This window comes from Microcebus murinus, chromosome 13 (genome assembly GCF_040939455.1).
Source record: "Microcebus murinus isolate Inina chromosome 13, M.murinus_Inina_mat1.0, whole genome shotgun sequence".
Taxonomy (NCBI): domain Eukaryota; kingdom Metazoa; phylum Chordata; class Mammalia; order Primates; family Cheirogaleidae; genus Microcebus; species Microcebus murinus.
This window is the reverse complement of record NC_134116.1, coordinates 69,133,016-69,205,104: the sequence shown is the minus strand read 5'-3', so window position 1 is coordinate 69,205,104 and position 72,089 is coordinate 69,133,016. Positions and strand designations below refer to the sequence as shown.

The following is a 72,089-nucleotide window of genomic DNA, read 5'->3' as shown; positions in this document are numbered from 1 at the left end:
TGTCCCCTCAGGAGGATGCAACTAGAAGGTTCAATTTCAGAAGCAGAGAACTGCCTTCATCAGACAATCAAACCTGCTGGCATCGTGATCTTGGACTTCCCAGCCTCTAGAACTGTGAGAAAATAAATTTCTATTCTTTACCTGTGTATGGGAAAATGCATTTGTATGAGCAACACATTTCTTAAGCCAAACTAAGATGACTGCCACAGTGTTTTTTCCAGACTGGCCCCCCACCCTCCCAAGCTAGCTGGCCTTCCAGGGAGGCATGAGTCAGCACACTCATGTAACCAAGGTGTTATCTCCTGTGTAAACCCATGTGATCATGCTTTCCCATGGCATGTTGCCACTATTGTTCAGAGCCATATATAAGTGCTTACCATGTTCCTAGCCATGCTTTTCCCCACTGCTGTATCCCCCCGACACTAAAGAGCATGTCTCACCTGCCTGCTTGCCACTCGCCTTTTCTTCCAATTCCCGATGCCTGTGTCAGAGCACAAGCTAGCAGCAGAGCATCCTCCTCACAATCTGGTCTCAGGTATTTGTTACAGCATCACAAAGCAGACTAAGACGGGAACACCAACTCCCAATGAGTCGGTGAAGGAAAAGGAGTCACAAAAAGATAATGTGTGATTCATATACATTAAGATCTGTGAATCTCTCAAGAGGCTGTGATTTCATTGCCCTAAATATCTTTCTCCTATTCTTTCAAATCCATGGCTTCACTGAGCTCAAGGTCATTTAGGAAAGGAAAATGAGAACAAACTTTTCCCCCTATTGGCTGTAGAAGATACAGATGAAGAAAAAGTAAAAAAGCAAACAAAAAAATGACTCCTGGATATCTGGGCAACTGGACGGATGTTGTGCACAGGAAATCCAAGAGAAGTGATTTGAGGAGAAGATTACATCACATTTTGACAAAAACTGGTAATGATTAAGGGCATGACCACAAAGAAAGCTTATTCTCCTCATATCCTACAAGGAACATGACCTGTGAAGATCACGGTACAGATTCTTCTACAGAAAGATGCAGCATGGTCCACCAATCTTTGATTTTGATGTTTAAAAGAAAAAAAACCTTGAAACTGTCATTTCTTTCCTTTAGGGCAAATGTCCTGCATGTGACACATGAACTCTGTCTTTCCATTTTTAGAAAAATTCAAATTCCCTACCAACAGGAAGGGGGTCAGGTAGATGCCTGCAAAACAAATTTTAAAGGTTTTTGCTAAAAATATCAGGTTGAATAACTGACCTAAGGCAGGTGGGCACTGTTTGGCCTCTGGTCCACCCATTGGACACTTCTGTCTTAGGTAGTATAGTTATACTGGCAGAAGTTTTAGAAAATTCCACTCCTACCTCAGATTTCTCTTTCCCTCCCTTCATAGCTGTGGTTTCAGGAAAGTGCACGGGAGGGAAGAAAATAAGAGAACTGAGAAAAAAATAAAGATCATAAGAGCACCTAGTATTCCTTAGCATTTACCAAAATAATCAGAAACGATCAACAAACACATGCTAAATATGATGGTTTGCAATCAGAAAGAAAGATATGCAACATGGATGGTGTGTTACTTTTCGGGTGAGACACCAAAGCAGCAACCTACAGGAAAAGATCCAGGAATCTCTGTATTGTAGACTGAATTTAACTGGCATATGGTCTAATCAAGCAAATCAGTCTTCCTTGCTCAGAAACCAGAGTTCTAAAATACAGATTATAGTACTATTGGCTCCTGTTCATTTAAAGTTTATTAGGATCAACTTAGAAATAATGAAAAAATGACTTGGCAAACATTGTATTAGGTAAGAATATGTAACTCTAAGCAACATATCTTCACAGTGAAAATGAAGCTTGAAATTTATATGACTATTCATCATTGTCATACATAGAAAACGAAATACAAGCAAGATAGTAAATAGTAAAGATATCTGTAATGATTCATTTGTATTAATGAATTACATTGTTCATGTAGCCACACAAATCAACAGAACTTCAATTGTGTGTACCAGGTCATAGGTCAAATATAGACAGAATTTTTAAAAAGATATTTGATGGCTTTTATCAAATAAATTAATGTCAATTTTAGAAATTCAGATAAACTGTATTCAGAATACTGTATCAGACTGAATATCAACAGAAAACAGAACCCAACTCACGAAGTTCAAGGAACAGTCATAAAAATGTAGGCAGAGATAAGGAACTGACAGAAGATGTTCAAGTCCATAGAAACTAGCCATAGAAGAAGTGTTACCTCCCTCAGCCTAAAGGGGCAAAGGGAGGTGACACATTTCAAGAAACACTGAGAACTGAAGCTGTGGAAGAGTCCTGCAAGAAGGAGGGTAGCTGAGAAATACTCTGCTCAACACAGCAAGACAGTGCCCCAAGCCACACAGTTCTCCTACCACTTATCTTACATCTCATGCAGTATTTGTATTTGATTATGAAACCTCTGCTCATTCAGATCTGTAAATCCTAGCACTGCTGCCGCCTTCTCATGGCAACCAGTAGATCCCAGTCTTCCATCATTGATGCAGAATTAGCTATGTTTGAGAGCTGAATAAAAATTCATGTTAGCAGCAGAATTGGGCTAATTTTAAGAAGGAAATATATTCATATTAAACATCAGCCATAAGCCCTAGGCATTGCATTCAGGAGCACAAGATAGTTATTTCTTAAGAAGACAAAATTTAGTTCTTGAGTTGAGATATTAGCTGTTACACCTCCCTGCCTCCAATCTCCTGCTGGGCTTCTCATGGGTAGAACCCAAAGAGAAGTCAGAGGGTCACAAGATGCGGCTGGTATTGTCAGCCTAAAGCACAGAGGAGCATTGAGGAGGACACAGAAAGGATCTGAGGAGTGGGAAAAGGAGATTAACCAGCATAAGTGTAATCCCCAGAATTTTGAATATACCCTACCAACCCAGCTTCAAAAATCAAATTTGTGTTATTCTTTTAACTTATTCATGAGTCACTGAAATATCCTAGTCTACATTATTCTTATGGTAATCTCAACTGGAAACAAATTCCATATGGGCCTGGATTTTGATTAGGGATGCATTTGACAGCAAGTAACAGAAAACCCAATTTGAGTTTAAGCCCCCTCCAGGACTCACGCATGAGGTTTGGACGTAGTAGGTTGCTCGCATTGTCAGCAGCTCAAAAACATCAGGCCCAGAGTCCACATGCTCTGGGCTTCTACCCCATTCATTTCACCACAATGTTGCAAGATAGCTGCGCAAATCCAGACGAATGTATGTTAAGGAGGAAGTTAGAAAAGGGAAAAACAATCCCAGCTGCATCTATCTCTTTTTATCAGGAAAGCTTTCCTCAAAACCTGAACCAAATTTCACCTTTATTTCATTGGCTACCACTGCAACACACTCTTAATTGCAAAAGAGGCTTTGTAAGAAAGCATTTAAGGAAACTTTCCTGCTCTTAATAAAATCCGGTTTCTGGCAGCAAGGAAGTGGGGAGATATTTAATAGGCAACTGAAAGTGTCTGCCACAGCCAAATATCATTTGTAAATTTTATAGTTTGTTACATTAGATGCTCAGAAGAAGCCCATTAGTACTCATTAAACATTGGATAAGAAAAAGCAATGTTCAGTCACTCTTTTGCTTCTCTAATGAATGAGCCAAAGAGACAGTGAGTCTGTCATTGAAAAGCCATTACCCTGTCAACTGCCATCAGCCCATTTTACATGGCACCTAAGAGAACTGATCCAAAGGAAAATAGCTAATATCTCAACTCAAGCTAGATTGTCCTTTTTAGAAAAATTATTTTGTGTTCCTGAATCCTAGTCATTACAAAAGCTCATATTTAGTACTGATGTTTATTATGTTTGTTTGTCAAAAATTAGCCCAATTATGCTGTTAACTTGAATTTGTATTTAGTTCTAGAACATACCTAATTCTGCATCAACCCTGTAAGACTGTGATCTACTGATTGACATGCAAAGGCAGTAGCACTAGGATTTAGTGAATCTGAATCATCAGAGGTTTTACTGTAATTAGAAATATTGAATAAGATGTTCCTAGATGAATCATTTTTATCAGTTACAAAAGATAACATGCCATAGAACAAGACATATCACACTCCAATTATTGTCTTATATCCAGTGATCCTACTGCTTTTGTTAATGAATAGCTGCCAAGTAATAGTCATTTAACAGAGAAGGGAAGCACAGAGACCACATTTCAGACTTTTCTATGGCAGTAATTCTTCCCCGTTGGATATACCCTGCATGGTGTATGACCTTGAGTTGCTTTTATTTCAGTGGATTTTGTTGTTGGCTTTTTTTCCCCTTACCTTTGCTTTATTCTGCATTACATTGTATCTATTATTCATGTGAATCTTGGAGCAAAGCTCATCTTCCTGCCACATCACCTTTTTCAGTCACTCTCCCCTTCTGGCCACTTCTGCCCTAGAGCACTCTTGATGGAAACATTTGTTATACAATCACTTTACAATATAAACCTCACCCCATGGGCTTAACTTGGCACTGGCTCACAAATGGAAAGGAAAATCTTATTTTGAAGAGCAGAGTTTAACATCTGAACAATTCAGGTACATCTAAAACACTCAGAAAATGTTTCAAAGGCAGCCTGATGTACTACACTGAGTAATAGTCAATTTTGTAAAGCTATTTTATGTTTTAGTTAATCAGTGTTGTTGAAATATAACAGAAAATAATCCCATGATCATAGTGAACCACAGTATACTATAAGCTATAACTCTTATAATATTTTAAAAAATTAAGTTTGAAATGGGGTTAGATGACGATAAAGGTCAGTCCTCCATACATTATGGTCAAAATGCCTCAGGCAGCTCCAGAGATTCTTCCTTAAAAGCCAGCTAGTAGGACCTGCCACAATTTGCCCATCCTCCCCCCCTTTTTTTTCATCCTATCCTCTATCCTGCTATGAAGAACATGTCTGGAGCTCTTGGAGTCATCTTGGACGATGAGGATGAAAGTCACACCATAGGAATGATGGAAAGATGAACTGGAAGGAGTCTGTGTCCCTGAGCACCACCTTTGGCCTGGACTGCTACTCAGGAACCTCTATGTGAAAGAGAAACAAGCCTCTGTCTTGTCTAAGCCACTCCTGTGGTGGGTCTTGGTTTTTCACATTCAAACCCAAAGCTAACAGATACAGTTAAAGTAATGTAGTATTAATAATAATAATACAGCTAAGGTAAGACAGCTAAAATGTACTGACCTCTTACTTTGTCAGATATTAGGTTGAGCACTTTATTTGCATTATTATCTTTAATTCTTATAACAACTCTTTAAATCAGGCACTATTATTATCCTTATTTTACAGAGGAGAAAACTGGAAGTTTAGGAAGTTAACTAACTTAGTAAGGGGGTACAGCCAGTAAGTAATAGAAATGAGATTCAACCCAGGCATGTGACTCCAGAACCCAAGCTCAGAACATTACCCACGGAGGGAAATATCTTTGTAATTTTGACTCATGATTCATCTATGCTCGATTCAAGCAATATTTTTGTCTCAATTTTTGGATCTTCCCTACTTCCAAATACCCTACCTGTTAAACAGATACTTACTTTAATAGGTTACAATGCTCTGTTACCCAAGGTTAAAGAAGGGAGGGATGACATTTATTCTGATGGAGCATATACATAATTGGCTTGTGCTTTGCAGCAAAAGGCATAATTTCATTTTCCTTACTGCTGCACAATGGGGAAAAAAAGTAAAAGACAGAGACAACATCTTGAAGAATGATTCAGTCAGGAGGGATGTGGCCAGAGGACAATCTGCAGCCAGCATTGTTCCAATGCAATCCTCCACAATGTAATATTTAAAGTACTTCATAGGTCGGTAGCTAGAGGGAAAAAAAGAGAAATAACCTTAAAAGTCCAGAAAGTGGAGAGACTTGCCAGAGTTAACCAGAACAAGTTCTGGTGCACTAGACCAGGATACCTTTGTTTCTACATTACTATTATGAATTCATTATAGTTTCCAGACTGAGATAAGTTTCTTTCAGCCTCTTCCTGGATTTTTGACAAACGTCTGAAAGATTTTTTGGTTTCCACCAATGGTATGTCTTCCCTTCATTCTTTAATTTCAGTAAATATTTATTGGGCTCCTATTACATGCCAAGCATTGTATTAGGCTCAAAGAGGGGTGTGAAGATAAAGAAGACATTGCCTGTCCTAGTCTAGTAGGGGAGACAAAGAAGGAGAGTGCAGGTCAGTAGGTGGGGAGCAGAGAGAGGGAAGATGTGCAGAGATGACGTGGGACCCGGAGGGGCTGGGACACAACAGGCCTGTTCTCACCCACCAAGAGGTCTGGGCATCACCCAATGGCACAGGAGCAACCGAAGGACTTTGGGCAGAGGAGTAACATTAGTTTTGTTTTAAAACTCAACTTCCACTCAGCAGCATGACTGATGAATTAAATGAAATCAGAATGGAGGCAAGCATCCTAGCTAGTGAGCTAAATGACACTAATCCAGGAGAAAGATGATTAGGGCCCAATCAAGGCAGTAGAATGGGGAAAATAAGAAACTGAATGCAGAGAGGTCTAGGGAAAATCAACAGGCTTAGTGTTTGAAAAGATGGAAGATGGGATTGGAGAGGGAAAGGAAAGAATCCATGAAGATTTTCAGATTTATGGCTTGCTGGGTTTATTTCAATATTTTAGAGGTAGCTGGTATTAAAGAAAAGAAAGAACACCTGCAAGCTTTGGCTGTGGAGAATATATATATATAAATATATATATATTTTTCCCCCTTTGGCTTCACCTCTTAGCATCAGTGGACAAGTCATGTTGATTTCTTAAACCTCAGTTTCCTCATCTGTAAGAGGAGGATACATTTTTCTTAGAATTTCTTAGAATGTTTAAATAATAATGAATAAGATAACATAAGAAAAGAGCTTACTATTGCCCCTGTAACAAAATTGGATTTATGTCAGCCAAGGTTCAGTGCATAAAACAGAAACTATACAGGTATGTCAAGCAAAAAGGTATTGAATTCAGGGAACTAGATGCTTACAAAATAATTGGAAAGACTAGATGGAACAAAGTGAGAGCCACTAGGCTTTTAGTATACCACTGCAAGTAAAATCTGAAGATCAGGAAGCTGATACTGCCACCCAAATGTCAGGAGGCTTCAGGAAACTGCTGCCAATGTCACAGGTACTCTGCAGCTCCAAAACTGGTAATGGCAGTGAACCATGAAGTTCAGTCACCACAAAACATATATCCGCCAGGGCCTATGTGTTAGCCACGACATCTGTTGCAGGGAGAATGGCTCTGTCTCCTTCCACCTCTCAAACACAGGCAAGTATATTTCTTTGATAGAATATCAATTACATCAAGAACTCTACTACATGTAATTCATTCCCAGATTTCGGGCCCCTGAAATATAGGGGCCAGAAACATAGAATAGGGAGGGAATGAATGATTACCAATAAGCAACACCCAGCTCAGTCCTTAATATATTTGTTACATATATTTAATTATAGACGTCGTCTGAACAGAAGGAAAGCAGGGTTGGGACTGGAGGTGATTGATTCATTTGGGGGCGTGTTGGTGTTGAAGTGGCTGGGGGACTTGCAGATAGCTATATATGGAAAAATAACTTAGGAAGTAGGTCCTATAAATGAAGATTTAGAAACCATAGTCTTAGTGGTAGCTGAAGTCATGGAATGCGAATGGCCCCTCAGCCATCCACTCTCAGGGAGTGAGTGTCCAGATTGAGAAGACACTAAGACCAAGCACAGGAGACCAGGGGCTGCCAACATTAAAAGGATTCAAAAGAGCAGCAGAGCTCACAATGAGGCTAGAGAGAATTTCGAAAAGGAAGAGGTGGTGTGCAGAAGTCAAACAAAGCAGAGAACTCAAAAGTTTCCACTGGGCCTATCAACTTGAATGTCATCGTTCACTTTGGCAGGTTCAGTTTCAATGACAGATGCAAAGAGAGGTGTCAGTGTCATGAAATGAAGTCTTGGGTGTGGAGGAAAGAGATGAAATAGGGAGATAAAGAAAGTTTAAAAAATAGCTCTGCATCATGAAAAAAAACTACAAAAATGATAATAAAGTTCTTTTGCCTGACAACTATCTTTGGTAGTTATGTTTCTATGTTACATATTCTAAAAATACTTCCTTAAGTCTGGGATGATGATCACCTAGCATGATAATGGTTATTCTGGGTGGTGTGATTTTGAAGTCATTGTTTTTCTTTTATCTTTTCACATTTCTCATAGCTGGAAACAAGCATAATCATTTAAGCAAAAGCAATTGTCATTATTCCTAAAACAAAAATAAATTTTCTCCATACCTAGCGTGGGTTGGAACTTTAGGTCATTTTATACGAATGGAGTTTTTGTTGATAAAGTCAAGGACAAGTAAACCCAGTTTCTATGTAGGTACCAAACTTCTTCCTGAACTCAGTGTATTTAAAAAGTAATTATGATGTTGGAATGTCTAAAGAAAAATACAGAATGAGGAGGATTGGAAATTAACTCTTTAACTTTATTCCACATGGCTGGAAACTTACATAGAATATTAGCTTCACAATTTGAGATTCATAATTTTGAGATGGAAGGAAATAAAGAGAACATAGTCCAGCATCTAAAATTACAGATGGAAACCGATGCCCAGAAAGGACCTGGCCAAGGTCACACAGTTGGAAAAATGAAAAGAAGAAACCAGAACCCTGGACCACTAATTGAGGTTCTACCCACCCGACCACATGGCTCACGAACGAGGCAGAGAGCTGGGGGAGCCTCGGCGGAGCCGAAGGGTGCAAAGCAGGGTGTAGAACGATAAGTCAGGGGGTGTGGGATTGTTTGACTTGGAAAAGAGAAGATGGAAGGGATGTTAATAATTTCCCTTCCATCTCTGCTAATGAAATAGATAATGAAAGTTTCCTCCACACTCTTCTTGTCCATGTTGTTCTTTGCATGCTAAATGTTGCTTTCCTGTTCTCTCCACCTACCCAAGTATAACTCCCCTTCCATGTCATTAGTCAAGTCCCAGCTCTTTCTAAACCTTCCCCAGATGAGTCCACATTGAACAAAGAACTTTACAGTCTCAGGTCTCCCCGCTAAACACTGATGCCTGGAACCACAGGAACAGACACACAAGTTGTCAGGATGCCCCATTGTTTCACTATGATGCATCATTCTTCTTCAGAGAGATCCATCCAAAGCCTTCATTTGTAACTCCCTTGACTTTGGTCATGGCCTAGCATAGGATTGACCTTATAGTAGACACTCAATAAATACTTGTAGAATTTAATCAAACCATGGCATAGAAATTTATGTTAAATACAAAACACATTCTTCTAATAGTCAATATTATTAATTATTAAGTATGATTTAAAAAATCTCTTCTAACCAACAAAAACAGATATATTAATATTACCTATCTAGGAAATGTAGGATGTGATGCTGTCTGAAGACCCAAAGATACAAAGATTAACAATAATTCTTTTTCAAGTCTGGCCTTATGATTCTGTCGTTATCCGCTTTGAATTAGAAAGTAAATATCTGTCAAATGTATTTTGTTAAGAGAGAACTGGAAAGGTTTCAGTTACCTTTACTGTTGATTCAAGCCATTGCAGAACCAAACTGATCAATCAGTGGCTGAGACATTTGTAATGATCTTGCATTGCATCTAAGTAAAATATAGGACTGAATGCTTGACTCAGTGAGCATATGATTGGGATGTCCTAGTTCTAGCCTAGTAGCAGTAACCATATGCTTAAAGTCAATGTATCACTTTCGTCTTACAAAATCTGATGGATTGTAGTAGATACATCACTCTTTATAAATGGTGAATCTATCACCTTTAGTATTCATAAGATGTCATTTCTTCCAAATTTTTCTGTAGACTTTTTTTTCAATTTTCTTATTCCTACTCATGAATTTCCTAATTTACTGAAGCAATTCATACACTAGAGAAGAGAAGTTATCACTAAATAACCTTGGTAGATAAAAGGAAGAAAATCACTCATAAGATAGTGCATGACTTGATTCATGTTTTTAAACACCATTCTTAAGTATCTTTACTATTGTTTTAACTAAAGCCATTTTAATGCCAGGTTTCCAAAGGTTCTACTTTCACTAAAAAACATGTGAATGGATGGGGACTTGCCCTTTTATGAGCACATAAATCTGTTAATATAATAAATGTGATATTGGGGATTATGAATTACTTGCTATCTAGTAGAGCTCATTAAAATGTTGTCTCTCAAAATTGCCTTCCTAGGAGGCAAATCTCTTTTTTAAAAAATTAATGAGAGCCATGATTTGAGTTTTTGAAATTTACAGCATCTCCTTTTAGTAATGACTATAACTTCCTCACAGATAAAGATGATATTTGTGCCCTCTGGGATGTTTCCCTGTCTGATGATGTTTAAATATAACATAATTTTAGAATAAGTAAGTAAGGCTTTTAAATGTCACTTAAAGCATGACACAGTTTAATGAAAGGAAAGAATCAAAGTATCTTTGTCAGCTCAATAAACATTGTGCTGCTTCTTAGCACGATTTGAAAAACAGCCGTGCTTTCCATGAGGAATAGGGAGGTGGCCTTGTCTGGAACAGAGAGTTCTCCAAGGCAGGAATGGATCTACTGTGCAGCTAATAACACGGACATTTCAAGGCCCCTCCTTGCCCAGCCACGGGGTCTCAATGCTCCAACCTGTTGGGTCAATGGAAGTCCTAAGAGGAGAGCTAGCCACATTCTCATCAGTCTTGAGTTACCTAAAGATATCACTGAATCTTTAAGATTTCTATAATTTGTTATGATTTATTTTTCTCATCTTACCTAAGATCACTTTTGTAATTTTGTATTTTTTTCATATGGAGGAATCTCAAAATCATGTAAGTTTCAGGTCCTACAAAGCCTAGATCTGCCCCATCCAACAGCAAGACAGATTTCTTCACAAAGGAAATTTCATTCAAAGAATCTTCTTGGGGATTGGATCAAGATGGCAGACGAGAAACACCGCCAGACAGAGTGTCTCTGCAGAAAAGACAGATTCTAGCAGAAATTAAAAGAAAGAAGCAAGAAGATGAGCACACAGCGAACGAGGGTCAGAAGGAGGTGTACCTGACACCACGGGAGACTCCACAGGAGGAGGTTGCGGAGGAGAACTGGAAACTGAGACCTCCAGAGCAGCACGGAGACCAGCGGGAAGGGTAGGTAGATCAGTCACCTTTCCCCTTCCCTGCATCTGGGACTACTGGTGGGCTCCCCAGTGGGTGGAGAGACCTGCGGACATCAGCCCAGAGACGGCCGCCACCAGTGAGCGCTCCTCCCTGACAGCTTTTCCTGGAGGCAGAGAAAAGAACTTTGACCCCTGCTAAGGACATTGGTGGTGCCTGAGGGCAGGCTTACCAAACCCAACTCCACCCAGACTCGCTCCTAGACCAGCCCTCCCTGAGGGGGAGAAAAGGACACACCTGGAAGTCCCAGGGCCCCACCAACCACCTGAGGCACTAGAGTGACTCCTTACAGGAACAAGAGCTGATAAGAGGACACAAAAACAATAGCGTAGCCTGTTCCTCCAAGCAAGCGCCACCTACTGATAGGGAGGACATCCTGCACACCCTTTTCACGGCACCTACTGACTCATACAGGGAGTGGTCAAATCTCACCCACAGACACCACCTACCGGCTAAGAAACTAAACAAGGCATGTGAATACCCAAACAAAAACCTAAAGGAAAGAAACAACAACTGATCGACATGGGAAGAAATCAGCGAAGGAACTCAGGAAATATGAAGAACCAAATGGAAAACATACCCCCAAAGAGGAGCACCAGCACCCTAGAAACGGACACCAACCAAAATTAGGCAACCAAAATGACAGAAGAGAAATTTCATATGTGGATCATAAGAAAACTCAACGACCTGCAAGAACAACTCAATAACCAACACAAAGAAACCACAGAAAGCCTCCAAGACCTAGAACAAAAGTTCACTAAAGAAATAGACACAATGAAGAAAAGTTTAACCGAACTCCTAGAAATGAAGAATCAATTCAGGAAACTATAAAATACAGTGGAAAGTCTCAAGAACAGGGTAGATCAAGCAGAAGAAAGAATCTCAGAGATTGAAGATAACGTCCTCCAACTAAATAAAACAGTCACAGAGATAGAGCAGAGAAACAAGAGAAAAGAGTAAAGCCTACAAGAGATGTAGGATTATGTGAAGAAACCTAATGTGAGGGTCATAGGGTTACCAGAAGGGGAAGAAGACAACACTCAGGGGTTGGACAAGATATTTGAAGATATAATAGAGGAAAATTTCCCAGGCCTTGCTCAAAATCTCGATATACAAGTTCAAGAAGCTCAGAGGACCCCTGGGAGATTCAATGCAAACAGGAAGATGTCACGACATGCAGTCATCAGACTGACCAAAATATCAACTAAAGAGACCCTTCTAAGAGCTGTAAGATGAAAGAAGCAAGTAACATACAAGGGAAAGCCAATTTGAATAACACCAGACTTCTCTACTGAGACTTTACAAGCAAGGAGAGACTGGGGCCCCATTCTCACACTTCTGAAACAAAGCAATGCCCAGCCTAGAATCTTATTCCCTGCAAAACTAAGCTTCATATATGAAGGAGAAATAAAAACATTATCAGACAAGCAAAGGCTCAGAGAATTCACCAAGAGAAGACCAGCCTTACAAGAAGTACTCAAAACAGTGTTACACACGGAACACCATAATAAAAATTCACGAATATAAAAACAACCAAAACCAAAACATTAAAGGCCAGATAATACAATGGCTCAAGAGAGAAATCAAAGCAACAAAATCCAACCCAACAGAATGAACAGTAATCTACCTTACCTATCAGTTCTCTCAATAAATGTGAATGGCTTAAACTCTCCACTCAAGAGACATAGGCTGGATGAATGGATAAGAAAATACAGGCCAAGTATATGCTGCCTTCAGGAAACACATCTAACCTGCAAGGATGCATATAGACTAAAAGTAAAAGGGTGGAGATCAGTATTCCAGGCAAGTGGAAGCCAAAAGAAGGCTGGCGTGGCAGTTCTAATTTCAGACGACTTAGTTTTTAAACCAATAAAAGTAGTGAAAGACAAAGAGGGTCATTATATAATGGTGAAGGGCACACTTCAATAAGAAGAGATAACAATTTTAAATATATATGCACCCAACTTAGGTGCACCCAGTTTCATAAAGCACACCTTACTGGATCTAAGCAAACTGATTAATAGCAACTCTATAATCACTGGAGATTTCAACACCCCACTGACGGCACAAGACAGATCCTCCAAATAGAAAATTAATGAAGAAATAATGGACTTAAACAAAACTCTAGAAAAATTGGGTCTGACTGACATTTACAGGACATTCTACCCAAAATCCACTGAATATACATTCTTCTCATCAGCTCAAGGGACATTCTCTAAGATTGACCATATCCTAGGACACAAACTAAATCTCAAGAAATTTAAAAAAATAGAAATCATACCATGTACCTTCTCAGATCACAGTGGAATAAAAGTAGAAATCAACCCTAATAGAAACTCACATTTCTACACAAAAACATGGAAATTAAATAACCTCCTACTAAATGCTTACTTCATAAATGAAGAAATCAAGATGGAAATAACAACATTCTATGAAGAAAATGACAATGGAGAGACAAGTTATCAAATCCTCTGGGACACAGCTAAAGCAGTTCTGAGAGGAAAGTTTATCTCCATAAATGCCTATAACCAAAAGTCAAAAAGATCACAAATAGACAATCCAATGAAACAACTCAAAGAGCTGGAAAAAGAAGAACAGACCAACCCCAAACCCAGCAGAAGAAGTGAATTCAACAAGATCAAATCAGAACTAAACAAAATTGAAAACAGGGAAGCTATTCAGTAGATTAATAAAACACAAAGTTGGTTCTTTGAAAAAATAAACAAAACTGACACGCCATTGACTAAGCTAACGAAAAGCAGAAAAATCTCTACTAAGCTCCATCAGGAACAAAAAAGGAGATATCACAACTGATCCCAAAGAGATACAAGATATAATTTATGAATACTACAAAAATCTTTATGCACACAAACTGGAAAATGTGGAGGAAATGGACAAATTTCTAGAAACACACAGCCTCCTTAGGCTCAACCAGGAAGAAATAGATTTCCTGAACAGACCAATCTCAACAGCTGAAATAGAAACAGCTATTAAAAATCTCCCTAAAAAGAGAAGTCCCGTTCCAGATGGCTTCACACTCGAATTTTACCACACTTACAAAGAAGAACTAGTACCTATCTTGCAGAAACTATTCCACAACATCGAGAAGAACGGAAACCTCCCCGACACATTTTATGAAGCGAATATTACTCGATACCAAAACCAGGAAAGGATGCAACAAAAAAAGAAAACTACAGACCAGTATCCCTAATGAATATAGATGCAAAAATTTTCAACAAAATCTTAGCTAACCGAATCCAGACGCTTATCAAAAAAATAATCCATCACGACCAAGTGGGCTTCATCCCAGGGATGCAGGGATGGTTCAACATATGTAAATCTATAAATGCAATTCACCACATAAACAGAAGCAAAAACAAAGACCACATGATTCTTTCAATCATGCAGAAAAAGATGCAGAAAAAGCTTTTGACAAAATTCAACACCCTTTCATGATATGAACACTTAAGAAAATAGGCATAGAAGGGACATACCTAAAAATGATACAAGCCACATATGACAGACCCATAGCCAACATCATACTGAATGGGGAAAAATCAAAAGCATTCCCACTTAGAACTGAAACCAGACAAGACTGCCCACTATCTCCACTTCTATTCAACATAGTGCTAGAAGTCCTGGTTATAGCAATCAGACAGGAAAGTGGAATTAAAGGTATCCAAATAGGGGCAGAAGAGATCAAACTTTCACTGTTTGCTGATGATATGATATTATATCTAGAAAACCCCAAAGATTCAACCAAGAAACTCCTGGAACTGATAAATGAATTTAGTAAAGTCTCAGGATACAAAATCAATACACAGAAATCAGAGGCATTCAAATACGCCAACAACAATCTAATTGAGAACCAAATCAAAGACTCAATTCCCTTCACAATAGCAACAAAGAAATTAAAGTACCTAGGAATATACTTAACCAAGGACGTAAAAGACCTCTACAGGGAGAACTATGAAACACTGAGGAAGGAAATAGCAGAGGATGTAAACAGATGGAAATCCATACCATGCTCGTGGATCGGCAGACTCAATATCATCAAAATGTCTATACTACCCAAACTGATCTACAGATTCAATGCAATACCTATTAAAATCCCATCAGCATTCTTCACAGATATAGAAAAAATAATTTTACGCTTCGTATGGAACCAAAGAAGACCCTGAATATCAAAAGCAATTCTAGGCAACAAAAACAAAATGGGAGGCATTAATATGCCAGATATCAAACTATACTACAAAGCTGTAGTAATTAAATCAATATGGTATTGGCACAAAAATAGAAATATTGACCAGTGGAACAGATCTGAGAATCCTGATATAAAAACATCCTCATATAGCCATCTCATCTTTGACAAAGCAGACAAAAACACACGCTGGGGAAAAGAATCCCTTTTCAATAAATGGTGCTGGGAAAACTGGATAGCCACTTGTAGAAGGCTAAAGCAAGACCTACACCTTTCACCTCTCACACAAATCAACTCACGCTTGATAATAGACTTAAACCTAAGGTATGAAACTATTAGAATTCTAGAGGAAAATGTTGGAAACACTCTCCTAGACATCGGCCTAGGCAAAGAGTTTATGAAGAAGTCCCCAAAGGCAATCACAGCAGCAACAAAAATAAATAAATGGGACATGATCAAACTAAAAAGCTTCTGCACAGCCAAAGAAATAGTCATGAAAGTAAACAGACAACCTACAGAATCAGAGAAAATTTTTGCATCCTATGCATCTGATAAGGGGCTGATAACTAGAATATACTTAGAACTCACGAAAATCAGGAAGAAAAAATCAAATAACCCCATTAAAAAGTGGGCAAAGGATTGAACAGAAATTTTTCTAAAGAAGGTAGAAGAATGGCCAACAAACATGAAAAAATGCTCAACATCTCTAATCATCAGGGAAATGCAAATCAAAACCACAATGAGATATCACTTAACTCCAGTGAGAATGGCCTTTATCAAAAAGTCTCCAAACAATAAATGCTGGCATGGATGCGAAGAGAGAGGAACACTCCTACACTGCTGATGGGACTGCAAACTAGTTCAACCTCCGTGGAAAGCAATATGGAGATACCTTAAAGTGATACACGTGAATCTACCATTTGATCCAGCAATCCCATTGCTGGGAATCTACCCAAAATATCCAATGACACTCTACAAAAGGGACACCTGAACTCGAATGTTTATAGCAGCACAATTCATAATTGCAAGGCTGTGGAAACAGCCCAAGTGCCCATCAATCCAAGAATGGATTAATAAAATGTGGTATATGTATACCATGGAGTACTATTCAGCTCTAAGAAACAACGGTGATATAGCACATCTTATATTTTCCTGGTTAGAGATGGAACCCATACTACTAAGTGAAGTATCCCAAGAATGGAAAAACAAGCACCACATATACTCACCAGCAAAGTGGTATTAACTGAGCAACACCTAAATGGACACGCAGGTACTACAGTAATAGGGTATTGGGCAGGGGGGAGGGGGGGCGGGTATATACATACATAATGAGTGAGATGTGCACCATCTGGGGGATGGTCATGCTGGAAACTCAGAGTTGTGGGGGGAGGGGGAAAAGGGCATTTATTGAAACCTTAAAATCTGTACCCCCATAATATGCCAAAATAAAAAAAAATCAAAAATAATAAAATAAAAACGAATCTTCTTAATTGAAATTTTCTAACTGAGTTTTATTAGCTGCACTAAAACCCCTTGATGTAATTTGTGTAAATGTAGGCAAATGATTTGCATAAATCATCATTTGGATATTGGGGGTTAATGTAATGAACATCAAGCTTCAGAGGCAAATGAAGGCCCTAATATAGATGTAGCATCATGGACCCTTACAACAACAGGTGGATCATTGCAACAAAAACGACCAAGCAGATGTGAATTCCAATCTCATTTCTAGGCAGTCTACTCCTACAGGGTCAGCATGAGATTTGGAAGCATTCAGTAAAAGTCAGGGCAAAACGCATGATCTACCCCAGAATCTCTCAAGTGAAGTATCCCAAGAATGGAAAAACAAGCACCACATGTACTCGCCGTCAAATTGGTATTAACTGACTTAACTGACCAACACTTAAGTGCACATGTAGTAATAACATTCATTGGGTGTAGGGCAGGTGAGGGGGGGAAGAGGGGATGGGTATATACACACCTAATGGGTGCAGTGTGCACCATCTGGGGGATGGACATGCTTGAAGCTCTGACTCTCGTGGGGAAAAGGTAATATATGTAGCCTAAACATTTATACCCCTATAATATGCTGAAATAAAAAAAAAAAAGCTGTGTTCAACATGCCTGAGAAAATTCAGCAGCCAGTGTAGACCATGGTGAGAAATGTGGCACAGAGATTCAATCCAGTATAAGAAAAAAAAAAATTCAAAGAATTGCAGGGGCCTCTGAATACCATATCTGCTACCGATTCTGTTCTGCTGAGCTAATGCCTCACAGCTTTAACATGGGCCCAGTTCTGATCTTCAGAAACATGTCAGAAACCCTGGGACAGGTGGCCTGAGAGCACACAAAGGCTCAGCAACCCAAATAGCAAAAACATTTCTCTCACTTTGAATTTCATGACTTAGCAACATGCCCTATACATAGAAAATTTGGCAACTTTAATAACCAGGGTATGGACATCTCCCAATGTAGCTAAAATGGAGTATGTTGTTTTAAAAATTATTTGAAATTAACTTCTATCATCTGTATGAAAAACATTCTAAATATTTAAAACAAATCTTCTAATGAAATTCTCTATAAAACTTAGCAAGTCAGAGGACAATCCTTCCTTAAAAATCCTGCCATGTGTGACAACTGAGATGAACCTGCAGGACTTCATGCTGAGTGAAGTTAGCCAGCCACAGAAGGACAAATACTACTGAAGAATTCCTGCATGAGGTATCAAAAATAGTCAAACTCATAGAAGCAAAGAATAGAATTGTGGTTGCCAGGAGCTGAGGGGCTGTGGAGAGGAAGAGTTGCTAATGAACAGGTATAAAATTTCAGTTATGCAAGATGATTAAACGCTAGAGATCTGCTGTATCAGATTATGCCCACCATTAACAATGATGTACTTAAAAATCTGTTAAGAGGGTTGATCTCGCCCTAAATGTTCTTACCACAATAAACAAAATATAATAAAATGGAAGAAGAGGCCGGGCGCGGTGGCTCACGCCTGTAATCCTAGCACTCTGGGAGGCCGAGGCGGGTGGATTGCTCAAGGTCAGGAGTTCAAAACCAGCCTGAGCAAGAGCGAGACCCCGTCTCTACTATAAACAGAAAGAAATTAATTGGCCAACTGATATATATATATAAAAAATTAGCCGGGCATAGTGGCACATGCCTGTAGTCCCAGCTACTCGGGAGGCTGAGGCAGAAGGATCACTCGAGCCCAGGAGTTTGAGGTTGCTGTGAGCCAGGCTGACGCCACGGCACTCACTCTAGCCTGGACAACAAAGTGAGACTCTGTCTCAAAAAAAAAAAAAAAAAATGGAAGAAGAAAAGTGGAGGAGGAGGAGGAAAAGGAAGAGGAGGAAGTAGGGAAGAAGATGAGGAGGTGGCATCTATCCTGATGGATAGAGGCATGGGTGGTTGGTGGAGGGCAGGTGGGGGGTGGTCAAGAGAAGATAAAGATTGGGGTTAAATTTTGTGAGAGATTGATTTTCTTGGGAGATGTTGGCTGCTAACTAATCTTAGGACAGCAGTATTCCAAGTATGGGCCATAAATCTCTGAGGGTCCATGAGACACTTTCACGTTATTCAAGAACTCATAACTATTTTCATAATAATGTTAAGACATTATTTGCCTTTTTCATTGTGTTGACATTTGCATTGATGGTGCAATAGCAATGGCAGGTAGCACTGTTGGCGGCTCAGTATAGATCATCAAAGATCAACTGTACCAGTAATCAGTGTACTGACACTGCACTTCACTGCCATTAACTGGCAGGGGAAGAAAAGCCAGAGAAATGTTTCACTTTAGAATATCCTTGATGAAGCAGTACAAATCACTGATTTTTTAAAATATCAGCTCTTGGGTCTATATCTTTTTACTATTCTGTTTGACAAAATGGGAAGAATGCAAAAAGCACTTCTGCATACTCAAGTATGATGGTTGTCTCAAGGAAAAGCACTTGTAAGATTGAGTTGTGAGCTGAACTCCTTTATTTTTTTCCAGAGAATAGCATTTTTACTTGAATCAATGAAGAACTCTCTTTATTTAGACTTGGGTATTTGGCAGACATTTTCTCCACAATGAACCAAGTGAGACTGACTACCACTTCAAGGAAAACAACTGACAGTATTTGTTGCCAATGATAAAATTCAGCTTTTAAGCAAAAGTTAGAATTTTAGAAAAATTGTATCTGCCACTATAAGGTTGACAGCTGTCCAATACTCAAAAACTTTTCAGATGAGATTAGTAGTAACATTAAAAATATAATATTTCATATTATATGATGAAATATGCCACCATTTGGAATATCTGTACAACTCAATGAATCAACATCCCAAGTGACCAATATATAGTGTTACAAAGTCATACATAGGTAAAATATCCATTCAAAATACAAGATAGACTAATAAATTTTAATATAATGGAATTTAAAAAGTTCATTGATATGGTTTCAGATTCCACAATGCAACTCACCTTTTAAAATGCCACTATTTAGTATATTATCTAAGAATATCCACAATTTTTTGAAAAGGATATTAAAACACTCCCTTTTCCAATAACTTATCTGTGTGAGGCTGGTATTTCTTAATGCATGTTAATCAAAACAACATGTCACAGCAGATTGGTAATGACTTTAAAATATGCCCACAGATTCTTTGACAATTCCTTCCTCAGAAGATGGAACCCCATCCCCACACTTTGAGTATGATCCAAACTTAATGATTCATTTCTAGTGAATAGAATGTGGCATAAGTAATCATGTGTGACTTACAACAGGTCTTAAAAGGCACTGTGAGTTTCTTCTTGTGCTCTCTCTCTTAGAGAGTTCTGTAGAAAACCAACTGCATGTTGTGGGAAAGACTTGAGAACTATAGCCTTAGGAGAAAAGTCAAAGGGACAGACCAAATGTCTGGATCCTGACAATTTGAGGTAAAGGATTCCATTTAGGTAGCATCAAGACTCAACTACTGCCCAACCAGCATCAAGCTTCTTAGGGGCCATGGATCATGTATCATATCAGGAGTTGGCTAGAGCCAATCCACCTTCTGCTTTTGCAAATAAAGTTTTATTGCAACACAGTCAAGCCCATCTGATTACCTATGTTTATAGTTGCTTTCACTGCAACAGCAGAATTGAAGAACTATCACAGAAACTGTATGGCACATGACCTACAAAGCCTAAAATGTGTACTATATGGCCATTTACACGGTAAATTTGCTTATTCGTATATCACATCAATGGTCTTCAATTTGCATGGTTTCTACCCATTTTTCCCAATGAAATTCCAAGGGATGGCTTTTTTATCAAGGATAAGACACTTTCCTTTCACTCCCTCTTATTTTACCCCAATCAACACCACAGATGGGTGATCAATGCCAAAATATTATCCACTTATTTCAATAAATGGATAATATTTTGAGATATTAATTTAAATTTTTTTTCCTTCCATTTTACCCTATTACTCTTTTTTTTTTTTTTTTTTTTTTTTTTTCTGAGACAGAGTCTCGCTTTGTTGCCCAGGCTAGAGTGAGTGCCGTGGCATCAGCCTAGCTCACAGCAACCTCAAACTCCTGGGCTCAAGCAATCCTCCTGCCTCAGCCTCCCGAGTAGCTGGGACTCCAGGCATGTGCCACCATGCCCGGCTAATTTTTTCTATATATATTTTTAGCTGGCCAATTAATTTCTTTCTATTTATAGTAGAGACAGCGTCTTGCTCTTGCTCAGGCTGGTTTTGAACTCCTGACCTCGAGCAATCCGCCCTCCTCGGCCTCCCAGAGGGCTAGGATTATAGGCATGAGCCACCGAGCCCAGCCTTCCTCTTACTCTATCAAGAGAGAGAGGTGATAAAGAGTATTGCAGAGATAGCATTCCATGAGGTAAACGCCTACATCCTTAGAGAAAGATTCACAACCACCAGGAGAGGCAGAGAGGGAGGGGGCATCCTATGTCTCTACCTAAAGTAATTTTTCTCACAGGCTGGAGAGAGAGCTCTGTGGATCTGGAGCATAGTCAGGACCACAGACAAACAGCAAATATGTCCCAGGCATGGAAAAGAAATAGCACAAGAATCAGATCTGAACAAGGTGAGCCACAGAGATGATGGACATGTGGATGATGGACATCCTTTTAGGGTAAATTATGAAGACGAAATGGGCATTCTTAGCTCTGAGTAAAATATAGGAATCATATAGAACCTCTAGGAAGTGGTGGTGGTGGTGGCGGGAAACCCCAAGAAGGACTAAAGGAGAATCAGAAACTAAATAGAATTGTATAAAATAGGAAAAGTATTTTCTGCTTGTCCCAGTTTGCAGTCTGAGACTGTTGTTCATTACATAAGCATCACTGGCAGGCTCAAGCATTCATTCATTTCTTTATCCAGCCAATGAATAATTATTGAGCAACTACTGCACATGCGTACTGGAGATACAGACATGCTCCCTGTTCTCATGAAGTGTATAGCTGATAGAGATAAGACAGATTAAACAAACAAATGATACAAAGATCTAATTATGGTAAGTATTATTCCACAATATACTGAATCAACTTAATAAAATTCCACAAATATGCTTTAAAATATTAGCTGAGCTCACACACACACACACACACACACACACACACGATTCAACTGGAGAGGTAACCGAGCTCTGAAGCTAGAGACAGTTCTGGGAATAGCCCTCGACACCAGTAATCTCTTATGGCTGCTGGTTTTACCCTGAACCAGAAACAGAGCAGGCTTTCAGTCTGTTGAAGGTGAAGAATCACAACTGAGACTCCTCTTATAAAACTGCATTGCCAGTGAAAGTATAGATTGGTAAAATTCTACCTGTAGCAAAAGAGAGACTGCTAGGAAATGTGTCTGTCTCTGCTATGTCTCTGGATGGGGCAAAGAAGAATCCCCCCAAAAAACTCCTAATAAAAAATTGTCTTCTACCCTCTGGAAGGTAGAAGTCTGAAATGAAAGTGTTGGCCGGGCTACACACTCTCTGAAGGGTCTAGGTGAAGATCTGTTCCATGCCTTTCTCTTAACTTCTGGTGCTGCCAGCAATCCTTGCCGTTCCTTGCCTCGTAGATGCGACCTGTCACTCCATCCTCTGCCTTCACCATCACATGGCATTCTCCCTGAGTGTCCCTCTGTGTCTCTTCTTATAGGACACCGGTCATATTGGATTAAGGGTTCATCCTACTCTAGTATGACCTCATCACAACTAATTGCATCTGCAAGAGCCCTTTTCCCAAATAAGGTCACATTCTGATGTACTGGGGGTGGGAACTTCAACATATTTATTTTGCAGATCCAATTCAAACTATAACATTAATAAATAAGAAAAAATGGCTTTAAAAGGAAAAACTGAAATGGAAGAAAAAATATGAGCAAAGAAATTGGTAAACGTATCAGTAAAACTAAACAAATATTGACTGTATAGAACTAAGAAATGATGTTTAAATCGAATGTTAAAAACAAAACTAAAATAGTGCCGGGTGCAGTTGCTCACACTTGTAATCCTGGCACTCTGGGAGGCCCAGGTGGGAAGATTCCTTGAGCTCAGGAGTTCATAATCAGCCTGAGCAAGAGCGAGATCCGGTTTCTACTAAAAATAGAAAAAATGGGCCAGGAGTGGTGTCATATGCCTGTAGTCCCAGCTATTCAGGAGGCTGAGCCAGAAGGATCTCTTGAGCCAAGGAGTTGGAGGTTGCAGTAAACTATGATGATGCCACAGCACCCTAGCCAGGGTGACAAAGTGAGACCAAAAAAATCAAAGCTAAAATAGAAAAAAATTAAAATATAAGATAGGGTAGAAATCAAAGCTCAAATTATCTAAGATATTATTAAGGAGAAAAGCAAAGATATTAATTATTTTAGATCTTCAGCCAAGTATGCAGTTTAAAATTTTAAGAATAATCACTCTTAAATAGAAATTGAGTGTGTATCTTCCAAATAGTATTGGAGGAAAAAAAGTCATTAAAAAAAGCTCATTTCAAAAGATGTCAAGAAGTGGAAAAAACAAGTAACATTAAGCACACACACAAATGATAAGATGATAGAAATAATTCCAAATATATCAATAACCATGTTAAATGTAAGTGCACCAAACTCTCCAGTTGAAGGGCAAAGATTGTCAACTAGACAAGAGATGTTTTCAGAGAAATACTTAAAATATAAGGACATAGAAACTTTCAAAGTAAAAGAATGGAAATAATTGTATTAAGCCAGGCATGGTACAGATAAGAAAACTGACTTTAAGACAAAATTTTTATTAGACATAAAAGAGTCACTGTATAATGATAGAAAGTTAACATTTACCGGGATGATAGCCAATTCTAAATTTATACGTACCTAACAGAATAGTCACAAATACACAAATTTGCCACAAGAAACTGGCAATATATGATTGTACTAGAGAATTTTTAAGACTTCTCTCTCAAAAACTGATTAAGATAAGAAATTTGTGCAAATTTAGAAGATTTGATTTGAAAACACAATTAAAAATTTATTCGATCTCATGTACATCCTACCAGTGAGAACTCAGACTCTTCTTAAGTATCCATGAAACAATTTCAAGAATAGGCCAGTTATGAGGCCACAATACTTACAGTGAATTAGTATCACAACAAAGGTCGTTTCTCTCACCATAATGCAAATAATTTGCAAATTTATAATAAAATAACTTTTAGAAACTATTCATTTGGAAACTTTAAAAATATTCTTCTAAAAAATTGGAAGTTATCATACTGAATATTTTAATAGTTGGAGCTATACAATAATAGGAATTAAAAGAGGATGATGTGGTAGAACCACTTGACTTCTGCTTCCAGGAAGATGGCACAGATGTCCCTTTCCCTGTTTCTCCTGCTAAGTACAACTAAAAAACCCCTGGACATTGTGTATAAAGCACAGTCACATAAAGAGACTGGGAAGTAGAAAGGAAAAGGCAGATCAGCCAGGGAATCTCAGAACTCAAGGAACAACATGGGTTCTTTTCCCTGGGTTTTCTTTCACTTTAGAATTCTCAAACTGGGTGCTGGACAAGCCAGCTGTGTGGAAATGCTAAGGGGCACAGAAAAAACAAACAAATAAACAAACAAACAAGACCTATCTTGTCTAGCCACAAGACCGAGAAAAAGGGCAGCCTCACAAGACGGAAAACTTTTAGACAATAATCACTCTACTCCATCCAAACATCACAAGAACAACTTTCCTGTGTGCCCTCTGTAACATCTTACGAATCCATAACTATCTCAAATAAAAGGGTATTTTTAAAAAGAAGAAGAAAAACAAGAAGGAGAAAAACAAGAAGAAGGTGATGTGGCGGCGAGTAGCTAAGTGGCTATATGGCTGAAAAGTACAGGGAGACAGCAAAAGTGCTACAAGATGAGTAGAAATGGTAGAAAGGAACTAGGTTATATAGGGATTTGTAGATGTAATTAAAAGCCAGTTGAGCAGTTGAATGCTTTCATGATTTAAGTTATTAAAAATTTCCCTTAATCACATAAATTTTTGAGTGGAAAAGGATTGTTGTCCAGCCAAAGTACAAGCAGAGGGACTAATTAACAGGTCTCCTGAAGTGGTGAGAGACAGGGATGGCTTGACATAGAAGGATCCTGTGGAAAAATTATGAATATATTTTGAAGATGTAAAAGGCAGGTTTTAAAATATATATTTGATATAATAAGAAGAAGAGCAGAATCAAGGGTAACTGCTCAGTTTTGGTTTAAGGCCTGAGTGGATGGTCATGCCATTAACTGAGACTGTGAACACAGGACAAAACACAAGCACAGGGTTTAGAGGCTGGGTAACAGAAATCCGGAGTTCTATGTCTCCCACATTAGATTTGAAATTGGATATATAAGTGAAGATGCCAAGGAAGCCTCTCTGGGGACCAGTCAAGCTTGATATATGGATGAGAGCAGGGGTCCTCAAACTTTTTAAACAGGGGGCCAGTTCACTGTCCCTCAGACCGTTGGAGAGTGCGCACTGTGGGCCCGGGACAAGTCAGCTGCTAAGCAGGACAGGCAGCGGTGACAAAAACACCCCGAGGGCCAGATAAATGTGCTAGGTGGCCTGCATGTGGCCCAAGGGCCGTAGTTTGAGGACGCCTGGATTAGAGAATACTTAGTATAAAAATGGTATTTCAACCACAGTGCAAAACCACCCAAAGAAGGTGTCTGTTGATAGAAAAGAAAAGAGGAATTAAGACTGAGCCAGGGTGAATTCCAAACTCAGAGGCCATAAGATGAGCAGAAGAAAGACAAAGGGATTAAGAAAGAGTGGCCAGTGTAGTGGGCGAAAACCAGGAGACTGTAGTGTCACAGACACCAGGATAAGCTCCTCTGGAAGGAGGAAGAGATCAGTGGGTCAGAAGATAAGAAGAGAGAAGTCGTCATTGGATCTGGCAGTATGGAAGCCATTGCTGTCCTTCATGAACAAAGTCTCCGTGGAGTGGTGTGAAGGAGCATACCTGGAGTGGACTGGGTCAAAAATGTAAGGTAAGAAAGTGAAAGAGTGACTACAGGCAACCCCTTTTAAAAGTTTAACTATAAAGGAAAGTAGAAAGCTGGAGAGAGCAAGACAGGGAAATGGGGTGAATGGTGGAGTTTTTTTTGTAAATAGGATATAGGAAAGCAAGTTATTAAGCTGAAAGAAATGACAGTATAGAAAGAGAAATTAGCAATGACAGGTCAGAGGGGATTAAAGCAAGGACAATGTCCTCAAGAAGCTGGGAGAGAATGATACCCAGAGCACCGAAGGAAATGCTGGACTTGGGTAGGAACAACTTCTACCGTAGCAATAAGAGGGAAGTTTTGAGGAGAGAAAAGATGGTGTGAAATAGTTGCTTGGAAGTAAGAACTTAAACATGCTAATGAAGATCAGAGGATTGCTGGGCAGCGTGGTGAGCCCGTCCAAGTGTCGTGATCATGGACTGACTGTGAAACCAGTCAGCCTGGCCTCGTGTTCTCTCCAGCAATGCAGAGCTGTGCCAGCAGGGACTCAGCAGGTATTTGGGTTTAACTAGGGTGGGATTGATGAGTTGTTTGCCAGATGAGTACAACGACAGGAGAGAGCAACAAAGGGCTCAAAAGTGTTTGGAAGGAAATGGTTGCAGTGTTGCATGGTCTTCAAAATCTATTGCTTCCAAACCCCCTAAAAATAGTCTTGAGAAACTATGTATCCTCCACACATTTTAAGATAACATCTAAATTTCTCATTGTAAGTTTAAATGTGATATATTTTTGACATACAGTACACTTTTATATCTCACTTTTTAAAAAATGTAACCAATGAATTTAAATACCACATAATTTTGGTACCCACCATCATCCATTTAAAAATACATCTAAAAGTGTTTCTTAAATTGAAATTTTACATCTTTTTCTTTCTATTTGAACCTGTACTTTCAGTCTACTCCCTTCACACCCACCCCCACAACTGAGTTCTACAATGTATTTTTGTACTCATAGGATTTTTATTTATCACTCTCACATTTCTCTGCAACAAAAATATGTATATAAACTAAAGTTTAATGGAATTTTTATATTTTCCATGAGCATAAGGTTCTAAGTGTTGAAAATCTTCTTCTAGACTGAGTTACTATTACAATTGTGATTAATATACAAGTGACTAAAATAATTTTCATATATTCAAACTTCTTATCAAAACATAAATACATGAAAAATTTTGATAGGTAACTATTAAACATAAAAATGAATATTTTATTGAAAGTTCTTCTTTTAATATGAACTAAGACAGTTAAGATAAGTGAGGGTACCTTTTGCCAATTAATTATTTCATCCATGGGAAAATGTTACTTATTTCTAAATTAAGTTATAGAGAATATAGACCATCAATTATATTCTTATTTTTGTTATTACAGATATGTGCTGAGAAACCTTTTTTTCATACTTATGTAGCAAGGAATAGAAGGACATTTTATAGCAGTGTCACTAAACCATTTGGATTCCATTTGAGTTAACAGCCAAAAGAAAGTCATATAAGGATCTATTATAAGGAATGTGCTAATAACAAATAGAGCTGCCAACTCAATTTATTGACAGTGAAGAATGAGAAATCCCCTAATTTGCAAATGTATTTGTTATCCAGTTATTAGAATCATTTATTTTCTCACACATACCAAAAAGGCTTTACCAAGACTTATCTGTACGTAAATTATTATATAACTTGCTATTCTTTCACTTAGAGGCACTTTTTTTTTTAACCTGATATACTCAGAAAGAAATTTGGAATGTGAATATTATTATTAATAATTTCACTATACCTTTGTCAATACAGTATGTTTGATGCAATGCTTTTATCTGATGTTTTATTTCAATTAAACTTATTTTGAAATAATTGTAGATATGTGAATCTTATGCAGTCATAAGAAATGATACAGAGACATCTCATGTACTCTTTATTTGGTTTCCCTCTCTCATCACCTGTTCTTTGTACATTTTTGTCAGCTGCAGATTTAGCTCACTCAATACAAGGAAAAAACCTTTCATGTAATCTAACTGGCAAAGCTAATAGCAATGTCAAATCATACAGCAATATCAGACCCATGGCTTTCAGAAAAGGCTGACTTCACTTTAAAATTGTATCTTCATAGGTATTTTAAGGATATTATTAAAATACTGAGAAATAAATTACTGAATATATTTTACAAGCTAGAGTACTTTCTTTGGTTGTCAAGATTAAAATGCTGTGGAATTAATATAATTATTTTTTATGTTTCATACTCAGTTATAATAAAAACAAGACAATAATATATTGTTTCTCAATAGTTATTTTGTAATGGTTAACTAAAATGACGGTTTCTTTATGAAATGAAGAGTATTCATAAAGACTCATATGGCCTTCCTTTGGTATGTGTACCTGGGTCAAGCTTTGCTTTTCATCCTTTTATGTATTGCTAAAAACTCACCAGTCCAGCAGCCAACATATAGTATATATTGTTACTAGGAATAGAAATTACTAAACATTTTATAAGGTGAAACAAGATGAATATTAGTAGCAATTGGAATACATACTTTACGATTTGTTACAAGTGGATTTTTACCTATCTTATTGAATAATTCACATTAACTTAAATCATAAATGTTTTACCTTATATATCTTGAAAAACTGCTAGCCTTAAAAACTGTTCCACTGATACCTACAAGAATCAATATCATGAACCTATTCTATTAATACTTGGGAAATTCAAAGGTTCATTTCAGCCAATAAAAAGTCCTAGGGAGGGGGGAAAATAGTAACTTTATAGAGGAGAAACCTACCAAATACCACCTCCACCAGGTGATCAAGGTTGGCATCCACAGTGAGAAGTTGCGTTGACACTATGTACCCTGGATATGATGAGAGGAAAATGGCACTTTACCTCTGGGATCTTCCTTCCAAAACCTATAATCCCAGTCTAATCATGGGAAAAACATCAGACAACTACCAGCTGAGGGACATTCTACAAAATGCCTGGCCAGTATCCCTCAAAATTGTGAAGGTCATCAAAAACAAGGAAATCTGAGAAACTGTCACAGCCAAGAGTAGACTAAGGAGATATGATAACTAAAGTATAAAGTTTTGGATAGGATACTGGTATAGAAAAAAGATATTAGGTAAAAACTAAGAAAATCTAAATAAGATGTGCCCTGTAATTAATAATAATAAATCAATAATGGAACATTTATTGGTTCATTAATTGTGACAAATATACCATAATATTTAAGATATTACTGATAGGGGAAGCTGGGTGTGTGGTACATGGGAATTCTGTACTATCTTTGCAATGTTTTTATAAATATATAATTGTCATAAAATTTTTAAAGTTACTTTTTAAAAAGTCCTAAGGATAAGTATCTTGAAGAGCTAAAGTAAAAAAAAAAAAAGATTTTAAGTATGTAAAAAATACATTGCTTTTAATTTTCAGCTTTTCTTGACAATATCGTTTTTGCTTTGCTTTCAGAGGACTCCACCACCAGAATGATGCTTTCATTGATAACAGACTGAAGACAAAAGAATCAAAGTCATTAAACAAAAATTGTTATTATTTCCTCCACCATTGTACCCAATATCTGAATTTAGAACATCTCAACATGGCAAAGATATAGTGTTTATAAGACTATGTTTCCCCTTAACAAAAATCAGGAAAATCCTAAGGGTTTTAATTAATTCTTATGAAAACTTGCCCCAAAATAATACTTAGACTTATCACTTTATTTGGCATGTTGTTGGTTTTACAGCCTAGTTGCACACATGATAGTAAGATTTAGGATGAGTAAAGTATACACTTTTCCTGTGTGCAACAGGAGAAGGGGTTCTATAAATGTCTGTGAATTCTCAGGTGAATCAATTTAAGAAAAATAATCACTGTGATTAAGGGTTTTCCTAAAACTATTTTTGCACAAATCCTCCCTTGGAAAGTCTCCCTGTACCTTATGGGCACCTAGTTTGAAGACCACCGGAGTGATGAGCCATGACATCTGGGTAGGGCAAGGGGGGAAGTGAGGACAGAGGGAGACCAGCTAGCTGGTTTGGAGAGTCTGATGAAGATGGAGAGGTGCTGAATAGGAAGGACTTGAAGACGTAGGAAAAGAAAAGAAGGAGAACAAGAGCAAGAAGATGGAAAATGAGGTTTTATTTAAAAAGAAAGTGAAAAAGCAAAAGAAAAGGCAAGACTGGAGTGTGCATGCTGTTGGGGGTGGGTAAGTACCAGGACTGGCAGCGCTTTAAGGAAGGCCTGTCTTCTCAGACACCTGCATGATGACCACAGCTACCCCTGCTCAAGTCTGTTGTATTCACAACTGTGTCTCCAAAGCCCAGAACAGTCCCTTGCACAGGGGAGGTACCCAATAAATAAATATGTGTCAGATAAATGAATGTATTTATGAAATGTAGATTGCAGAGTATTAAGCAGGGAAAATTTCTCTACCTACCTGCCTGCATATCAAAGCAAGAAGTGAAAATACTATTGCTGCTGGCTCTTTTGTTTTATGACACCATTTCTCCAAACATTTTATTTACATGTACTTTGCATAGAAATATCTCCATGAGATTTTTTTTGAAAACCATTTTTAACATAGGAAAAAAAATAGTTCCATATGCAATAGGAAATCCATTGGGTCTTTCTTTTCTCCCTGCTACCTGCAGTGTCTGTGGACGTCTCACAGACAATGGAATGCCCAGTGCCGGACATTTTGGGGTAGAATTCAGCTTCAGCATTTCAAACCTGTTCGAAACAGGTTTGAAAACCCCCCTACTCCACCCCACGCTTCTGATTAATTCTTTCGAAGTTAGTTTTTCTATCCTAATACCCAAGTTGCCCTTTTGCTGTTATGAAAGTGCAAAGCACGTCAAGGAAAACCTATCTTTAAGAAGCACCTAAGTGGGACATTATGAACTGCAAAGATCCCACAGAGCAATTTAAAATGATGAATGTCCTTTTCAAACATCCTCTTCGAAATTGCACATGGACTTCAGCCAGTCACAAGACAGGGATGTGGAGGATGCATTAAGCTGCTGTCTGCTTCTCATTGATTGATAACCCACCATGCGTCACCTGGCCACACTGACATCGCTGAGACGCGTACCCTACAAAAAGATGTGTCCGTGGCATTAACATTTCTCTCCTACCTGCACCCTGATGTGACTCACTGCTATTCCAAGAACAGTGCTACCCACTGTTCTGAGAAAGAAAAACAAGAAACTTAAAAAAAATAATAATAATACTGTGGCACATTTTAGACTTTGAAGAAATGAATAAAAGCTCTTTGAGAGAGAACTTCAGACTTCTTTCTTTAAAGCAGCTTCCATGCGCCTTCTCTCCCTTCAAACACAGCAGCAGCGTAAATCCACTCCTGCCTGCTTGGAGTCTCATTAACAAAAATCACTTTTTTTCCCCCTTGATTGTGTACCCTTCACTGACCGGGTGAAACATACAGATATCTCCTTTTTCACAAGCCATGAAAAGGCCCTGTGCGCTGCAGGAGATAAAAGTGGAGGCAACAGATGCATGTAAATAATCCAAAGGCGCAATTAATGCTGGTGTGATTTCTGAGCAGAATCTCAGAGCAGGTGGATACGATGCTCTCCGTCCTCCGCCCGCTGTAGCCCGGCTCCACCTCCAGTAGGAGCTGAGAGGTAAAGGAGATGACGCAGCTCACGCTCTGTAGCTGGCACGGGCAGCTTGGGGAGTGGGAATGTTTGGTGTTGGTGCCCACCTTGTTACACAGCCACCATGCTGGCACCACTGCCCCTGGCCCTCTGCACACTGGGTTGTCCACGGGAACATGGCATAAGGCATTCCCTTCGAATGTCCCCGGGGACCTCTCCTTGCCATTCTCTGTTATCTACTCCCCACCCTGTGCTGCCCTGTGGCGAGCTCATCCCCTAAGCATCAGACCTTTCAGAGTTCATATTTAAGAATAAACTCTAGGCTGGGCGTGGTGGCTCACGCCTGTAATCCTAGCACTCCGGGAGGCCGAGGCGGGCGGATTGCTCGAGGTCAGGAGTTTGAAACCAGCCTGAGCAAGAGCTAGACCCCGTCTCTACTATTAATAGAAAGAAATTAATTGGCCAACTAATATATATAGAAAAAAATTAGCCGGGCATGGTGGTGCATGCCTGTAGTCCCAGCTACTCGGGAGGCTGAGGCAGCAGGATTGCTTGAGCCCAGGAGATTGAGGTTGCTGTGAGCTAGGCTGACACCATGGCACTCTAGCCCAGGTGACAGAGCGAGACTCTGTCTCAAAAAAAAAAAAAAAAAGACAAACTCATATGGTCTGCTCAGGCGCCAATGGCTCCTGCACAGAGAAACACCCTGGCTCTTCTTTCCTTCCAGGAAATAGAGCACATTTTAAAGAGGGGCCTCCTATAAAACATTAATTTTCTGGCCCAGAGGAGGAGCTCTCCCATTGGGAATTTCAAGTAAGAGAGAAAGAGAAGGACATCTTGGGAGAGGCAGGTCAGCAGCAACTTCTGAATGACACTATTTGTCATTTACTAGGTGGTGGTCATAGCATCACTATCATCCTTGGGACCCTCTCTGGTCACATAGTATAGAGTCTTACCTGGTTACCTTAGATAATAGAGGAATTATGGTAAGGAGACATATCAAAATGAAAGCAACTATAATTTCAAAGGAATCCATGTATGTAACTTCATACAAATGGAAATGTAGCTTGGACATTGGAAAATAGTTCAGGATTCAAGGCAGATCTAGTGAATGGGTTACCCTGGAGTACCCTGGCAGGAAAGGGTTCATTCGTTCCCTCAACATAATATTCCTCTGGGTTTCCACTTGCCTGCTGCTATCAGCCAACCACCACTCCCTCTCTTCTGCATGTATTTTGATTTCCGCTAACTCATAGCGTTTGCTTATTCGTAACTTCTGCTTACTCACAATTTTAGCCTACACATAGTTCCTGCTGTCTCATAGTCTCTGGGTGTGTGTTTTTAGCTTCTGTTCTGGATTCTAGTTGACCCACTCTAATATCCCAGTTCAAATACTCTAGAAGAAGTTACCTGGATCAGTTAATCACCATTCTTCTTGTTGAAGTAGAGCCTTTCTACCAGGCTTCAGCCAAAGTACTCTTAGTTGCCAGCAATAGAAGCCATTTTGCCTGGTTTAAGCAAAAAAGGCAATTTATTGAAAAGATCAGCAAGATGCTTAGAAAATGGACAGAAGCAAAGGGAGGCACAGCAGTCAGAATCACAGCCAAATTATACCACCCAATTTTAGCCAAGAGAGGATTCTGTTACTATCACTGAACAGTAGGAAATGTAACCTGTAACTGACACCTAGATGCTGAAAACCACATGCCACCGCTTTACCCCCAACCCCTGCCCGCCCTGGAAATTGAACATTGAAGCAACCACTGCTACAAAGAGCTGTCCCCATCTCAACTTCCTGATCTCACCAACTCCCAATTCCAAGTCTAAGAAAGGTCTGCTGATTAGCTGAGTCTAGGTCTCACCCAGCTGCAGTGTGGGTGGGTGCGTGGGGGCTGGTGGAAAAGCATGCGTTGACTTTTGAGCTTCATTAGTGGAAACAGGTCCTGCCGCCCACTGAGTCCCAGACAGTGGAGGATTCCTCCCATGTAGGAAGAGGGATGGATGATGGGCAGCCAAGACAAACATGCAGACATACATACATCTCACTGGCCCAGGGCTGGCTGTGCTTCCATTGCAAGTCTCTCCTGAGCCATCAGCTCTGCTCACTTAGCAGGGACCAGAGACAGGGTGGGCATTTTGATCCGCCAGTTCCAGACAATTTCATATCGGAAAAGGCACAGGGATTTCTTTCATGTGTTCTATTTGCTTGAAGGCATATAAGGCACATTTATATTCAAAGGTTATATTCGTAAGTCTATCTTCCTCTGTGGACTGTAAGCATTTTTGGGCAGGGACTTTGTCTTATTTATTCTTATGTCCCCGGTGCCTGAGATGCTGCCTGGCAATAGCCAATGCTCTGAAAATGTCTGTTGAACTTAATAGGATTTGTGATCTAGGAATTTTTTCTGTAGCATTAGATAAGATAATTTGTTTTCATTGTTTGAAGAAGATCATAATTGAAGCCAAAAGAAAAGACTAATTGACACATCATGAAACAGCAAAAGAAGAATTAGTTCATTAAATATGAAATGTCCGATTTCAAATCAAAAGTGTAGTTGATCATATCTCAAACAAGAAGCAGTACAATTAATCAAAGTATGTGCCAAACTATCGACACAGTTTTGCTATCTTAATGGTAGCTTGTTTATATGCCAGCAATGGAGACCTGGAGAGCAAGTGGTGATGAAATATTGAAAGGTGATTTCCACAGCTTGTTGAGAATTGAATATTTTTCATTGCAAGAAGTGGTCCAAAGCCTGAAAGAAGTGGTAGTCAGTTGGTGCAAGGTCTGGTGAATATGGTGGATGACAGAGAGTTTCCAAATCCAGCCTCTGTAGTTTGAGCAGTGTTGTTTGTGTGACATGTGGTCAAGTTTTGTCTTGCAAGAGGATTGGCCAATCTTGGCTGCTTAATCACAAGCATCCTCATCATTTCATCCAGTTGGTTGCAGTAGACATCCACTGTAATGGATGGACCAGGTTTCATGAAGCTATAGTGGATAATACCAGTGCTGGACCACCAAGCAGACACCATTAGCTTTTTTGACAAATATTCAATTTTGGACTGTGTTTCCACACTTCATCTTTATCCAAGCATTGTGCCAAACACTTGAGATTGTCAAAAAGGATCCATTTTTCATCACACATAACAATATGGTATAGAAATGGTTCGCCTTTGTGTTGTGACGGCAACAAAAAGGCAAGCTTTAAGATAATTTCTCTTCTAATGCTCATTTAATTCATGCAGTGCTGATCTACCAGCTTCTTTGCCTTGCCCATTTGTTTCAAATGATCCAATATTGTTAAAATACTAATGTCAAATCTTGCTGCTAATTCACACATAGGTTGAGATGGATTCCCTTCCACTGCAGCTTTCAGCTCATCATTATCCACTTTGGTCTCAGGTGGCCCACATGGTGCATTTTCAAGATTAAAATCACCAGAATGGAAATTCTCAAACCATCAACGTACTGTGCGTTCATTAGCCACTTCCTTCCCAAAGACTTCATTGATATTTTGAGCTGTCTGAGCTGCATTGGTTTCACAAAGGAACTCAAATTCAAAAATAACTTGAATTTTAGACTTATCCATGGTTTCACAAAAATTGCTCTAAAAATATTTGAAAGATAATCACAAGCCAAACCATGCATTTGAAAGAATGAGGATGTACCTTCTCAATAAAAATAAAGCAAGAAGTGTCAAAGCAAATGTCAGAGATATCGAGTATCAAACTTAGTACTTAAGGAAATCAGACATTCCATACGTAATAACTTACTAAAAAACTTTATGACCTATACTCTTCTCAGAATTCCTTTAATAGAGCATGAATCTCTGAAATCGTCGTTGATGGAATAAGAGAACTCCCTGAAATAAGAGATTGAGGCCTGAGAGAGAAGATAGAGAACATCAAAAGGAGGCAGAGATGAAACAATAAAGGAAAAGTAAGAGGAGAGTTAGTTTGTTCGGGGAGTATTAGTATCAGAATATTTTAAAAGTTTCCTGATAACCTAGAAGAAAATTAGTGAATGGACAAAGCGATTCTGAATGTTGCTTTGAAAGCAGCAAGGGAAGAAATACGGAGCTAATATTTTGAGCACATATTGCGTGCGGGACAATTGCTAGGAACTGTGTGCATGCATGCGTGAGTTTGTGTGTGTATGTTTAACACTCCCAACAATTATTTAATAAAGCGGACACTATTATTTCCATTTTAAAGAGAAGGAAAGTGAGACTCAGAGGGGTTAAGTGATTGGCTTAAGTCACACAGATATTAAGTGGTAGCATCAGAATTTAATGACTTTTCATCAGATTCCAAATTCCACACTTTGTTTAACAACCCTTTTCTCCCTAAGTAAGACTGAAGGGGAGGGGGTAATAACTGTGCTGCCTAGAAGCTCTGTCTCCAAACCCTGCCTGCAGACTCCGGGCCTTTGGGTGGCACCTGATCTGCCTTTGAAGACATGTTATGGGAGTAACTTTGATAATTAAATTGTTTTGATATTTTGTAGGTGGAATTTTAAGAAATAAAGAGAATAGGAGCTTTATATCCCATACCAGCCTAACCGCCTCAATTCTTCACTGTTCTTGGAAGCAAGGAAGGAGTTTTGTACTAGATCAAACAGAGGATGACATTATAAATGCACCTTAACCAAAGTATAAGGAGAAAGAAGAGTCAGATACAATCACAGAGTTTACTAAGTAAGATTCCCCAAAACATATTTAGATGTTTTCCTTGTGTCATATTTAAGTGGCCAGCATTTTTTTTTTTTTTTTTTGAGAATTACAAAGTGGCTCTGTTGAGTTTGGCAAGTACCCAAGAGTCTAATATCACCAGGTTCTACCGATGTCATCCTGGAGTAACAGAACACCCTTACCCCAAAGCATAGGGTTTGGACAATCACTAACTATAGTGGATTGAATGGCACCTCCCCCAAATATATGTCCACCTAGAAGATATATTGTAATATGTAATATGCAGTAATAATAATTTAAGAACCTCAAGATGAGATTATCTTGGATTTGGTGGGCTCTAACTACAATGAAAGTGTCCTTAGAAGAGAAGGGGAGAAGGAACACATCAAGGAGATCATTTGAGGACAGAGGCAGAGACTGGGGTGATGCATCTACCTACAAGCCAAGAAGCACCAAGGATTGCTGGCAGCTAGGACAAAGGCATGGAAAGAAGTCCCCCCAGTGTGTGGTTTCACTTTTCTTGGTTTCACTTTCTGAGGTTTCAGTTATCTTTGGTCAACCTCTACCAAAAAAATATTAAATAGAAAATTCCACAAATAAACAATTCATAAGTTTTAAATTGCATACCATTCTGAGTAGAGTGATGAAATTTCTACCTGTCCCACTCCTGACATGAAGCCTCCCTTTGGTCACAGATCCATGTGCCTGCCCCATAAGTCACCTAGCAGCCCTCTTGATTATCAGATTGCCGGTCACCAGATCGCAGTGCTTGTGTTCAAAGACCCTTTATTTTACTTAATTATGGACACAAAGCACATGAGTACTGACACTGGCAATCCAGATATGCCAAATAGAAGCCATAAAGTGTTTCCTTTAAATGAGATGGTGAAAGTTCTCGACTTAATAAGGAAAGAAAAAAAATTGTAGATTGAAGTTGCTAAGCTCTCTGGTAAGAATGGATCCTCTATCGGTGAAATTGTACAGAGAAAAAAGAAATGTGTGCTAGTTTTGCTGTGGCACCTCGAACTATAAAATTTATAACCACAGTGCATACGTGCTTAGTTAAGATGGAAAAGGCCTTAAATGTGTAGGTAGAAGACATGAGCAGGAATGTGCTCCAATTGATGGCAATTGGGTTTGCTACTATTCGACAGTTTCAGGCAGCCCCTGGGGGGCTTGGACATATCCTCTAGGATAAGGGGGGACTACTGTAAAGGATTCTCTCAGAGCCTCCAAAAGAACCAACTGACATTTTGGTTCTGGCCTCCAGAACTATGAGAGAATACATTTCCTTTGTTTTAAGCCACCCAGTTTGTGGTAATTTGTTATAGTAGCCCTAGGAAACTAGCATACCAACATAGTTCAAGAAATGTCAAGAAAAACCTTACAGAACAGCCAACTAAGAAAGACAAGAAAAAGAAAACTTATCTTCCCTTGTCACCAAAGCTAAGACAAGGAAAAGAAGACTGCTTTACCAGGATGAATAAAATGCCTACCAGGCAATAAATAGTTCCCTTTCATTCTTTGACACTTGCAAGACATCTGCAAGGGTTCTCAATGGACAAACTGCGTTAGAATCTTGCGGAGTGTGAATGAATTAGACCACAGGGTTGGAATCTCACGCACAAGGACCTTTTGAGGACCACTGTCTTGAAGGACAACAGGTCTAGCCGTCTGCTCATACACCTCAGTGTTTCCCAAAGTGAGGCGTGAGAACAACCAGTGATATTTGGGATGATTTTTAAGTGGCATGGAGGACTTACAATTTTATTTCATTGTGTATTGAAATATAACTGGTGTCTCACAAACCAGTGATTTCATGGATATTATTGCTTATGATGACGCTAGGTAAAAAAAAATTCATCCAGTACATAATAGAGCAGGCAATAGATGGATGTAAAAAACTCAGGCAAGCTGGCACATGCATGGGTGAAGTTGAGGATGCCAGTGCAAGGGTGCTGGGAGAGAAGCAGTTCTCTGAATGTGCCCTCTTGACAAAGCAGCTCATTCCATCCTCCTGCATTTTAGATCAGGCACAGAAGGATCCACATAGAAAAGATTCACACCCACCCACAATTGCCCTGGAGAAGGAAGGGGGAGAGAAAGTCTTTACTTACTTACCAAAGAGCCACGGAATTAAGCCAGATGCCCCTGGCTGTCTCTGCCTGGAGAACAGCTGAACATGGGCAGAAGTAACAGGGGCCCAGGAGCCGGGCACTGGGGGGTGGCAGTGATGTGCGAGTGGAAGTGGCCGCTGAGACTTGGGCAGCCTGGTTCTGTACCACCATGCATGGCTTGCTTTCCTGGCCGCAGGGAGCCAGGTCTCAGGGTGCAGACGACACAGCCAGGTGGAGTTCCAGGAAAAGACAGACAGACCGACATTTCCCAGGGGCTCAGCCATTCCCAGGCCACCGAGCCAACAGGTTTGTTGAATGTCAAAGTGAAAGGGACCTCAGACATCAGGTGATCCGAGCCTCTAATTTTCCAGTAGAAAGACAGGAATACAGAGGGGGGGGGGACTCCCGGTGAAGGTCACAGAGGTGACTGGCAACTGAAATTAGTCCTATCAGTTAAAAGCCCTGGAGTTCTATTATGACACATCACTCTGTGCTCGTTACTCTGTGGGGACTTTTATGTTTGCCCATCTCCCCGGCAATGACATGCACTGCGATCCTATTCCACTCATTCGAGGATCTGGCATGGATTCGGAGGGGAACAGGGAAGCGCTGAGTGAGCGATGTCTGCGGCGAAGCTCGTCACCGGGTGAGGCGATGTCCCCACGCAGCTCAGTCAGAGCTGGGCTTGCCACGATGCAGCGGGGGTCGCTGTTTGGGGTGGGGGCTGCTCGGGACTCGTAAAAGATGTTAAGAGAGAAGAAACTTGGCAAGAAGTGGGTGCTTCCGCCTGCGGAGAGAGGCCCCGGGCCCCAAAGAAAATGCACCCCCTACACGCGTACACAAAAGTTCACCCCCCACACCTGCCGTCCCCAGATGGGGCCCCCTGCGCAAACGCCTCCTCGTCCTCCGGGATTTTTCAACGGTGGCGCAGGCTCCTCCTCGCCCGCGCCGGGTGCTGTCCCGGCGCCAAGCGCCCGCCAGAGCCGCGGCTGGGGGGCGGCGAGGAGTGGGCCCGGATCGCGGCCATTGGCTGCGCGGGCCGGGAGGGGCGGAGGACGACGCGCGGGCTGGGCCGAGCCCGCAGCCCGGGTCCACTCCCGCCGCGCGCGCTGCCCGCCGTGCGCCCCGCGTTCCCGAGCACGCCTTCGCGGCGCGGATCGCCCAGGCTGGAGCGCCGCTCCTCCCGAGCGCCTGAGCCTGCCCCGGAGGTCGCGCGTCCTGGCCCGCAGGTCAGTGAGGGGCTCCCGACGCGGCCCGCAAGCCGAGGCAGCGGAGTCGGGAGCCGGGGACTTGCAGGGTCCCGAGCTCTAGGGGTGGACTTGCCCTGCGAGGAGGGGACCCCGACTCCTTGCCTGGGGCAGCCTCTGGTCCCCGAGGCTCCTGTCCCTCCCGAGCCGCCTCCCAGACTCTCCCGGGCTCCTGGGGCTTTGGCTCCTAGCTGTGGAGCACCCCCAAATCGACCCCTTTCGCAGCTGGCCGCGCGCGTCCTTACTGTCCCGAGCAGCCTCCGCAGCCCGCCTCTGCGAGTCTCGGGGTGACTCCGCTCGCTACAGTCGGAGCCCCGAGGGGCGTCCTTGGCCCCAGGATGGCTTGCCTCTGTCCTGGACGCAGGGAACTGGGAGGGTCTCCCCTCGCGTCCGCCACTGCAAAGGTTGATTTCTCCATGCTAGTGTAGACAGTTCTACACTTTGCGGAGTGTGCTTCTAGGTGCATTTGGTTTGGTTTTTCCTTCGTGGTGGTTGGGAAGGGGGGGTGTCATTCCTGTGTTTATTTTGCGTTTATCTGAATTTCTAGGGTCTTCTGTCCCCCTTCCCAGAGACTCACCACGCGCGCACCGACAGCCGGCTTCACCCCTTACGGTGCTGGCGTGTCTTTTCACCCGTCTTCGGGTGGCTCCCAATCCGGGGAAGTTTTACCTGGCGCTGAACACTTGCGTTTCCCAGTGGTGTTTTCCCGAGTTCCCGAGAAAACCCAGTATAGGTAACTGCGCCAGCGACCTTTCCCCTCTTCCCGGATCTGATGAAACGCTGGAAGCCTGCGTTTCCCTGTCTAGGTGGTGGATTATGAGGAAATTGAGCTCCGATTTAGCAAGGGAATATCTATGCAAGGTGTCCTCCTCCGGGGGGCAGAAGGACCTATTCATTCACAGAAGCGTCTTGCCGGGGACGGGGCTGGGGCTGTGCGTGCGCGCCTCCAGCCGCCAGATGCCCGGGCTCCACCGCGCTCGGGTTTGCTAAGAGACTCCAGAGACGGGGTCTGTTTCTTAATGTCCTTCATTTCCTCTGCCCATTAATTTTTCTTCGGAAAATTTTCTGCCAAAGTGAGTAAGTACTTCGGTGGTTCTTGGTTGTAGATGACGGGGGCCGAGGGCTGGAGGACGTCTCAGAGCCATCGCGTTTGGTAGGGGCAGGTGCAAAGGACGGGGAGATGGCGGGCTGGAGAGTTTACTGCCCAGTCCCGGCCGCCCGAGGGACCCCTCCGCTAGAGGTTTTCCTAGTGCGTTGTTCACTTTAGAGTCCCCCGATTCATTGTGCAGACAACAGCCTGTCAACAAGGCGAGAGGCAAGATAAGTGATAGTCTTAAAAGGCTTACCACGTAATGCAGTCTTGCCGGCCCATGCACCCTCCTTTAAAAAATATATATATATATATATATATATATATTATTTTTTTTTAATTTGCTTAATTATGCAACTAGTTTGGGTGTTTTAGTTTATTTGTGACCTGGCCCATAGAGGTTGTTAAATATCTTTTGGTGACTGAATGTGCTTCATTTTGCTAAGTAGAGAGGCCTCTAGGTCCCCCACCACACAAAGGACACCCTTTACAATCAAAGAGGAGTTGATCTACAATGCAAATGGCTTTTTGGAGTGCAAGGGAGTGAGGCTGCCTTGTCACCGAGCCTCCCTCAGCCTCAGCCACTACCCCTTCGAATGCTGGGCATGGGGATGGCAAACCATCTGCCAACCTGAGACGTATTCTGGAAAGACTGAGTTTCAGAAAGTGGGTAGGGTATTCCATTTTTTTTTTATTTGGGTTTGGAAGGCTCATTTACGTATTATTTTTGATTCCTCTATAAAGGCAAAGTGCTTTGAAGAGCTCAACACACTTTCCTGGTTCTCACTGAAGAAGCTTGATGGAAGGTAAGATGGATTCCATCCCCCTTGCTGTTGGTTAGTTCCATTCAGCAGGTTTGGGGGTTAAGGGCTAAATGACAGTGTGATTGTGTGTGGCATTAAATCCATCAGAGGGTTTATGTGAAGGTTTTCCGGATTTCCGTTTCTTTTTTCTTCTTTTTTAATGAGGGCAGATGAGGGATGACAGAGCTGATTGGTAAGAATGATTAATCATACTAACCATTAAGTAAACTTGGAGTTCTACATTCATTATAAGAAAAAAAGATTAATCCATCAGCCAAAAATTATCTGATTCACCCTCTATTCTAGATTCAGTCTGAGCTCATTAGATAATAGTTCTTCTCTGGGCTTTCTCTTCTCCCTGTACTTGTATTTTAATATTCTTTTTTTTTTTTTGCTTTGCTTTTGAAAAAAGTGTATAGAATTTGTATAAGCATACTTATATTTAATTAGTTATTAAGGAGAAGTGAAAGATAGAATTATGGCTGAATTTTTGTGTTTTGCTCATCTGGGTTGTTAAAATAGTAATTAAAGAAAAATACATTTCTGAAAGGCCTGTGATGCTAGTTACTATGTAGGTTCCACTTGCCTGGCTCCTGGCACTCATGAGTCATTCAGTAAACATTTATTAAATAAAAAGCAGCGTGGCAGAAGAGTGCCATTTTCTTCAAATATCTATTCATGGAATATATTGTGCTATGATATGAGTATATTAATATTTAGCATCATGGGCCTAATTTTTATAGACTTTCATTATTGTCCATAATGACAGCTGGAAAAAAAAATAATACAGTCTTTAAGTTAGTTCATGGAGTAGGTAACCCAACAAGGAAGAAACTGAAACTTTAAGTATGAGTTGGCAGGATTCCTTCTAGCCAAGATGTATACCATAGGCTTCACTTAGAGTATGCGAAGTCCATCTGTGCATGCACTGGTCATTTCAGGGGCAGGGTGGCAGACTTCCAAGCCAAAATCTGTGGTCCTTTTAGTTCTGATTCTGCTTTTTGGCAGATGGATATAGGGTTCTGGGATGGTCAGTCTCATGACACAGATGCCTTCTTGAAGAGTTCCTTATAAATGTGGCCATCCTCATGTTCACATTTGGAACCAGGAAACAGTCATAATTAAGCTTTTACTAAGTGTGACAATTAAAAAAACAAAAGATAAAAAGATTCTGAGCCATCAAATAGCCATACATACTTTAATGGTATCTCCATTAAAGTATGCAGGAGGTAGCACAATCCAGCCAAAACAGTGCCAGTATTTCAAAGCTCTGAATTTATATCAGGAACAGGGTATGTCATTAATATTTCCTGAGTTCCTAACTTTTAAATTCTTATCTATTAAGTTATATTAAGATGGAAATTAGTCAAGGCTTATAATTTGTATTATGGGCTTGATTCTTGATGCTGATGTGTCATAGGTAATAGTGAAAGGATATGGAAAATATAAACCTATAATAGTTGTTAAAAGGTTCACTTAGAAGATAACAGACCTGAATCCAACTTCTGATAGGAAACAAAAGATAGGTGGCTATAAGAACCTGTTTCAAATTCAGAAAGACAGGAAGATGACTTAAACCACAGTTAAGACACTGACTCAGGCCAGGAGCAGTGGCTCATGCCTGTAAGTAATCTTGGCATTTTAGGAGGCCAAAGCAGGAGGATCACTCGAGGCCAGGAGTTCAAGACCAGCCTGGGCAATAGTAAGACCATATCTCTGCAAAAAATAAAAAATTGGCAAGGCATGGTGGTGCATGCCTATGGTCCCACCCACTTAGAAGGCTAGGGCAGGAGGATCGCTTGAGCTCAGGCATTGAAAGTTTGAGGCTACAGTGAGCTATGCTGATGCCACTGCACTCTAGCCTAAGCAACAAAGTAAAACCATAGCTCTCAAAAAAAAAAAAAAAAAAAAAGACACTGACTCAATTCATTCAGGGAACATTCAATGTATAGATTCACTTTTCAGGGAAAGCTCAAATAACAGCTTTCCTGATTAATTTGCCACAGTAATCTGGTACTGATTAGAAGTGCCTGATAATCTATCAACTGTTGCCAATTAAGCTGGTTTGGTTCTTATTTACTTTCAATTTCCCTGTGACCAGCATTACAGAAGGATATGATCTTCTCATTCCTTAAATAGAACATTCACAGCATCCTATAAAATGCAACTCTACTTCAAAGTGCAAAGAAACCTTATTAGGAAAATTGACTTTGTGGCCTCAGCCTGAGAGCCTTAAACTTTGAAAGGAAACATTTCAAAGATTCGTGTTAGGTATAGACAGTGCAGAAAAAGGAGGAGGAATGAAAGGAGGGGGGAAGAGAAGAAAGAGTTCTGGGCTTAAACACTAGCAACATTTTCACTGTATATACTATAATTAAATTTTATTTTTATGCATTAATAGAAATACCTTTATTGCTCTTTCTGATTATAAAACAATAGATGTTCTTGATATCAAAATTAAAATACAGGAATGCATAAAATAGAATATTAACATACTTTATAATACTACCCTCTAACAAAAACATGTTAATAGCTTGGTGCATAAACTCTTGGTTTGCTTTGTTGTTTTTGCATATAATATAGTACGTGTGTGTAGCAGTAGTAGTAGCGGTAGTAGTAGTTGTGGTTTGGTAAAAATAGAATCATACTATATACTATTCTGAAGCTTACTTTCTTGACTTAGCCATGATATTCAGCATCTTCCCATGTTAGAAAATAGAGTCCTTTTAAAATTAATAACGTCAGAATTCTCCATTGTATGACTCTTCCACCATTTATTTAACCAACCCTTGACTCGAGGACATTTTAGTAGCTCCAACACTTAGCTACAGAATATATCTTTGTTCATACACTTTTTAAACTTGTCTAATTTTAAATTCTTAAAACTTATTATTTACACTGGTAGATTATAATGCTGCATATTTTGATGTGAAAAGGGAAGCCTTCAAATACTTCATCCAAAAAGCAGTAGACCTCCCTCGCTATAACCCATTCTTCTCTACACCTGGCACATAATTTTTTTCCTTTAAAAAGCATTTTTACCATTCATATAGAAAAGTACACAAATCATAAAGACATAATTTGTTATTTATGTGTTCGATTTGAACACACCCATGTGAATGGCACCAGGCTTAAAAAAGAAAATATTTACCAATAAGAGGCTGAGCATCCCTAATCTGAATCCAAAATCTGAAATGCTCCAAAATCTAAAATTTTTTGAGTGTAGACATGATGCAACAGTGCACAGTAAACTTACTCAAAACACAGCATCACAGGTGGAGCCTGAAGCCTGCCACTACTTCTTGTTGCTGATGCAGGGACTCTGATGATACCACTCTGCTGCTTAGTGACTCTGAGCACATGGCTTTTTCACTGCATTAATGGCATGTGAGATATATATATATATTTTTTTTTACTGTTAAGTACTCATGTATGAATAAGTGTAAGAAAATGACTGCTTATCAGTAGCACAGAAAGTCATCAGGAGTGGTGGGAATGCCAAACAACCACAGATTGTCTACGCGGGTGGCTGAGATAGTGACACCTTTGCTTTCAGATGGTTCCCCCCATACACAAACTTGGTTTCATGCACAAAAATATTAAACATATAGTATAAAATTACCTTCAGGCTACATATATAAGGTGTATATGAAACATAAATGAATTTCATGTTTACACTTGGGTCCCATCTCCAAGATATCCCATTATGTTTGTGCAAATATTCCAAAATCTGAACAAGTTCAAAAGACTTCTGCTCCCAAGCATTTTCGATAAGGAATACTCAATCTGTACCCTCTGTCATGCCCCTCATACGCCTTGGCCACCTGTCGTTCTAATGATCCCTTATGAGAAAGTCCTTGGTGAGCTTATTGACTGTGGTTTCCATGAGCCAGGTGCTAGATTAAGAGCACTGTGCCCTAAAGATTTGATGGTGGAATAGAATATTGATTTGGATGCTGGTGTCAGACCTTCAGAAAGACTCCTTGCCAACAAAGCTGGCCTAGTTGAATGAAATGAGCTTCTAGGATCCTTCACTCTGCCCCCTTAACGCTTTATTATCGCTGTCAGCTTTGCTCTTCTGTTTGCTCACTGGACACTTCTTGGCACATATTTTGATTCATATAGTGAAAAAATTCTGGATAACAAAAGAAACTGAATAATTTTTCATCTGCTTTCCTCCTGTTAGTTGAGAGTAGCATGGGTTGGGAGTTGGAAAGGGGGTGTCCTGGTTTCCCGATTTGTGATCTCTGTCACCACCTGTGTCTCCTTCTGCACATCTCTTTTCAGAAGCAGGTGACGTATACACAATGACTTTCAAATTTTACTGAACTTTTGAGGCCTCATTTTTCTAATTTTTTGAAGACTTCTAGCTCTCTGATTCTATGCAAAATGTTTTTCTTTGTGGTGTTCTTGTTGCTTGTTTGGTTTTGTTTTGGTATTCTTTTATTTGTCTTTTTACAGGGAAAAGTTAAGATTGGAAAGGACTATAAAGAGAAGAAAGAATAAATTAGATAAACAAATCTTTGAAGTTAGCTGCACATGAATGAAAAGAGAAAATATTTGCTTCTTTTGTGCTCATCTGTTTTCATTCCTCTTACTCCAAGAAGCTGTGGTTTCTGGATTAGTTTCCTCGCACAGTACTGCTAAGGATATTGCTGCTCAGGTCACCGTGGCTGTGACCTGAGGGTCCGCAGGGTCCATGCACTAGCGCCCATCTCTGAATTGGTAGCTATTCATTCCCGATGAGATATGGAACTTGGGCCAGAATATAAATCAAATAAGGCATTAAGCACACTTTTTAGTTTAACTGCTTTTCTTTCTTTCTTTCTTCCTTTCTTTTTCTTTCTTTCTTTCTTTCTTTCTTTCTTTCTTTCTTTCTTTCTTTCTTTCTTTCTTTCTTTCTCTCTCTCTCTCTCTCTCTCTCTCTCTTTCTCTCTCTCTCTCTCTCTCTCTTTCTTTCTTTCTTTCTTTCTTTCTTTCTTTCTTTCTTTCTTTCTTTCTTCTTTGCTCTTTTTAATTTTTAATTTTATAAACTCTCCTGATTTTCCTTATGCTCTTCGGAATACATTTGTTACAACCTTCCAGCTGTGTTCACAAGAATGTATTTCGGTGTTCACAGCAAATTCCTCCATCCTTTCCTCAATTATCCTGATGAGCACTTGACTAAATAAAATCTTAACTTTGGTGGATATTGTTGAAAGACACAATTGGTTGATAAAAAAAAAAAAAAGTATGGGCAGAGTTTGTTCTGGAACCTGAAGCCATTAATTTTATTGCCATAACTAAAATAGTTATAGAATTTAGGGAGGGTTCATCATTTTTCTTTACTAGTGAGTACTTACCCTTTGAGTAATCTTTATGATTTTATGCAAGGTCATTTATTCATTTATTCAATAAATATTCTTTTGTCTATAGAAATAGAATAAATATGGGCTATTTCTCCAAGAAGCTTCAGGTTTCTTTATTTCTTTATTCTTTCATTCTTGCAGCCATCCAACAAATACTATTGATCATCTTTATGCTACACTTTGTGCTAATCTGTCAATATAAAAGTAAGTGACATGTTAGTCTTTTATTCTAGGAGTTCACAGTCTATCAAAGCAGACAGGTAAATAAATATAATAAGCATAATAAAATGTGAGAAATGCTAGTGTAGAAAGGTACAGAAAGTGTCTTGAGAATGCAGAGGAGGGAGCTGGAAATTTTCATAGAGAAAGTAGGAGGGAATTTATGTTAAGAGACTAATATTCACATAATATATTGTAATAAATAACTATAATAGTCACATAATATAGTGAAGATTCACATAATATATTAAAGTGAATAATCAGATCAGACAAAGGAGGAATGGCTTGACTAGAGCTTTGAGGTGAATAAATTAGATTTGGGGATAAGTTAGAGAGAGGACATGTATAAATATAAGGATTAAACATAAGCATTTTCTTTTAGTTTGGAAATTGAGAACCATTTGATATGCCTGGAACATCAATCTTATGTACAATGGGAAAAATGAGACTGGAAAAGTAGCCTGTGGCCAGATAATAAGGAACAGATAATATAGAATAGCTTTTTTAGATTTCTCACTCAAGATGGTAATTATAAAAATCAAATGTGCATTAGACTCATGCACATAATGATGATATTTTATGCCTTCCTATACAATGTTAACAACTATGTGTTAAATGTATAATTGAATGCATCAAAGAATATAGCTCTTCTTAAGCAAAGGCAATAGCACTGACCCATACTTGTAAAGTGAGTTTTTTCCATTAAGGGTCATGAGTTAGCCTTAATATCTTTATTGTCCCTCAGTCCTGCTTGAAATCATTTATGCATGTTTAAGTGACAGATGGTCAGGATTATCATGTATAGTAGCAGCTTATCATATTCCAACAATTAGGGAATATATCTTCAGTTCTACCAATAGCCAAATTTCATGCCCTTAAACCTAACTCTTACATGAAATTAAAGCTAACCAAAACATCCTTTAAAATCTTCTCTCTCACTGTGCCGTAGGGGGGTTTAATATAATCATGCAACTCCCAGTTGTTCAGAATTTGACTTCTGTACAGTCAAATTCTTGGAGACCCATTATAAAGCCAGCCATGAAAGTACAGTGAGAGCTTATGTTAGTCAGTAGAAGGTGGATTATGCCATAGTAACAAATAAGCCAAAAGTCTCAGTGTTTTTAAACAACAAAAGCTTATTCATGTTGACACATCAGTGGGGCCGGCAAGGGGTGAAGGCACTTGCTGTGGTCACTCAAGGACTCAGACTGATAGGAGTGAGCAGGTATTTACACAATTCACAATTACTGCAGCAGAGGGAAGAGGTGACACATCACTTTTCCTGAATTTCATTGGCCAAAACAAATCCAATGGCCACCCTAAATTCAGAAGGGGTGGGAACATGCAATCCTACAATGTGCCTAGAAGAAGGAACATCAGAAACATGGCGTGAATAGCACCAATGCCTACAAGTCTCAAATGTGTTCCTCTTCAACCCTCAGCCGCCCCAGACAGAAGAATGTCATGGAACACAGAATTTGGGAATGTAGACATATAGGTTTAAATTCCAGTCCTGCCTCTAAGTTGTTGGGTGAGCTTGGGCAAGCCTTTAAATTTACCAAGCTTTAATCTTCTCATCTGTTAAAAGAAGGTGGGGGATAATAATATTATAACTACCTTAAGGAGTTGCAGAGATTAGAAAAAATACACATGCTCACACACACAACCACACCTCCAAAACCTGCATATGCTTTTATTCAATGAATATTGGCAGCTAGCATTTATGTTGTTGTTTTCCCAAACTGGTTTGACGGGACGTTCTTTCTCTTCCACAAGCATCACGGGTTTGCCTTCCTCTGCCGATCATGTTCTGAAGACAGATTGCTACCCCACGATGACTTGGGGGTACCCCTCCTCCCCTCCCTTCTACATCCCACCACTCTTCTGGCATGATGTGTTCCTACATCCCCGCCCACACCATTGAAATAAGTGAGAACCAAGCCCAGATGTAAGAACAGCGGACGGCGGGTGAATGCGTGTTTCTGATCAAGGCTATTTCTACAATTGAATAAAAAACACAGCGCACACAACCTTTACCGTAAGAGCTAAACCTTGATAGAGGACAAAGTCAAAGTCAGTTAAAAAGATTACCTGTTATTCCTCTGAGTAAAAAACATTTATTTATAGTTTTTAAAGGTTGTGTATTTTCTGTAGGTCACCGCTGCGGTAGTCTATGTTCTACAATTAATTCCTGATTAGTTTTCATTTTAATCTCCTTACATTTTTTTTAATTGAAATACATTCTGAGGGCATTTGAGCTTACACCTGTTTGTTGTTTCCATATTGTCTTTGACAGGTTCTTGACTTGAATCGTTATCTAAAATGACAACAGTCTGCCAAGGTTTCCTCCCACACTTGATAGCCCGCCGTGTCATTTTGTTCCGTGTTATGAGGAGGATGTAGACATTCCCTTTGTTAGCCAGACTTTTGAGTTCACTGTGCTGCCTGTGAGAGACAGGGAGAGATTTCAGGCAGGCTGTGCTGCTGGGTTGACACCAAGGCTTAGCAGGACCATGGGAAAGCCCGCATGGGAGCGTGCATTCCTAACGAAGGACACAACGTCCTCTTTTTTGTTTTCTCCCTTCCCAGATGTACCTGCAAATCCAGGTGGATGAGTAATTTTACAGCCATGAGAGAGCACTTTTTCTCCTTGTGGATATGGTGTTTTATGTAACCTCTGTCTAAAATCTGACTCATCTGGTGCTCATCATTTCAGGGTACCCACCTATATCCTCAGTCGTATGATTGGTGATGACTAGGGAAAGGCACTGGCTCATATCAGCATTCCCTGTGTGTTTTATTTGCAGCTGCATTTTGCAATGACTAGATTTGATCTCTACACTGTTTGTTGGCACCCATTTGAAAAGATTCTGACCCTGAACTATAAGTGAGCTCACAAGGTCAAATTTAGCCTCTTGCCCTACTAGAGAACTTACCCAAACCAGGGTGATCAAGGAGGAGATTGCTAGATATAACAGTTGTAAGGGGTGTGAGTTCTTTGATCTGTAGAACATGCTGTCTGCAGCTGTCTGGCGTGGCTGTCTAAGTCACGCCTCCCACTGCTGTTTGCTTTATCTGCTGCTGTTGTTTCCTACAAGTCCTTACTTTGATCCTAGACCACATTGGCTGTTGTGGGCTCTCCCTGAGCTTCTCATTAGTCCTCATTAGAAAACCCTCCCTTTGACTGGGTATTTAAACTGCAGAAGAGATATCCTTGGCTGTCCCTGAAGATGACTGATGATCTAAGAGGAACGAAGCTGGATTCATTGATCCTGGAGCCCAGCTGAGATTCAGCCCGGTGGGTGGTGGCAGGAGTGGAGTCGTGAATAAGGCTGACCTATGAGTCGCCTCTCCTGGTCCTTAGGCAGCATCTTCTGCCACCGTGGATCCAGTTTCCTGGCCATATTAAACCTCCTCTAATTCATCCTTTGATGCATCACCGAAGTGCTTGTGGGTTACTGGGCATCGTGAGCTGCTGCTAGCAGCAAACATCTGAACTTTTCTAATGCCCATTGAAGAATTAGACTTCCAGTACTGAATCTCTTTAGAAGCTTCTAATATTAAATTTTTGGCCGACTTACTATATATCGTTCCAAGCATATTTCTTGATATCCTTGGGGATAATCATTTTTTTCCTCAACTTGTATGTCGAGAAATTTCAAGCCTGTTGAGAAGTTGCAAGTCTCGTGTATATCCTTCAACTAGATTAACCAGTTGTTAACGTTTAGGCACATTTGTTTTACCATCTTTCTACATGTGTGTATGTGTTTGTCCTTTTTTTGTTTTGTTCTGGCTCAACCACTTGAGGATATGTTGCTGACATTATGACACTTCAATATGCTAGATACTTCAACATGCATTTCCTAAGAACAAGAACATTCTCCCGTATTACAATTAGGAAATTCAATATTGATATAATGCAATTATTTAATGTCCAGTGTATATTAGAATTTCCCCAGTGGTCCTAATAATGTCCTTTATAGCAAAGCTATATTTTTCTTTTAATTGATCCAAGATCCACCAAGGATCTTGCATTGCATAAAAGGAGTAAATCTTAATATCTGCATCTTACTTTTTTCTCTGAGTACTCAGCTGACTACTAAATAATGTAATATGGCCAAAACTGGGTGTATCCAAAACTTAGCCTGCCTAAGCTGCCAATTACTAAGCATTATTCTTTTTAAATACCCATTTTACTGTGGAAAGAGTCATCATACTTTGGCTTTCAGCCATAGAGAGCACTGGAAGAATGAGAGAATTTATTTGGCAAAATTCATATGTATATGTTATGCCGAATACTTGGCTAATATCCAGATGAGATGGGCAATTTACAGACTATATAATCAGCTATGGTTCTATCTGTAGTTGTATTATGAGAGACAATGGTTCATTAATTCAAGTAAATGCTATGCCTTGATTAAAAATGTCATTAAGTGAAAGACTGTGAGCTTGAGTCCCTGCTGGGAAATGCAAGACACATGACATTTATGCATATGTATGTGACATTATGCATGTGATGTTCTAATCCAATTTTGGGGAATAGATTATAAAGCACCCTAGTTTAAACAAACACATGACTATAGTTGTCAATAGAGGTAGATATAAATAGTGGCCTGTGCAATTATTTTGCTAATACTGAAGTTCTTTTCAGACAACCTATATGATCACTTTTTAAAAAAATAAATTGTGCCCATACATGCAGATAGGTAATTGTTACTAGTTTTTGGTATGTTTTTATGTGCAAACTACAGAGAATTGGATACATTAGATAATTTACACTCCTCTCTTCCCTATGCCTGAATTATCAAGATATTTTGAGTATGAAGTTTGGGGTCTAAGTTATAGGGTGAATGAAATATTTACTGAATATCCATTCTTGTAAATTGAAAATACACACATATGCCCAACAGTAGGCATTTACAGGAACGTGTACAAACAGAAAGGTCCTCATTAAACACATTAGCTTGGATGCCTGTGGGAGATGGAGGGAAATGGAGATAGAGAGAGATGGAGGGAAATGGAGATAGAGAGAGATGGAGGATGGAGAGAAAAGGATCAGTGATGACAATAAGCCATGAACTGAGGAATACATTATTTAAAGAGGGAGGTAGCAGTAGAGACAAGAAAGAAAAGAAAGAGGGATATTGGGAGGGAGGGAGTGGTGCAATCTCACATCTTTCTCTGAATAGTTCAATGGCCCATGACTGCCTGTTTCTGAGGAATCTGCTTATATTTAGGGTGGACTTCATCAGTGGTTGTAGCAAAACCAAATTTCCAAACTCACAGAGCAGTTTTAGAAGCACCAAAGGGCCCTGATACCTAATAGTTTACATGTAAAGGATTAAAAAAAGAGGGGAAAAAAAGCTCTGGCCAATTCATTCCCAGAGATTTATCATAGCTCACAGCAACCTCAAACTCCTGGGCTCAAGTGATCCTCCTGCCTCAGCCTCCCCAGTAGCTGGGACTACAGGTGTGTGCCACCACATCTGGCTATTTTTTTTTCTTCTATTTTTAGTAGAGATAGGATCTCACTCTTACATAGGCTAAGTCTTGAACACCTGAGCTTAGGAGATCCTCCTGCCTTGGCCTTCCATTGTGCTAGGATTACAGGCGACAGCCACTGGCCCAGCCTTCATTCCCACAGATTTATAACAATCACAAATTTAATGTTTATAACAACAAAATCCTCCCAAATATCACACTTTATAAGGAGAACGTTATGAGCATTTCCTGATTGGACAAAAAAAATATATCAGATAGAAAATATTTTAACTATAGAGACAAAATGAGACACAATAGAGAAGGAACAAACACCATTCTATTGTCCTACCACAGCATGATTTAATGAGGATTTTTTAAAATATGTCTAGTTTTGCTAAAAATAAGCAAGTCTTTTTGTTTCCTAATGCCATGATCTAACCAATTTTGGCTGCTCTGTGAATAAAAACTGTTTTTCTTAGTACATTTCTATAATATTGGGAATGATGGGAGCTGGGTGAGGGGAGGAAATTGAGCCCAGAAGCCATCATTAAAAATGCTGTAACATCTTGAAAAGCCAAGCTTGCTTTTTACCTTCTTTCTTTCCACCGATTCATTATGACCTTGCCTATGATCTTCAAGTCAAGTCGTTATCTCTCTGGCTATTTGCTTTTTCTGTCAATCAAGTGTTTAACCAATGACCTTTTCTGCCCATCCCTAAAAGTGGCTTTCATCATTCTGCTACTTCTTAACTGGTTCATGTTCCCTTCAACCTTCAAGTTGCTACTTTCTTATTCTGACTTAGACTAATTATGTTAGCCAAGGTGGGTCCAATCTGTTTGAAGTATAGGAAGTCTACTCTTTGGTCTTTCCTAAACACCATAAAAGAATCATGAAGATGCTATGCCCGAAATTGGTTTTGTATTTGACCTTCTTTTTATCTAGAGAATTACTCAATTAAACTATCTATCTTATTCTAAGATAGCATAAGTTTAAAATGACCATTCTTGCTAAGGCAGTGATTTGGATATAAAATCTACCCATGGAATATAAATATGCCAAAAATTTATTAGGAATAATAGTTTGATCTTCCCAGCAGTTCAAAATGCAAGGGACTCGTACCTGTAATTACTCTTGAGACTGTGCAAGGTAGGTGGCCAAAGCAGTTATGTTTATATCCCCTTTTGAAATACTCTCTTGTTTTTTTTTAAATTTCCTTCAATTTAATCCATGTTGTACATCAAGAAAGGTATATTCTGAATTTTCTGAGAATTATGTTATGTGGCTTACTATTTTTAAAGGATTAGAACAAAATAAGGGTGTCTAATGTCTAAAATAAAAATTCTGAGTATAATTTGTTTTTTGGGTTTTTTTGCTGCTGCTGTTTTGTTTTGTTTTGTTTTGTTTGTTTTGTTTTTAGTAGAGGAAATATTTTACAGAGCATAAGAGTAATCCAGGTAGACAAAAGTCATCATTGAGGGAGAGATGTAAGAGATTGGATTGAATCCAAACCAAACTAATAACCTCTCCTAGAATTGATTTTTAGAATAAATCACTGATGCCAAGCTATTAGTTTGTCATTTCCATAATTTTGATTCACCAAAGTACTAAGATTATATTTCTGGTCATTCAGATAAAAAGAACTGACTGTTAATTTTAATTTTCGATTACATTATCCAGTCCAGATCTATGAATTGCAATGCACTATTCGGAATCTCCATCTTTCCACGTTTCTTCTCATAAGATGGCACCTGACTCAATGTATGATAACAAGTAGATAGAGCTTATGCTCTTAACTTGGTTTTGGTTTTTATTGAGCTGATGGAAGGAATCATAATGAGACCTCACACAAAATTCTACTCTTCCTAAGCATTGTACTGATATAAGGACAGTTCTCAAATAGAAAAATATATGGATGTCTGAGTCAGCTTTGAGTAAGGATGGTACATAAGACATTAACCTTTATTTTCACATTGCAAGCCCAGGGGTAAGAGTTTGCCACGCAAGTGAGGATTGCAAGTGAGAATGCAAGTGAGGATTTACATTCAGAGAAGGGTGGTAGGAAGTGTGTATTGTCAGCTCCGATCTTCTCTCAGCTAGAGTGACCTACAAGGCCACATGTCAAAGAGAAAGCATTGAGAGGAGATAATCATGCAAAGGGTAAAGGAACGGTTGCAAGGTCTTATATAAAACAGGCTATTTTCTAAATAGAACTAAAAACAGCTTTGCTCAGATGCGATAAGGTCCCTTCTGGATTCTGGAAATAGTTTCTATTTGTTCTATAGAGAAAGAGATCCAATACATCATCTAACCCTATTAATTACATTAGACTATTAAATTTTGCATTCATGTACTGGGAAAAGCATTTTATTATGTCCTGTTAATACCTTGTGGCCTCATTTCTCATGGTGTGGGGAGGACCACCTTTTGGAGTATGACACAGCAGAATTTGGTAATGATGGAATGTTGATGCATCACCCTAACAGGCCCCTCTTTAAATAAAAAAGTCTGCAAGGGAACAGAGCAGCTTGTCCCAGTTTTCCACAACAAAAAACCTTTCAAATAGTTGTTATTCACACAGAGATGTATTTGAATAAAGGTCACAAAATCCGAAATTGCTATGCCACATTTGAGGCTGACTGGTAGGCTGAGTTCTAGAAACCATTGTATAATAATATAGAAGTCCGGGCCGTGGCGTAGGCTCTGCCCACATGCTGGCTGCCGTGGGTCTTGCAATGCTTCTGCGAGGACTCATCCTTGAGGGACGGTTAAACTTTTCTTCCTTTAACTAGGGATGAAGGTACATGCTAGAGAGCATGCTTTTGGTCTTCCAAGTATCACAATCCTCATAATCACCCCACGGGAAGGGAAGCTTCCATTCTTTAAAAGGAGTCCCATCCCAGGGACATGGGACTGAGTGACTTGGAACCAGAGTCCCCCAGGTCTGCCCTGTCTGTGCGTCACAGTCTCCCCACCCCGCTGGGCTCATGAGGAAAGATGACATGTCCCTCCCACCTCACTGCAGTAGGTGACTGCTTTTTTGTAGATATCTTTCCAGCACAGGCTTCTACTCCAAGAAACAAAGGAAACGCTGGCTGGCCATGAGCTAAAACATTTCCACGGCTCTTCGTTTGTAATGTTGTGATCCAGGCGTCTCATTTTCCTTTCTCCAAAATCACTTTCTGAGGATGGCTCAGAAAAAAAAAAAGCATCCAAATCCCCAGGTGGCTTTAGTTGTCACTCGAGATGAGAGTCTGCTGGTGCTACCCCAAGACAGGTCAAGGCTATGCATTTCAGATGAAGTCTCTTCTTTTCTTTAAAGCTTATCTGTTGGGGAGCAACAGCCCAAGAAGCATCATCTTGAAACACACTCATTTGATTTTATTTCCACAGTGCCACCTCGAGCCTCATTTCACACTGTCGCGATGCCCAAACACATAGAGTTTGGGTCATCGTGAGCGTTGAACACTTACTGTCAAAGAAAACATGCATCAGAGAGAAAGAAGATATACCAATTTTTTAAACTTCAACAAGGAAATGAGAATTAATGTTGCCAAATTAAAAGGATCTCTACTAGTTTATATACTCTGTTGTTTCAGAAGTAGATAGAATGGAGAAATGAAATGTGTGTGGCTGTCATTTTAAATTAAGAAGTATTCTGAAAATTATTTTAAATCTGTAATCTTTGGAGAGGGGATATTTAAAGAAGAAGCTTTTTAATTGGGAAATGTCAAATAAGGACACAAGGTTTCATTTGTTTATTTTCTACCATTCTTCCAAGGCCACTTAAAAGATCAAATTCTTTACTCAAATCTTCTGAGCCTCATTTCCTGTAAACTACTCCACAGACAGCTGAGGGTCACAGTGGGCTTTTGGTCTGAAAGGTGATCCTCAGGAAGTGAAAAAGGACTCTTGGAATACTGAACCTTTAAAAAGATATTATTAACAAGCGGCCCGGAGGCCAGTTGTGAGTTTTCCCGCTGAACTGCTGATACCAGTGATGTTATCTGTGCCTCTGGCCCCACCGCTAGAAAATGATACAGCTTTGGGTAGCAGAAAAGGCAGCTTTAGAAAAATCAGCCAATTCCAACTGGATCTATGACCTGCGTGTGTCAGAACTGTAGGACTAGCAGAGACCTTGAAAGTTTTTCTAGTCTTTCTAGGTATTCAGAAGGAAATACATGCCTACTGGTACTTTACTTGGTATGGCCTTTTATTATTTTCTAAGTACGATTATGAAAACATTACCACCTCCTGTAGAGGTGGGAAAGGTGAGTATTATTGTTCTGGAAGGAGGAAAACTGAACTATCAAGACTAAACTGTGAGCTTGCCCAAAGTGGCAGGTAGCAACTAATTACCCAAGTCTCATAGCTTTTCTCTTCCTCCCACAGTTGGGAAAACCGAGAACACAGTTCAAGAGTGAGTTCTAGTCACTTCTCTGTCACTGTCTAGCTGTGTACCCCGAGTAAATCTCATCTGCAAAATGGGAATTATTCCTGCTCTACCTGCCCTACATACAGTGCAGTTGTGGAAACACACAAGATGCATAGTCCTAACCCAACCTACCCATGTTTGCCCATGCTCAAAAAGAAATGATGTGAAATTTTTATTACCACACTGATAGGAAAATTGAGACCAGATGGTAGGGGTGAGGGCAGGCAGAAACCGAAAGCCCTGGCTTATCTTCTAATTAGATATGTTACTCTTGTCAAATCAATTAGCTTCTGTGTGTCTCTGTTTCCTCTACTCCACTTAGAAGGTTGTACCAGAACATTCTGAATATTTTTTCGATTCCATCGGTGAGGATTCTATCCCAGTTTTCTTTTCTGTGCACCATGCTGCCTCTGAGACTCTTCCTATTCTCCCTAAAGATGAACGGCTGGAACATTTACATGTTGTAAAAAGGCTAGGTATTGCCAAACCAGTGTAACACATTTGCAGTCCCACTGCGATTCTTTTCTTTCTTTCTTTCTTTTTTTTTTTTTAAGGACTGTTAGGAGCCCGTAGCAGCCTAATGGAATTAAAATCACCAGGCAAAGCGTAATGAGGAGTAGGAGTCAAATTATTTTAGGAACTACTAAGACATTGTCCCTAGCCCACTCAAGAGCTCACTAAGACTCATTAGTCTGCGTGGCACCCGACAGGGACAGCCCTCTCTGAAGTGTCCCCTCCTTCCCAGCGCTGCTCAGCTCCAGCAACCCCAGCAAATGTCAGACCCTCTAAGAATCAGCCGCTTAATTAGGTGTGGAGAATAGGCGGAAAAGGCAAGCTGTCCAGGTAAAATGTAGGGCAGAGTTTACGAAGGGAGAGCTAGGGGGAGAGTGGATGTTTTCCCATGAGCCTTCACCACACCAGGAGCAAGATTTAGAAATCTACAACAAAATTATCTACTGCCATGAAGAATTAGGGAGAGTATTCTTTCTGGACTTAAAGAAAGTTACCTACCTAGAGGGGTCCTGCTCCCTCCAGCTGTTTCCCCCACCACAGACACACAAGGAAGAGTGTTTGCCTGCAGATGATTCCCCCTCTGCACCCCTGAAAACACAGACACCCCACGCCCATCCACTCACAAATACACAGGCACATACACACGACTCATTTTGCTCCCACCCTTTACGATTCACACAGGGCTTCCCCATCTATTATCTTGGTCCATGCATGACACAGTGAGATGGGGCAGGTGCTGGACCATTTTACAGATGAGGAAAGTGATGCTCAGAAAATAAAGGCAATTTGCACAACTCCCCAAAGATAATGGAGAATTCAGTCCTCAAACCTAAGTCTCTTGAGGGCAAACCTAGTACATTCAGAGGGACTCTCCCATTCAGAGGGACTCTAACCTTTGTTCTTCTATGTTGATCTAAAGGTCTTACTCAAGGCCTAAAGTATGTAAAATGAAGCACCTAGGTACACTGAAGGAAAAGAATTACACAGAAACAGGACTAGGCACAATGGCTCACTCTTATAATCCTAGACTCTGGGAGTCCAAGGCGGGAGGATCGCTTGAGCTCAGGAATTTGAGACCATCCGGAGCAAGAGTGAGACCCCGTCTCTACTACAAATAGTACAAATCAGCTAGGCATCATGGCACATGCCTGTAGTCCCAGCTACTTGGGAGGCTGAGGCAAGAGGATCACTTGAGCCCCGGAGTTTGAGGTTGCTGTGAGCTAGGCTGATGTCATGGCCTAGGTGACAGAGTGAGACTGTGTCTCAAAAAGAAAAAAAAGGAAAAAAAGAATTACATATCAAAAAGATAAAATGTTTATAAACAAATCAGCATATTATACTCAACCAAAAGCAAACTCACATGTGCAATGATTTCCCAAAGTGTGCTAGAGGGAGGTCGGGAATTAAGCTGGCAAGCTGGAGAATGCATGGGATTAGTTTTTCTGGAGGAGGGAGGTTTAGAGCTAACTTTCTGAGTTCTAGTCTCAAAGCATCCACTTGGAGCATCTGTTAAAATTACAGCATATGGGGGCACATCAGAAATGTATTTTCCTTTTTATTTTATCTCGAGTTCCTTAGAGAAACCCGGCACCTAGGGTACTATGGAGAGAAAAGATAATTCTCATTTCTATATCATCATTTGTAATAAAAAGACATAAACATTATTTACTCCTGGCAGAGTTATTTCATTCTTTTTCCTCCCTGGTGGGTTTTCTAATTAAGCTATACTAAAATAAAAACTAAAAATGAGATTTAAATGTGATATTTTCTGAAGAATGCACTGAATTGCTTTTTTTTTTTTTTTGCAGTCTCAGTGGATACCTGATCCCCTGCTGCCTTGTTTGAAAACCAAGAAGTTGTGCTGATTTAACAGCTTGCAATTGTTGCTAACAGTATCATGAGTAAAAATTCCAATTCTGCCCTTTTTAACCTGCATGTGAACTTTGACTTTTAACTTAACTTGTTCACTCCTTCACCCTCTGTAAACATGTCCGAATCTGACCCTTCATCTGGATTTTCTGGAAGTGTGGAGAATGGTACTTTTCTTGAGCTGTTCCCCACATCCCTGTCCACGTCGGTGGACCCGTCCTCAGGCCACCTGTCAAATGTCTACATCTACGTGTCCATATTCCTCAGCCTTTTAGCATTTCTGCTTCTGCTTTTAATCATTGCCCTCCAGCGGCTCAAAAATATCATCTCCTCCAGTTCCTCCTACCCGGAGTATCCAAGCGACGCTGGAAGTTCTTTCACCAATTTGGAAGTCTGCAGTATTTCCTCTCAAAGGTCCACTTTTTCAAACCTCTCATCATGAAGGAAATGGCAGATTCCTTGAATGTGGCAGCAGCTCAGGCTTTCCCTTACAGAAGTGTCACATGAAGCATCGCCTCCTGAAGGAGATGACCCTTCTAGTGTAGACCTGCTTCCCCTTCCTCTCTGATTGCTTTTCGTTTCATGATGCTTTTCGTTTGGGAGTGGAGAAGCTGATGCTAACAGAAATGCGTGCAAACTTCGAGGGGCAGAATTGCACACAAACTGCTTGATAAATCCGGAGAGGGCTGCTTCTTCGGGTGGATCAGTTCATTCCACTTTGTTGGACGCCTTGGGCTCACCTGAGGCAGCCTCTGGGTGGACGCTGGGTATGGACTCTTGCACTTCATTTCTCTTCTGAAACCATGAAGCCAACAGCCTGCGTGTCAAAATTGAGCCTAAATTATTTAGAAGACCTTCCCCATTTTTAAAAGATAAAGTGGAGACACCAAATTAAAAAAGGAAAAAAGAGAGTCCATTTAGATTTAATGTATAACATCTCTAAAACTGAGGGTTAAAAAAAACTATGCTAAATATTTTCTTTCATTTTACTTTAACAAATGAAAATCACATTTATTAATTAATGTAAGTCATTTGGAAATGTTTTACAAGAGTTTAACTTTTAATAGCAAGATGAGTATGTGTTATGATGCAGTTTGTAATGTATTTCTGCTTCCTGGAGTTATTTTTTTTTTCTATTTATGTTGTAGTCATAATTCCCCAAGATTGTGGAATTCTTTGTGATAATTGCTTTGTGATAATTCTTTATGATAATTGCCATTACTATTACTAAGACAAGCACCAGAAGAGACACCAAGAAGTTTTTATTTTATATGCATAATTTCCATCAGCAGGAATTAAGCATATGGATAATATTCATTTAGTTGTATTTTATACAGTAATAATTCCTAGTGTACATTCCTGTATTCAGTTTCCTAGTCTTTTTAGTGCAGAATTATATTAAGCCTCCAAGATACCTGACGTTTGTCCACTCACATTAGCTTGCAAAACTTAAGAGACAAAATTGCAAATACACGTTATAATACACTGCGTGAATGTTACATGTCTCTGATAATTAGTTGTTGTGTGTTAATGTAATCTTGTGCATTAGGATTCCAGGATGTGGGTTCATATTAAAAATTGTAATAGCTGGGAGCTTCAGTGATCCTGGGAGATGCCACGCTGTGGTCGGCCAAGTACGTCTGAACTTGGCCGGGAGGTGCAGGATTATCCATGAAATGAGGCGTACACGTGAGCACAGACATGGAATGTGGTTGGAAATCAAGCTGCCCCGAAAAACAAAAACAAAGCAAACAAACTACAGCGTCTTAAGAGTAAGAATTTTAATTTAATTTTAAAAATAAATGGCCCACAGCATAAACACTCAACCTGCGGGAGGCCACTGCATCAACATGCCACAATCTTCCCATGACAACCAAATTTATTCCTTGTTCGAAACATTCAATAATCTTAAGTAGTGGAGGCTCAACACATGCCTTGGTTGGACTGTGCAGTCAGCACTCTCGGGGGACTAGAATGGGAAAAAAGAATCCACCATTTGTATAGGGTCTACCTTTGTGGTTCTAAAATGCTAAGAGGGTTGAGGTCTGGGGAATGAAGGCTTCTTCTTTTAATACATAAGCCTCACTTAAATCAGACCACATTTAACTATTTATATATCAAAAATGTCCCAAAACACCATAAGACCAGCACAGAGTTGCTGCCCTAAAATGTATAATTAGTGAAAAATTTGTCTCTGCTACCATTTAAAGCATGGCAGTGGGTTGGGTGTTATTATGTAGTATAGAAACTGGACTAGAGAAACTGCTATTTTAGAGCACTATTAGCATTCTCTGAGTATATGGTACGTGTGTGTGTGTGTGTGTATGCACATACTCCCAATTAAAAGTTGTGTGAAAGCTACACAGGATTCCAGAGACATCTATATTATCACTTTTGCTCTTTGATTAATCTTGTGGTATTCTGGTTAATGAGAGAATAAAGGGGACATGGGTGAAGTGGTTTCAAAAAAATAAAAGAACAAATTTGCCACACAACAGGACAGTCTGCTTGTGATCTGTCCTTAGGGGTAGCTTTATATCCTTTCCTTCTGGAAGAGCTAGAAAGACTTCTGACAGCAAAACTACTTTAAAAATCAAATCAAATCAAACCCCCAAGCACACTCCCGCCCCTCCCCTGCCGCTGTGGTTCTTACTCTGCACTTTAAGTAGAGTAATTAGAAGCAACATTCAGAGATGTAAAATAGGGTTTGTCGTTACAAGCTTGCCAAGGTAACAGATTGTACAACTTGAGACGAATTTGTGTTGTTTGAGAAGTTCAGAAAGGTTGGGAGATGGGTTTATAAATAAAGCGGTGGAGCCCATTGAAAGCCTGCTTCTGCTCTGATTTTTTTTTCAGTGGGGCGATCCACAATCTTCTCTCCCAGAGAAGAAGTTTCCCTAGTAATTTTAAGCATATTCACACACATAACACACATACACATGTATGTGTAGAATAGAGAGATACATGTTTACATATGTAGAGATATAAATATATCACTCCTTTTTTGCATGTCCTCTCTGAAGTAGGGTCAGTAAGGTGTGACCCAGATTTCAGTCTCTCCCCGGCCCTGCAAGAGTCACCCCTCTCTGGGGCCATCAGTCCCATGTTTCCTTGATGAGATGAATCACCTGAGTGCCTAGAAAATATTGAGGTTCCCAGGCTGCACCCCAAACCTTCAAGAGTGGAGCAGGCAGTGGGTATTTTCAACGAAGACTCGGGTGATATTTACCACCAGCGGGACCCACTGTGGCAGAGGAAGGGTCGTGTATGTTGCTCACGTGTATTTGTGGAGAACAGGGGGTCTTACCTCTCGGCCACCACCCATGTAACTACGGTTTCTCCAAGCTGAGCACCTCACCCCCACTCCGGCCCAGAACCCTCCCCAGGACCTGCTCTCCTGCTCCGGCCTGAACCCAGGCCACCCTCCTCCCCGTCGGAAAGCTGCTGCTACCATAATGGCCTGGGAGAACAGGGATGTGAAGATGGTCACACTACTTTCTTGTCCTATCCCTTAATTCCCCACAACTCCACTTTCACAAGATCTCATGCCCGTAACAGACCAGGTTAGAGGACTGAGGATAACTGATGTACAGGATGAGAGACAATATTTCACATTATGCACTGAGTGAGACTATTCCCACAGTCCAAAACAACAGCACAACCAGGCAAGCAAATATTCTCAAGGAGAAGTGCCAGTTTCCATACTTGCTGCCTGGCGTTAAAGTCTTCCTTCCCCCTCTGAGAGAGGCTCCCACTTCAGACCAATGCTAGGGCCACTCTCCTCCCACTGCCCCTGGGATCTGTCCCCAGTGGCCTTCAGGGAGCCTGAGCTATTCAGGAGAGAAGAAGCCCAGGCCGTGTGTGGAGGGGTGAGTGTGGGCGGGCTGCGGGCGCAGACTGTGGCAGAGGTGCCCACGGGAAGCTCTGGGCCTCCCAGGACCAGCTCTCTTCAGCCTGTCTCGATCAGCGAGAGATCAATTGTGCTGCTCGTGCTTCCTGGTTTCCCAGTGGGCTGCTCTTCTAATAAAAAATGTGTCCGTGTGTGCACGTACACACAGACATATACACACAGAAACTCCCAGGCACCCTACACACGCACATGCGCGCACACACACACACACACTCACCTCCTAAGAGCAAACAATAATTTTCAATGTCCAAAGACAACACCTCAATTGTCAAAGACCACTTATCCCAATTTCAGCCTGCCTTTAGTGGCAAGCAGAGCACACAAATTCCCCCTCATTCATCCGTCAAAACCACACCTAGATATCCACCACTTTGTAAAACACATTTCCTATTCTTACTGCTTTTTATTGCAACAGAGCCCACTCACCCCTGTAGTCACTTCTGACTGTCCAGAGACTTCATCGAACTATTGCAAATACATTTTCTTTATCTTGGATTGGATCCATTCTGAGGTAGGGCCCTTGCCACCCTAAACACTCTAAGGAGACATTATTATCAATGGGAATTTATTAAATAAATGAATACATCCTTTGGCACTAGATAGAGCAAACAGGCATAGTCCCTGCCCTCATGAAGCTTATCATCTAGTGAGGAAGATACCAAAACAAATGAATAAATAATTCGTATAATTGCAATTGCAATTAATGCTATGAAGAGAATAAAACTGTGAAATGATAGACAACAAGAGAAACACACTTAAGATATGGTGGCCAGGGAGGGCCTTTCTGATGAGATCACATATACATATTTGAAGGGTGTTGGGAAGAATATTCTCTGCAAAGGGGATAGCGTATACAAAGGGCCTGTGGCAGGAAAGAGCTTGGCACATGTGAGCAGAAAAGTCAGGGTGCCGGGGTGCCGAGCATGAGGCTGGGGAGGTGGGTAGGGTGAGTTACGTAGGGGCTGGTAGGTTGGAGTAGGAGCTTGGCTTTTATTCTGAGTGCAACATGAATCCACTGAAGGATTTTGAGCAGGGAAGTTACATAATTGAATTAATGTTTAAGAAAAATGACTGTAGATGCTTTGTGGAAAATGAACCAGAGCTGGACAAAAAGTCTTATTCAGATCCACCCTGGCTGGGGTATAGGAGTGGGTAGAGAGTTATCTCCCAGCTACAAATATCTGTTCATCTTTTAGCCATGGAAACGGTCTTAGCTAAGAGTGTTACCGCACAGCCCTCTCCCTCCTCCACTGGTTTCTAACACACGCTTGTCTCCCGCTCTCTCTCTCTCTCTCTCTCTCTCTCACACACACACACACACACACACGCACACTTTCTAACTCGTCCCCATTCTGCCCTTGTTCAAAGTCTTTGGATCATTTTCAGCCCATGTCACCATTACTCTAGTGATTTTAACATGATGTGCAACTAATGTTGCAATGAAACCCTAATCCTGCAGGGAAGATAAAGGATTGAAAATTTTTGCTCCTGTGAAAATTCCATTCTCGATAGAGCTATTATTCTCTGTGTGCTGTGTGGCTTATTCCAGTGATTCCAGCCTCTTGTGCATAGTTACATTTTTGGATAGTTTCTCCCCGGTTTTCTGCCTGCCTGTTTAACTAATGCTACATGCCATAGAACACAGGATTTGGATTTAGTACCGACCGTTGTTCAAATCCCTAAGCTCTAAATGTTACCTCTATGATCTTAGGCAACTTCTCTGAGACTCCAGATCTTGGGAATGTGTCGAGAATAAGAACCTCCTTACAGTGTTGTGAGCATTAAGTATGAAATTGTATGCAAACTGTCTAACTCACATACGTGGTGAGTGATATTATATATGCAAATGTCAAGCAAACATCATTTAGGATTTTAGATTTCAGAAGATTCAAATTTTCCCCTTATTGTTTCCTACCACCTACTTTCTCTGTCGTCATCTCGCTTTTGCCAACCCTCCCCCCATCCAGGTCTCCCATGGCCTCAGCGAGTGCACACGGGGGAGGGGAGAGCTGGTGGAAGCTGCGTCCCCCAACAGCTCTACCTACTTATTTCAGACTGACCCCTTTCCAAGGACCGAGGGTGTTGGCAACAGAGTCCTGTGGCGTAATGCAAGTAATAACAGTGGAGAAACAGATTGAGAACAAGGACTGTGGCGAGTTCTCCATGCTTTGTGAAGATAATGCACGTGCTGGAAAGATTTGGGGATACAGTCAGGCTTGAAATGGTCTTGGGAGAAAGTCATTGTTGGGTTGAGATGATGCCTGGAGCAGCCAAGTAAACTCATGGCCTCTCTAGATTAGCCGAAATTATCCAGAGTGGGCCCAGTTAACCAGCACCTCTGTGCTCTCTTCCAGTTCAGCTGTGGGCCGTATCGTTGATCTCAAACTGATTTCAGTTCCTCATGTCTAGAGCAGGATTCATACCGCTAATCCCCAGAATTCAAGGATGTAAACTTCACGAAGGATTTTTGCATATTGCTCCTCAGGGTTACCAAATTTCAAAAAAAAAAAAAAAAGTAGAGTTCTTTTGTCATAAAATTCACTCAACCTCAAAGATATAGTAACTCTGATGATTCAGTAGCTAATTCAAGACATCTCATTACCCAAGACTTATCATGTTTTGCTACATATGCATAAATGCCAGTCTAGAGGGAATTCTGGTTAATGAAATGCCAGATAAGCTCACTATAATACCAGTTATGATAATAGTAAAAGTGCCTAAGCATGCTTACTACTAGTAGTAGAAACAAACTGGTTTAGCGCAAGATGATAATTCAAACAGGAATGATAACAATGATAGATAATATTAATTGCTAGCACCTATATAGTCATTACTGGGTATAAAGGCACTCTTTTAAGCACTTTATCTATTCACTGATAGCACCCCTTGAGGTAGGTACTATTATTATTCCCATTTTACAGATAAGGAAACTGAGGAAGGTCGTAAAGCTAATGAATGGTAGAATCATGGCTCCTACCCAACAAATCAAGCATTTGGGAAAATATTTATTCACAAAGGTAGGTTGAGAAATAAATATCTAACCAAACATTAAACCTTGTAATAGAGCTTGGCAGAAACACATACTGGCTGAAAGTGGAGACAAGAAGCATTAGGCTACTGCTTTCTTACCTAAATACAACACAGGTACCTCACAGCCTCCCTACTCATTGACTTGCCCGAGGCTGCAGCTACACAATACTGAGCAAAGGCTGCTTCTGGAGTGTGGGTACAAACATGGCTCAGCTCCACGTCAGCCTGGGAGCAGGAGACACATACATACAAGATGCACCCAGGGGCCCCTTCTTGGGGCAGGTTCATTTCTGAGGAGATGAAGCAGCATTCATCCATTTAGCAAATATTTATTGACTACCTACTATATGCTAGGCATTATTCTCTGCTTTGAGACTCAGCAGTGAGCAAAACAGACAAATATCCTCCAAGAAGTTTAAATGCTAGTGAAGGGAACAGAGAATAACAAATAAGTAAGTAAAATATATAGTATGTTGGATAATTATAGATGCATAGGAGAGAAAACAAAACAAAACAAAGGAAGGGGATAGAAAGAGTCGAATATAGTTGAAACCTTTGCGAGAAGATGTTGTCTGAGTTGCAAAAAGCATCTCTTTGCTCCTATCACCATGACATTACAACCCAAAGGATGAGCGTCTGAAGATTACACTGTGAAAATGATTGTTGGGCCTCTACCATTTCAATCAAGTTTCAACATAATACACAAAACTTATAAAACAAATGACATAAAATAAGTCAAAGTCAGCTTTCATAGATGTACCTGAAAAAAGAGAACAGAAAAAAAAAAAGAAAAGAAAAAGATCCCTCATACATTGAATTGACATCTCATTCCTCTGTCTTCCATCAAAGGTTTTGATGACTTTTTTCACCTAATGGAAATGAATGCACACCAACTCAGCCTCAGCTACGTGGCTAGAAACAGGAATAAACTGCTAGTAGAACTTACTAACTGTAAAACTATCCCACTGGAATTAAGTACAAGGTACAGCGGGCACGTAGAGAAAGAAAGAAAGCTGTTCCCAAGTTGAGGCTGCTTGAGCCAGCCATTGGCCAGTGGACGGGTACAGAGGAAGACATTCCAGTAGCAGCAGTAAGTCCAAAGGCATGAGGCACGTGCAAGGAGTTACTGGGGATTCCACGTTCTCAGCGCGTGATGCAGAGGCAGGGAAACAGACCAGCACAGAAGCACGTTCAAAGTAACTCAGCCTTCCACTCCTGGTGTGGCAACTTAATTCCCAGTGTCCTGGTGTCTGAACAGCATCTCAAAGCTTGCAGCTAGATACCATATGTAGCACTTTCACAGTGTGGGGAGGGGACCAAGAAACCCAAGACTAAGGACAGTGGCCCGCATGGATAGGCTGTGCCTCCATCTCTGAGCACCTGCAGGTGCACTTCCTGCTGATAACTCTGGGACGACAAAATGGCTAGCTAGGGCTCTTACAGGGAGTGGCGGGAGATGGCGTTGGACCAGCCAGGTCTTTTATGCCACGTTGGGTGCAGGCATTATCCTATGGCTTGAGGTTGCTGCTGAGTCCTTGTAAACAGGAGAATGACATGGTCACATGCTTCACAAGTTTATTTTAAAGTGGAAGTCATGATATACACAAAAGTGATCTGTGAACTTTAAAGTATTGTGGGTTTTTGTTTTTTTCAGTTCATGGTACATAGAATGGCTTCATAATATTTGTAGCATGAATGAGGGAGTAAACGACAGAACAGTCACACAGGAACCAGTTCCCAGAAGGACAGCATTGGAATCCTTAGAACTGAAAGGAAAACTGACTCACGATGATTTCACCAGCACCATCTGAAAGATCCACAGAAATGACTTGAATTGTAGGCCCTTTCAGGATCTTTACAATGAGTCTGTTTCATCACAGCAGCTATAGCAATTATTCTTTTCCTTAGAAACGTATGACATCAGTGGAGGCCGGGCCTAGTGGCTCACACCTGTAATCCTAGCACTTTGGGAAGTTGAGGTGGAAGGATGGCTTGAGGCCAGGAATTTGAGACCAGCCTGAGCAAGGGCAAGACCCCGTCTCTACAAAAAATAGAAAATTTAGCAGGGCATGGTGGCACACGCCTGTAGTCCCAGCTTGAGCCCAGGAGTTGGAGGTTGCAGTGAGCTGGTATGATGACACTGCCCTTTAGCCCCAGTGACTGAGTAAGACCTTATCTCAATAAAGAAAAAAAAGGAAAGAAAAGAAAAGAGGAAAGAAGTCAGACTGGAAGACACATGACCACAGCTTGGATCACCGAGTTTTGGAGTTGAGTAGTACTTTGATAGAGCAGGGCATACCGTCCACCACGAAAATGTTCATGAGGACACGAGGATAGTGGTAATAAGCCAAAGAACACACAAAAACATTGCTGAACAGGGAAAGGGATCTTATTTGGTTCAGTGAATTTGGCCTATTTGAAACTTTAACCCTCTTTCTGACTCTCCTCTTGCAGCTCTCAGTCAGCTATTCCAATAAATAAGCAAGTAGTTCGAGCTTATTTGTCCTCTCTGCTTCAGTGCCCCTGCCGGACGATTTATCCCACACTGTTTACAGGGCTGAATGAAATCCACGGTTCTGCCTGAATTCTTTTCCCCCTTTAGGGGTTTTGCTGCCTCCTGGTTTGAGCCCCCTCCAACTTGGGAGGATAATTTATTCCAGTGTATCCTCCCTGCCCCTCCCTCCTGGTTCCATCCTTCAATAACCCCGAAGGTTTCTCTTCTCCAGGGTTTCCAATGATCTCTTCAACTTTTTCCAGGAACAATTTTTCCCATGTCTCACTTAGGGACTTATCTGGAAGTGGTGTGCTCAGAGTCAGCAACACCTGCTGGATTATTCTTCTGCACGCTGAGCTACTTTAAAAACTGTCTTGAATAATAATCCCAGCAAAGCTAAGGTCCTGGAGGCATTTGTACTTCCATCTACAAAAGTTCCTCCATAGGATTTGATTTTCAATTATATTGCCATGAGAAAGTAGTGAAGGAAGAAATTAATTTATGAAATCAATATGCATGTTCCAATCATTTGTGACAGAGCTAATTATCAGGTATAAAGTTTTCGAAAAGTATTTAGAATGATCGGTCTTGTTTTGGTGACAGAATGGCTTTGTCTAACACTTGGTACCACCTCTGTTCCAAAATATAACTAAAATACGTAGGAGTATTTCACTCTAATTTCGACACCACTCTTTCTTCCTACATGAATGCCACATTCAGTATCTCAAATTCAAGGCAATCATGCAGTCAAGGAATGTTGTCTTGTAGGAAGAATAGCATTTTAAAAGGTGTTCATTTCATTATAATACACTCTTTTTTCTTTTGATGGGCCTCCATGGTCCTAACTTAAGTTGAGGGAGAGAGATCAAGAAGGGAAGGATGTCAAGATCTTGGGGACAGGGCTCAGGAAGTAGAGAGGGACCAAGGTCACCAGAAACAGGCAGAGCAGTTACAGAGAGAATTATCTGGTCTGTAATCCGGGGCCCCAGGAGGGCACTCGAGGGAGCCCATGCCAATCCACAGCAGCAGTGGCAATCTCAGCTTTCACTCTCCTTCCCTTGTCACTGTTTGTTGCCCGGGCTAGAGTGAGTGTCGTGGCATCAGCCTAGCTCACAGCAACCTCAAACTCCTGGGCTCAAGCAATCCTCCTGCTTCAGCCTCCCAAGTAGCTGGGACCATAGGCATGCGCCACCATGCCTGGCTAATTTTTTCTCTATATATTAGTTGGCCAATTCATTTCTTTCTATTTATAGTAGAGACGGGGTCTCGCTCTTGCTCAGGCTGGTTTCGAACTCCTGACCTCAAGCAATCCGCCCACCTCGGCCTCCCAGAGTGCTAGAATTACAGGCGTGAGCCACCGCACCCGGCCTACCGTGACTTTTTGACTTCCTCAGTTTCCGTTTACTGTTCAACCTATTCCAGTCTGGTTTCCGCACACGTGCGTGCACACACACACACACACACACACTCACACACATCCGTGACTGAAATTGCTCTGTTCCTTGATGGTCACTAACAATTTTTTGCCATTAAACCCAATGGCCACATCTCTACCCTTCCCTTGCCTGAACTCCCTGCGGCATTCGACACCCTGTTGAGTGTCCCCTCCTCAACACTCTCTCTTCCCCTTGTTCTCGAGATCCCACACTCCCCTGGCATTCCTCGGCCACTCCACCACTCCTTTCCAACAACTTCCTCTGCATCTTTTCCCCCAACTCTTCTTTTAAATGCTAGCGCAGACCCACACTCTGACCACCTCCTGCCCCAGACTTCCTGCCCCGCTGCCCCCCGACCTGCTCCCTGCCTTGGAGACTCCGTGACACTGGGCTCCTCCTACTCCATCACCTACATTCACACGGTCGGGAAATCCCCACCTTCAGCCCTCCAAACAGCTCTTGAATTCACCCACTTCTCTCCAACACCATTGCCCTAGTTCAGGCCCCTTAGCTGGGATCCTTTCATTTCTTTCATTTTTATTTCCATTTTGTTTATTTATTTAAACAGCAGCAAGTAACTAGGATCCTTAACTGGTCTTCTGGCTCCCTCTCTCATCTTCCTGCAACCCACTCTGCAGTCTACAGCCAAAGTAATCTTTCTAAAATGAAAATCTGATCCGCCATGCACCGTCCTTCAGGAGCTTTTCATTGAGCTAAGAATAAAGATAAATTTCTCCAGTGACGACAAGGCCTTCAGACACTGCTCCTCAACCCCTCATCTCTTACCACTGTCCTAACTTTCTTTCTTCCCCTCTCCCCCCTCCCCAGTCTTTGTACACGCTGCCCTCTTTGTCTGGAACACAAATTCCTCCCCCCATCCCTAATGCCTGGCTGGATTGTATACAGCCTCACTGTCCGCCTAGATTTCACTTTTCCCAGGGAATGTTCTATGGGCCTCCCAAGCAGAGTGTCTCCCGGGGCTTCCTGTCACCCCCTGTTGACAGAACACGTCCCACTCATGGCTACAGTGACTCATCTGTCTCCTCTGCCACGTGGCACTCCGAGCCCCTTGCAGGCAGGGCTGCACGCCGTCCTCACAGCCCGGAGCCAGGCACACAAGGCACAAGGTACAAGGGGATACCCACAAGGTAGCCTCAATCAAGAGGACACAAAGGAAATAGTGATAACCCACCGAAAATGTAAGTACACTCTCCTCGTGTGCGTCAATATTTCCACATAGACTTCATTTAGAGTAACAAATCAAAAATTCACTTTTAAATCTTTATATGACAAGACCCCATAAAACAAGGGAAAATAGAGGGGGAAAAAATCTTAGTTTAAATGGTTTTTTCCATGTCATTTGGCTGCATAAAGTTCAGTGTCGCCCTTTTTAGTGTTTGTAAGTCCTGGTCCACAGGCTGCCCAAAGCTTTGGACCCGCTCCTTTTAGCTTCTTGTGAGGGTACAGTGGAAGTTTTCTATACTCCCCTCCATGCCCTCGCTGAAGACAGGACGTGTCCCCAGCTGTTACTCATTCTCTTTTGGTGCCACTTTCTCTTTGTTGAAGGAACCTCTGTGACTCTTCAGTTTGCAACCTGCCTTCTTAAAGGAGTTAGACCTTTTTGCTCAAAGTGGAGCGAATACAATTAACCACTGCATACCTCACAATAATTAAGTGAGAGAAACATTGTGCAGATCTCTTCATAATCAGAAAGTACCTGCTTATAAATGGCAGGTATCTAGAATCTTTTTTTTTGCCCAAGGCAAGATGGCAATTCAACCATGCTCGGCTATGATGTCGTAGTGAGTGCTAAACTACAACGGATAATTTCTAGTGCAGGAAGTGCACTATCAGTACTTAGGGCTCTGATTTCCCCACCACCACTATACACAGGCTAAGGATGGCCTTTTACCAAA

General features: G+C 40.6%; 1 protein-coding gene across 2 annotated transcripts; it reads left to right on the top strand.

Annotated features, from left to right (window-relative positions):
• The first annotated feature begins 38,864 nt into the window (after positions 1–38,864).
• SERTM1 (serine rich and transmembrane domain containing 1) lies at positions 38,865–62,111 on the top strand. Of its 2 annotated transcripts, none has more exons than XM_012748136.2 (3): positions 38,865–38,947; positions 41,383–41,444; positions 59,243–62,111. In XM_012748136.2, exon 3 carries the CDS (start codon positions 59,422–59,424, stop codon positions 59,743–59,745), a length of 324 nt encoding a protein of 107 aa, XP_012603590.1. In that variant the 5' UTR covers positions 38,865–38,947; positions 41,383–41,444; positions 59,243–59,421; the 3' UTR covers positions 59,746–62,111. The 2 variants fall into 2 exon arrangements, with proteins under 2 accessions (XP_012603590.1, XP_012603591.1); XM_012748137.2 differs by lacking the exon at positions 38,865–38,947 and adding an exon at positions 39,331–39,530.
• Positions 62,112–72,089: the final 9,978 nt, after the last annotated feature.

Excerpts from the sequence above, each read along its gene's own strand:
- SERTM1 (XM_012748136.2), top strand. The coding sequence starts at position 59,422 with ATGTCCGAATCTGACCCTTCATCTGGATTTTCTGGAAGTGTGGAGAAT.